General features: G+C 37.4%; 1 protein-coding gene across 1 annotated transcript; it reads right to left on the reverse strand.

Moving 5' to 3' along the window:
* Positions 1–23,495: 23,495 nt before the first annotated feature.
* LOC143552175 (tryptophan aminotransferase-related protein 4-like) lies at positions 23,496–48,318 on the reverse strand. Its single transcript, XM_077042450.1, has 5 exons — positions 48,035–48,318; positions 24,671–24,965; positions 24,287–24,573; positions 23,922–24,202; positions 23,496–23,854 (listed from the first exon to the last, which is right to left on the reverse strand). The coding sequence occupies exons 1-5, from the start codon at positions 48,316–48,318 to the stop codon at positions 23,640–23,642; spliced, it is 1,362 nt and encodes a 453-aa protein (XP_076898565.1). The 3' UTR covers positions 23,496–23,639.
* Between the last annotated feature and the right edge of the window lie 23,771 nt (positions 48,319–72,089).

A 72,089-nucleotide genomic window follows, 5' to 3' on the forward strand; every position in this document is an offset into this window, starting at 1 on the left:
GTTAACAGGTGCCTCTTTCTTGACTGAGATCCCGGCACGCCTAAGCGCATCTCATAAGACATCTCTAACCCATTCGTGACGATACTTTAATCCTGATAATTCCTTACAGTGGAGGTCATGCTCACCAAATCTATCCAAACAGGATTTTTTACAATGGGGCATGATCGTCTAGAGGGAAAAGCGAAATCATAAACCGGTATTTAAGGATGGCTCTGTATTTAACTGTCGACATCTGTTGCCCAAGATCTTCAATGGGCACAACACATGAGCCCCCTTAAGACAAGCAAAACCTATCTTTTGTCTCGGGTTCATATCGAATCGCTCCTGCAAATCATTTACGTGTTTACCATAAAGACCACTCGCCAAGGTTTGTTGAGGTTTCTTGGGGTGGTCTCCTTATCATAAAACCGCCTAAATCAAGGTCCGGGAGAGTTGTTCTAGTATTACAAAGTGCAAGGGAGTAGTCAGTATCTTCACCCATAACACCAGCGCTTCGCAAGATGTGGTCCTGTAATTTTCACGATTAGGCCCTGGAAGCCACAAATACATATGCGGAGACATCCTCCGCCGAGAAAACTCCCAAGCCTCCGCAACGCATAGGGAAGGAAGCCAACCTCCACTGGAGGTCCCCAAAATGCGGTCCTCCACACACAATAATATCTTCAATTTCCCCCCGGCCAGCATCAAAGATGGACACAGCCTCTTTGACATGTTCAGGTTGACAGGTCCAGAGCCCAAACACTAACTTAGCAACCCCATGCACGAGCGCAACAAAAGGAACTCACTTTGGGGTCCCTTAGGTCCGGCAGGTGTTTCATAAGTTCAACCGCCCTCAAAGCACTTTTAGTTGCCAAAGACCGAATAAACCCTGTATCCCGAATAACCGCTCCCCCTAGGCGTTTAACTCCCCTCACAGTCCTGCTAATCTCACTAGGGAATAAACCAGACACTTTCTTCGAACCATTGCATGACGGCCAAAAAATCTCCATTTTCCGAATATTAAGCCTAAGCCCCAGAGAAGCCCCCTCTTAGCGAATAATGCCCAACGCCCTAGCAACCTCCTCAGCCTTACCAATGATAGTGCCATCGTCTAAATACCAAGCATGGAAGGGCAAGGATCAAGTCCTCTGCACAATAAGGATGAGTGGATGGAGGACCAGCGTAAAAAGAAAAGGCCAAGGGGTCCCCTTGCTGGACCAGTAAAAGTCCCAATATGAGTATCCCCACATATAACTTGGCGGGCTAGGCATATAAAAACTGGACCCATGAAAAGATGGATGGGCATCTGCAGAAGTACATGTAAACCATATTTCCAAACACATGTAGTCCATATTTCCAAACACATTGTACACAAATTTGAAAATATTATCAAGCTAGATTACAATTGCTTATTGATTTTAGAATGTATTGATTGTTTGATGAAATATTTTTTTAGATTTTTTGTTTCTTGTTTTTTACTTTTAGCTTTAGGTTATAATTTTAGAGTACTTAATTATCACTTTATCTATGTGTTTTTTTCATATAAAGTTATGCTCTTAATTTGTTTTTATATAACATGAGACGACCAACCCGACCCGACCCAATCGGAACCGAACAAGAAAAGTATAATATTAAGGACAGAAAACGGACTTTTAAAACATTTTCGACTCCTGTAAAAAAAATTCTAATCATTCCCCTTAAATTCCCTCAAGGATTTTATAGTAAACACAATTTATCTTCTTAATCATTCCCCTCAAATACCCATAGGTAGCCTCATGAATATTTTCTCATCCAGATTGCCAAATAGAAAGGTCGTCGTATATATATAGGTGCTTCTACCCCCTTTGAATCATTATTTCAACTTGTAAATCCACTTACAGTCCACAAATTTATGATATGTTGGCCGGTGAACCTAAACCCGTGCCTCATTCTTGTACAAAGGATTTGTCTCCTTTTCCATGGATCCATTTCTCCTTGGCAACTGATGCGTGAAACAGAAAGTATAAAAATAATAAGAAAATAATTCACATGCCGGATTTAAAAAAACGGTAGTCGATCACAATATAACCAAATAAGTACACACAATAGGCAAGTGCACCTATTGAAGTGTAATATAACAACGGTGACGATGGACATGAATACAGTTCCTCATAATTAATTGTTGGTATGCACTCAAGATCAAACACACAAATAATATAAGAACGGATAATAGACTCAAATGGTTGACTGATATTGAATACTGAAAAGAGTGTACATAAAAAGAAAACAAGCATGAACTTAAATACTGAAAAATAACATAACGTAAACCAGAAAACTAGGCTTAAGACTTGGACTTCAACAACTTGGCCCAACAACATTATTGGATTCAAATAACAACCCTTAAAACTCGGAAGACTCAATCAAACCTTCTAATTTGAATTACTCATTAATACCCTCCCTTGATTCAAATTCTCTAACTCCCAGCAGATGCCTGAAATAAATAAATTTTTCTCGTGACAAAGATTTAGTAAGCACATCGACAACTTGTTCTTCAGTTTTGCAAAAATCCAATGAAACTTGTTTTTGTGCAACCATTTCACTTACGAAGTGATGTTTTAGCTCAATATGTCTAAACCTTTCTGAGGACATGGTTGAGGATAGGAATTCATGGAGAAGTTGAATTAAAGTTAAGGATTTTTAGGGAGAAAGGAATTCCTTAGGGCTTCTATTTACCTTGTTTTGGTCAAATATATATTATTAGTATAATAATTATTATTAGTATTATTCTTCCCATATATATAGTATTAGTATTGTTGGTGCATTATACCAGTAGTTCATTTGTCTCGAGTCTATTGTGTCTGTAATCGTTACATTGCTTGTTATGTTTTGATGAACTTGTTAGTTTGGTTACTTAGTTGAAGCGAACTTGTGATATAGCGAAGTTAGGGACAACTTCGCCTAGGATGTTAGGTGAAGTTGTCGTGGCTTATATAAACCTAACTTACGCCATTTTCTGGTAGGTTTTTGGGAGATCCGTTTTGTAAGACGTCGATAGACTTGTTTGGTGTTTTGGCTCTTTACATCGAATAACAAGTAATCCTCTGTCCTTACGTGTTACGTGTTCTTTACGTATCTCTCGTGTAAACACTCGTATCGTACACATTGGAGATTCTGCACCCTCGAGTTACGAGATACTCTTGTGTAGATCCAACTGGGAACCTACAATTGGTATCAGAGCATTTGCTCATGATTGTGTGGTTCGGGATTATCACACGAGTGTTAAATTTTTCCGCTAGACTTTTCGCGGAATTTTTTTACGTAAAACACCATTCGTTCAGTCTATTCCTACACCATATTACCCTCTTCGCACTCCCTACTACCTTTGAACCATCTGAAATCAGAAAAACATTGCTCAAAATCAGATACAATATCCAGCGAAGTTGCCGTCACCTATCATTAGGGTTTTGGCGAAGTTATTAGAGGCGAAGTTGTGAACTGGCGAAGTTATTTGGTGAAGTTAATAGAAAGTGAAGTTAATTTATACTTTCTAACTTCGCCTGAAGAGAAGTTAACACAAGGCGAAGTTATCCTAACTTCGCCATCCACTGTTCACATAATACATTTTGAATTTGTTTCATATCTTGTTTCGGTTAAGTATGACTTCGATAAACATCACTGAACTGGTAAAGATGGAAGTTGAAGCTGGGTTAGCGTCTAAAGCTCCAAAGTTATTTAAAGGCACTGATTTTGTTGCATGGAAAGACAAGTTTGAGCAGTACGTGAAATATCAAGATGCCAAGACGTGGGTATGTATCCAGGATGGATATATCCCTCCAACAACTATGTTAGAAGGTCAGGAGCAACTTAAGAAGTATAATAAGATGGAAGATGATGAGAAGAATATGTATGAGGCAGAAAGTAAAGCATTGGCAGCAATAACCATGGCACTACCTCAAGAGATTCTACACACGTTCAGAAAGTACAAATCTACTAGAGAATTGTGGGAAGCGTTAGAAAACCGCTATGAAGGAAACGTTGGAATTCGAAACTCAAAGTCAAAATTGTTGAAAACTCAAATCTCGGTGTTCAAGTGCTTTAAGAATGAATCACTTGATGACATCATCACAAGATACTATCACTTGATGACAGAAATGAACAACTACTCCATAAAATACACGGAGGTTGAAATTGTAGAAAAACTTCTGGATGCTCTTCCACCAAAATGGGAGATAGACACAGTTTTGATGAGAGAAGATAAAGAGTTTGATACCTTTGATTTGGAGACGGTGGTCAACAAGTTACGTAATTATGAGCTTAATATGATAAGAAAAGAGACTTCTACTAATCAGGTTCAGGATCCGGGATTGTATGGTGCAAGGGGATCTCCAAACTCAAGCTCTAAACCAGAATCGGCTACTTACTACTCAAGTGGTGATTCAAACTCTACTCAAGATGGTTATATGGTGATGAATATAGATGGAGATATATGCTTGGTAGCTGATGGAAGTAGTGTTTCAAAACCTCAATCCTCGGTCGGCAACTCTTCCACTAGTTCTTCAAGCGTAAATTACTCAAAGATGCCCATGAGTGTAAAATATGTTGAACAAAAGTTTGCTCTTTATGCCTCTTTCATTGCTTCTTATGAGAATTACATCAAAGGAAAGATAGTTGACCTTGCAACCTTGGATGAGGACTATGATCAGATAGATGCTGATGACATGGAAGAAATGGATCTGCAGTGGCAAATGGCGATGATAGTAAGAAGGGTAAAACAGTATATGAAGAAGACTGGAAGAAAGTTCATCGGAGAGAGACCGGGATTTGACAAGTCAAAGGTTCATTGCTACAACTGTCAACAACATGGACACTTTGCAAGAGAGTGTACAAATGAAAGAGTTGAACGGAGTCAGAACAGGCCTACTCAACAGAACGGGAATGGAAATGGTACTGAAACAGAAGCCATGGTGTCTCAACAAGATGTTGGGTACAATTGGAACATCAAGGTTGAGGAGGTGATTGAACAAGCGAATCTGGTGAATATTGTAACTGGAAGATGTGAAAAGGAACAAGTGGAGGATCAAGCATACATGGCAGAAGTGAATGATCAGCTCTCAGAGGTATCAACTGAACCTCAGTGTGAACAATGTGAGAAATTGTCTGAACAATTGAACGATTTAACTGATCAGTATGTAAGTTTGGAAAAGGAATTAAAAATGTTAAAAGAGGAACATCACTATTCTAAACAAAAGGAAAATAGTTATTCGGTAAAAATAAAAGCTAGTGAAAAAGACAAAAAGATGCCTTAAGGCCACTCTAGCTGAGAAAATACAAGTCATTGATCTAAGCTATGAATTTGTAGAAGAAAAGACCAAACTTATAGCTGAAAAGGATAAACAGATAGCTGATTGATTACCAAGTAAAAGTGGTGGAATTGGACAGGAAACTTGAAAAATTTAGGAACTCTTCCGTGATGCTTGATCATATCCTAAGTGTTCAACGTTCCCCAATCAACAAAGGGGGAATTGGATACACAAAAGTTCCACCACCTTTCAATAATAACTATACATATAATCCCTGTAATCAGCCATCCATTTGTGTTGAAACTGATGAGACTGTAACGGGTAACATGAAAGTCAACACTGTACCCGTTAAAGTCCAGGCATGCAATACTAACGTTAATATAAACTAATCGGTTCAGACAAATTCTCCTGTCACAAGTCAAGTTTCAAATTATGAAAATTCCGTCGACTCTGTTAAAATGGATGATGAAGTTGTGTTACTCAAACGGGGGGAGAATGATACCTTTGGTGAAAATAAATCTTCCTTAAACCTATTTGTTCCCCCTGTGTGAGACAAACCGTCAGTAACACAACCTCATCTTCTGCAGCAACTCCCGAAACGGATGTTCGGATGGACACTAATAGTTCGAACAAGAGTTGCTTTAGATATAACAAGATAGGACACTTTGTCAATAACTGTCTGCTGAAAAGGAAGAAATCTAAAAATGTGAGGCCAACCAAAACTGAGAATGAAACGAACTTTAAAACTGGTGCTGGTAAGAATTCTAACATATCCAACTTTAATCGTTGGAAAAAGTCAAGATTTCAAAGAAACCAACCTCGTTTTTTCCCAGTTAATCATCAGAACGAGTAACTTCGAATCCATTAATGCTAGAAACTCAAGAATGTTTGGATGGCCTCATAGTCAGTTTTCTAGAAATCTTCCATTCAGATCAAATGGTAACTTCCCTCAAAGGAACTTTAGGCAACCAAGGAGTTGGATGTCGTTTAACAGGTTTAACAAACGTCTTGGGTCTCCTAATTTTAATTCGTCTCTTTAATAGTGCAGGAACAGTTGAATAGGACTGTGAACAACATGTAGGTTGTCGACAGTGGCTGTTACCGGCACATGACAGGTAACAAGAAATTTTTACGTGATTGGAAAGTCGTACAAGGAGGAAGGGTTAGTTTTGCAGGAGAAAGTGGAGGAAAAATTTATGGAATCGGTACTGTTACTAACGGAAGGATCAAGTTGGAGAAGGTTAATTTCGTGGAAGAGTTAAAGCACAATCTTCTGAGTGTCTCTCAGATCTATGGCAAAGAATACACTGTGCACTTTACAAAGGATGAGGCACTCGTGCTTTATCCTGGTTTCAAGATTCCTGAAACCTGGGTTGTGATGAAAGCTCCAAGAGAAAAGAATACATATGTGACGGACATGAGGTCCACCTAGATGGCGACTGAAGAATCATGCCTCTTGTCAAAAGCAACAGAGTCTGATTCGGAATTGTGGCATAGAAGGATGGGTCATATCCATCTACGTAAGATGAACTACATAGTCAAGAATGGGCTGGTACTTGGGGTTCCATTAAAGACAATTTTGAAGATCAATGTTTGTCATGCAAGAAAGGAAAGCAGCACAAGAAACCACATCACTCCAAACTGCTTAACTCAATTGTCACACCTTTGGATTTGCTTCACATAGATCTGTTTGGTCCCAAAAATGTTAAAATCCTGGGTGGAACGTCCTATTTCTTGGTTGTGACTGATGATTACTCACGTTACTCATGGGTTTACTTTCTGAAAGCTAAAGATGAAACAGTGCAGTTGGTAATTAACTTGATTACCAAAGTGGAAAATATTGTTGGGGGAAAGGTCAAGTTCATCAGAAGTGATAACGGCACAGAGTTCAAGAACTATCAAATGGAGATGTTTTGTCCGCAGAAAGGGATTGAGCATCAGTTTAGCGCACCATATACTCCGCAACATAATGGAGTAGCTGAAAGGAAGAATAGAACACTAATCGAGGGCGCCAGGACTATGCTGGCAGATGCTAAACTTCTTGTGGTGTTCTGGGCTGAAGCTGTTGCCACGGCCTGCTATATCCTTAATCGTTCTTTGACTGTTAAAAGATTAAATAAAAGCTGTTATGAATTAATTCATGGTCGAAAGCCAAATCTGAAAGGTCTTGAACCTTTTGGGTCTCCATGTTCAATCTTAAAGACTAATTCAAAATTTGGTGAGAAGGCTTATGAAGGTATTCTTGTTGGCTACGTTGTTGGGTCACCCAACAGAAGAGTCTTTAATCTATTGAACAATAAGGTTGAGGTAGTCTGTAACACTGACATTACAAGTTACAAACCACCAAAGCCTAGCATGGGACCATAAGAGGGTTTTGATTATGAAAAATTGTTTAAGTCTTTTAACTTACCATCTATTGAATCTGCAGATATTGAAGAAAGGATGGCCACACAGATGCTACTTGATGAAGAAGAGGCCATCACGCATCGTCCAAAGTTTAATGATAAAGAACCTATTGTGTCTAGTGCTAATGAAACTCCTTCTGTCTCAAGTGGTGATGAATTTATAAATCCGTTTCACACTCAACACGATTCAGATGATCTCTTTCCCAATCTAGGTGAAGACTTGGAGGTTGATCATGTCCAAACCTCCAGAATCCACAAGAATCATCCTTCAGAAAATGTGATTGGGAATCCTTCTGATGGAGTGCGAACCAGAAGGAGCTTGAAAGAAAACACTTGTGTGTATGCGAGCATTAAGGACACTTGTATTATGAATGAATGCTTCTATGCCTGCTTTATCAATCAAATTGAACCAAAGAACTATTAAATGGCGTTGAAAGATAGCTCGTGGGTCGAAGCCATGCAAGAAGAATTAGCTCAGTTTAACAAAATGGAAGTATGGCAGTTGGTTGAGAAGCCAAAAGATGTGCATGCAATCGGTACTAAGTGGGTATTCAAATGCAAAAAAGATGAGAAAGGGGTAATCATCCGAAAAAAAGCAAGATTGGTAGTAAAAGGATTTAATCAACAAGAGAGGATTGACTACAATGAGGTGTTTGCTCCTGTGGCAAGACTGGAGGCAATTCGAGTTTTCTTGGCCTTTGCTGCACATAACGAAATGAAGATGTTACAGCTAGATGTCAAGAGTGCCTTTCTATATGGCAAGGTCAATGAAGTGGTATATATTGAGCAACCTCCAGCCTTTCCTGTTCCAGACTTTCCAGATCATGTGTACAAGCTCAGTAAAGCATTATATGGCCTACATCAGGCTCCACGAGCTTGGTATGCAACTTTATCTGATTACCTGCTGGAGAATGGATTTGTGAGAGGAAAGATTGATAGTACATTGTGTGTAAAGTGGAACGGGAAGGACTTCCTTCTTGTTCAAGTCTATGTGGACGATATCATCTTCGAGGCCTCAAAGATTTCTATGTGTCAGGAATTTGAAGCGGTCATGAAGAAAAGGTTTGAGATGAGCGTCATGGGTGAACTAACTTTCTTTTTAGTTTTACAGGTAGACCAGAAGAAGGATGGCATGTTTATTCATCAAACTAAATATGTTCACGATGTACACAAATACTTTAAGATGGAAGAAAGCACTTTGTTTGACACTCCAATATGTGTCAACCACAAACTGGGTGCTGACTCCGACAGTGATGAAGACGTAGATCCCACTTAGTACCGGGAAATAATAGGTTCTTTGATGTATTTAACTGCTTTAGACCTGACATTATGTTTGCAGTTTGTCTTTGTGCTCGTTTTCAGGCTAATCCAAAGGAGTCACACATGAAAGGCGTGAAGAGGATCTTGGGTATCTTAAGGGAAAGCCTAAGTTGGGGCTTTGGTATCCAAAAGGAGGAGAACTGAATCTGGTAGCATACACGGACTCTGACTATAGAGGATGCAATCAGAATAGGAAATCGACAACTGGTGTCTGTCAGTTTCTCGAAGGAAGTCTGGTGTCTTGGCAGTGCAAGAAGCAGACCTCTGTGGCCATATCCACCTGTGAGGCTGAGTACATGGCAGCATCAAATTGCTGCTCCTAGGTTTTATGGATACCACAACAAATGCGAGATTATGGTCTGAATTTCACTCAAACTCCTATTTGCATTGATAACACTGCTGCAATCTCAGTAACTAACAATCCCGTTAAACATAGTAAAACAAAACATATTGACATTCGTCATCATTTTATACGGGATTGTGCTGAGAAGTAATTAATCTTACTTGAAAAGGTTGATTCTTTGGAAAGCTTTTTGCCGATCTTTTTACAAAAGCTTTTGACCGGTCTCGTTTTCAAAACCTGATTGAGCTTAATGGGATGATCAATCCCGAGTAACCTTGTTTTTACTGTTTGATATTAAAGTAAAAAAAAATAAAAATAAAAAACTTCACTATCACTAAGAATTATGTTGGTCGCTTAAATTTTAAGGACATGTTCTTGAACATGTTTGGTCCTTGTATCTACTTGTAGATTCAGAGGATAGCCATTAACCTAATAATTGAAAGTATCCGAGGCGGTTGTGATGAGTTTTTATTCCTTCGCTGAAAATTATGTCAGTTATACTCAGTTGGAGGGACACATATTCGTATGTGTTTGGTCCTGCTAATCCACTGGATTTTTGGGATAGCCATTTACTCAAAGGCTTTGAAGTGACCGGGGCGTCTGAATGTAAACTTTTTTTTGGGAAATGATATACTTTTTCAGTCTATAGCTTCTCAAGAAGCTTCGTATTTGGTGTTAAATCGAAAATTGATCCAACCTTTGGAAAACGATAGATAAATTGATTTTTTGCGCCTAACGGGTGAAGTTATTAGGTTTAAAAGACTTTAGAACAGTCATTGTTTGGTACGGTAGCTTTCCATGGTGCGTAAAAGTAGAAGTGATACAAATTAAATCTACTCGATTTACTGTGGAGAGTCATTTTAAATGTGCATGTCTCCATATATATCTCTCCGAATGATAGGCAGAAAAGTGATTACCCAGTCATACACGAGCCCGTTTGTGTCTTGATCCCCGCGTATATTGTGTAATCTTTCTGCAGTGATCCAGATTCGGGACTTGCAGGTGCTTGTTATGGTTCTTAATTTCAAAAAAAATGATGATGAACTGATTGTGCTGTGTTGCCCTTGAAATTCAAAAAGTCTGATAGAGTATGGATGAGGCACCAATTGAGTATTGGACGTGCTTAATGTAAAGATTATAAATTCGACTCACATGAACATTGTTTAATCAGACACTACGGGTCGAAGTCAAATCAGGGTGATCTGGGGAAAGCCAAATACGCCTTGAGAATAGATAGGAGGCATCACAGTTCTTTAAGTGATGTCCATCTAAATTTTGAGCCTAATTGAGCCTAATCCGTATCACATAAGCAAAGAAAATCATGCTAAGTTTCATACCTGCCTGCAACCTGTTTCTATATGTCATAACAACGCTGAACATGAATCCTTGTGACAGCCTCTTAATCAGTATGATTCCATGTTCGGATCTTTTCTTAAGCATGTTGGGTTCTCTGAAAGACTGAAATTTGATCCCGTCTTTATTATTTTACTTTAGTTTATTTCATATTATTTTATATACTTTTCTTAAACATCGTTTATTTCATAAAGTTATTGGGTTGCTCGGTCTTGATTATTTATCAAAATGTTCTAAAAATAACTTCGCTCTGGCGAAGTTGTCAAAACAAGCGAAGTTGATTTAACTTCGCCCCTGGGTTTTTTCAGAAAGTATAAAAGGACCACATAAGTCAAAACTGTCAAATAAACCCTCTCAAACCCTCGGCGAACTTATCAGAGAAATCAATTTTGCTCCATCATCGTTTTTGTCCTCGTAATTGCGTGAAAAAGGTCTATAAACTCATTCTGTTTCATAATTTAATACATTTGCTCGTTATTAACCCTAGCTTTGTCCGATTATGATGTTTTTGGTCTTTATTTGAAAAATGTATTCAATCCTCGTTCTGTGTTACGAGATTGGTAACATTAAGGGTTCCATGGAGTTAATCAGACAGTGCTGTAGCTAGTTTGATCTTCTGATTGTTGTTGTTTGCAATGGAAAGAGCTTTTGAATTCTGCACTGTTCAGGCAGCGAAGTTATCATCCAGGCGAAGTTATATTGACTTCGCTTCCCACCTAACTTCGCTCCTACCATGTTGGGCGATGTTATTCTTAACTTCGCTATCTTACTAACTTCGCGGATACCTTTCTAAGCGAAGATACAAGTGTATGTGTATTATGTCTAACTTAGCTCGTTTACTTTGCAGATATGGCTGCTATAGCAGGTGCGGGTGATACAGGTGGTGATGGAGGAGACGGTGATACAGGTGGCTGCTATAGTATTGAACATGATATTCCTAGTGCTGGTCAGGATCAGCAGGGTCAAGATGATAATGTGTCGGGTGATTCTGAATGGGAGGAACAACCAAGGTGGAAAGAAGAATATGCTAAGTGGTTTATCAAGACAAAGAAGCCAGTAGTACCTAAGATGTTCAAAAGGAGTTATAATATCAAAGGATATGCTGAGTCAAAGAAGGGGATCATTTGTTGACTTTATGATGATCAACTCATGTTGTTTGTGATTAATAGGTATGACGGGATTCAGTATTTTGCTAAGAAGCTGAGATCATTCAACACACTGCCTGAATGTGAAGTGAAGGATTTGGCATGTCTGAGGTTGATTAATAGGAGTGAGGATATGTTTGTTGGATGGGTTGGTAAGATTGTGTGGAAGGAAGTAGTGAAGGAGAAAAAGTTTGAGTTGTTAAAGCCTCAGAAGGGTAAGCTAATAAAGGATACTGAGAGAGATTTGCGAGCAGATGGTAATCCATGGATAATGATGTAGTAGAAACCTATTCGGTGTCTGAAAGAGGTTCCGTTGAAGACAACGCCTCAATATGTGATGAAAGACCTGAAATGGTGGTATGTTGATTGCCAGACTGCTGAAGCTGTGATGGAAGATCAAGATGAACAGGAGATCTTAAGGGTGTATGATCCTATGCACCTGGTTAACTTGTCTCAAGCTCATTTGAAGGTACTCAATGAAAAGAAGATTTTTAATATTCCTTCTTAGAAAGATGAAGCGAAGAAATATCAAAGGGTGGTCTCAGTTTGTGTGAGACAAGGTGTACATGCTTGAAGATGGAAGGTACGGATTTTTGGATTACAGGACAAGGTGAAGGTGTAAAAGAAATGAAGCTACTGCCAAGGGGGAGTCTATTGGTGCATTATGCCAGTAGTGCATTTGTCTCGGGTCTATTGTGTCTGTAATCGTTACATTGCTTGTTATGTTTTGATGAACTTGTTAGTTTGGTTATTTAGTTGAAGCGAACTTGTGATATAGCGAAGTTAGGGACAACTTCGCCTAGGATGTTAGGCGAAGTTTTCGTGGGTTATATAAACCTAACTTACGCCATTTTCTGGTAGGTTTTTGGGAGATCCGTTTTGTAAGACGTCGATAGACTTGTTTGGTGTTTTGGCTCTTTACAACGAATAACAAGTAATCCTCTATCCTTACGTGTTACGTGTTCTTTACGTATCTCTCGTGTAAACACTCGTATCGTACACATAGGGGATTTCGCACCCTCGTGTTACGAGATACTCCTGTGTAGATCCGGCTGGGAACCTACAAGTATATTATTTCCATATATTATTATTATTATTATTATTATTATTATTATTATTATTATTATTATTATTACTGATGAACTTTGATTTCCTTTGTATTGCTTCATACATATGTACTTTAGAGCTGAGGGTCTCTCTGGAAGCCACATCTGTATCCCTTTGGATAGAGGTACGGTGTGCCTACATCCCACCCTCCCCAGACCCTACCTATAGCTTTGCTGTTGGTGGGACTTCACTGGGTATGATTGATTGATTGGTTGGTTGATTGTTTTGAACGACCGTGAAGAACAGGATTTTTCGACAAACAAATGGCCGACCTACTATCACAGTAAATCACTGTAGCTTGATCCTGCACCACACCTAGGTCATCCATCATTCTTTTCAACCATATAGTCTGACATGTTGCACCAATGGCAGCTATGTATTCTGCTTCGGTGCTAGACAATGCAACAGTGTGTTGCTTCTTTGAACACCATGAGATAGCTCCACTTCCTAACATAAAGAAATTTGTTGATACACTCTTCCTATCATCAAGGTTGCCAGCCCAATCACTATCACTGTAGCCCACAAGTTTTACTTCATAGTTCCTTTCATACCACAACCCAAATTTCATTGTTCCAGCCACATTTACTGAGTATTCTTCTTGTTACACCATAGTGAATCTTTGAAGGAGATTGCATGAACCTGGATGTTAATCCCAATGCAAATGAAATGTCTGGCCGTGTATGAGTTAAATACATCAACCCACCAATTAGACTCCTGTAAGCAGCAGCAGCAACTTTATCTGCACCATCTTCTGATTACAACTTTTCATTGGGGTTCATAGGTGTATCTTCAGTGTTGCAGCCCATCATTCCAAACTTATTCAACAACCCAATAGCATACATTTATTGACTAACAAACACACCATAGCTTGTTTGTTCTACTTCTAACCCGAGGAAGAATTTGAGATGCCCCATATCAGTCATCTCAAATTCCATCATCATTCCTTTTATGAATTCATCAATGAGAGCCATGCTTGAGCTAGCACAAATTATATCATCTACATAAAGACACACATAGATAATATGACCTGACCTAACCTTTTTTACATAAAGAGTTGGCTCATTGTTGCTTCTTGTGTTGTCATGTGAAGTAAAATGTTATCAATGTGGGAGTACCATTCATGAGGGTCTTGCTTGAGACCATACAACACCTTTTTAAGAAGGTATACTTTCTCTTTCTTCCCTTCAACTTAAAACCCATGTGGTTGATGCACATAGATCTCTTCCTCTAATTCCCCATTGAAGAAGGAAGACTTCACATCAAGTTGATGCAAGTCCAACCAAATTGAGCAGTTGTGATGAGGACAGTTCTAATAGTCTCAAAGCGAGCTACTGGTGCAAAGGTCTCACTAAAGTCTATTCCCTTTTGTTGGGAATATCCCTTATTTACAAGCCTGGCGTTGTACCTAAGTATCTCACCTTTGGGACCAAGTTTTGTTTTTGTAAAGCCACTTAAGACTAACCACATTCTTGTTCTTTGGAAGAGTGGCCAGTTTCCATGTTTCATTATTCTCTATAGCTTTAAGTTCTTCAATCATGGCTTCTCTCCATTCTTTAAATCTTGCAGCTTCCTCAAAAATGGCTGGATCGGTGACATTTAGAGAAAACTGACACAAAGTATAATCTTCCATAGGGGAACAGTCAGCGTACACATCTTCAAGGCCCTTGAGTTTTCTTGGAGGAGTACTTGAGTCATGCATACCTGAATCATAACTGAGAAGACTGGTATATGATGTACCGATCATTGTGTGTGGTGTTACAGGTTCATTTGGTGTCACTTGCTCATTTTGTTGTATGTTTTGAGATCCAAAAATAGATGCATTTTTAGTATTAACATTATTACTATTGTTAGGTACATGACCTGAATGTGGTAGGACATCATCAAACACACTAATGTCCCATATGTATTCATACTTGCTAGCCACTGCTTTATTCCATTCCCACTTGGCATCTTCATCAAAGTCAACATCTCCTCTGGTAAGGAATTGCTCGGTTATGGGGTTATACATTATTTACCCCTTGGTTTGTTGAGAATAACCAAGAAGGATGCACTTTTCAGACTTGCGTCAAGTTTGGTTCTTCTTTGTGTAGGGGTATGACAAAAAAATACAACCAAAGGTCTTGAAATACTCAACATTAGGCTTCTTACCATACTAAGCTTGATAAAGAGTCTTGTTGCCAAGTGAGTTTGTAGGAGACCGATTAATGTTGTGAACAGCTGTGGCAGCAGCCTCAGCCCCCTTGGCAGCCCTTTTCCATTCAACATGAATTGAAGCATTTCCACTATGGTTCTATTTTTTTCTTTTTGTGACTCCATTTTGCTCAGGAGTATAGGGAGCTGTTAGCTCCCTTTTGATGCCATTCTGCTCACAGAAAACATTAAACTTGTGGAGGTATATTCCCCACCATGATCAGACCTTAACATTTTAATAGGCCAATCAATTTCTTTTTCAACCATTATCTTGAATAATTTAAACTTAGCAAACATTTCAGACTTCTTTGCTATGAAATTGATCCATGTCATTAAGTAAAATCATCAATAAATAGGATAAAGTACCTACTACCACCAAGACTTGATATAGGCATAGGACCACAAACATCATAGTGAACAAGCTCCAAATGTTGAGTGGTTATGCGGCTGCTAGACTGAAATGACAACCTAGTTTGCTTCCCAAGAGCACAACCTTCACATGTTCTCAGTTCTTTCATTTGGCAATCGATGTAGCCCTTGAGTATGCAAATGACCATACCTAAGGTGCCACAGTTTGGTGATTGCGTGAGTGTTGGTTGAGCCTGTCAATAGTTTAATAGCATCTAATGGAAACATGTTATTCTTGGCCATCGCGACCTTCATTAACACAATAACGGAACTGTTGTGTTTGATTGTACACATGTCATCATTAAACAATAATGAATAACCTTTATTCATAATTTGACCCACACTGAAGATTGCATTCAAGTTTAAGGGCATCGTAGACATCTTCTAGCAGCCCGTGAGTCATATCCTTCATGTGAATCTTGACAAATCCCTTTCCTTCAACCTTCAACTGTTTCTTATCACCAAGTTCGACAAGAAGTTTGAAGCTTTCATCCAAACTTGTGAAGCTGTTTGCACTCCAGTTATATGGTTTGAGCAACCGGATTCAACAAACCACATACTGGTATTCATATGATTTGGTAATCTGTACGAGTCATGAATAATATGGGAACTTCTTGATTATTTTCTTCTTCTTCATTTCCATCAATAACCATATTTATATTTACCTGTTGCTCATCATTAAACCAACAGTCTTTTTTTACATGCCCATACTTGTAACAGTGATGGCATTGAGGTCCCCTAGGGCTCGTCCTCTTCCCCTTCCTATGAATATACCACGGCGTCTACCTCTACCATAGGAATTGTTCTCAGGTCTTCTATTATTATGCATCACTTGGACTGCTTGTTCATCTTGACTTTCACTGGTTTTTTCAACACCAGATCTTCCAATGGTACACTCTTCTTGAGATTGTACTGATCCCCATCAACTTAATAGGTGTTAAGGTTGTGAGATCATAAGCAACCTCAACAGATGGCACAACAAAATCGAATTTTGGGGTAACACTCCTAAGAATCTTCTCAGTGACAGTTTGATCTAGCCCTTCTTCACCATAGGCTCTTCTTTGACTAACATTGCCCATCAAACGAGAGAAATAGTCACCAACCAATTCACTTTCTTTCATGATGAGATTTTCAAACTCTCGACGGAGTCCTTGCAATTTCACAGATTGCACTTGTGAATCTCCTTGAAATTTGACACGTAAAGTGTCCCACGTCTCTTGAGTAGTGGCAGTAGATGCTATTATGGAGAATAGCTTATCATGAATACCCTGCTGAATCACAGCCATAGACTTAGCATCTTTCTTCACAACCGTCTTGTAGCTTTCTAGGGTTTTATCATCTTCGGTATTCATGTTCTCACTAAATCCCAAAGATCTCGTGAGCGCAGGATAGTCTTCATTCTAATACTCCAATGCTCATAGCCTTCACCTTTGAACACCGGTATAGGAGAGTGAGAATTAGGGTTTGACAAACTCGCCATGGCTTATTGATAATACTCACACGACTAATCTTGCTCTAATACCAAATGTTGGTATTAGCATGCACATAAGATCAAACAAACAAATAATCTAAGAACTCATAATAGACTCAAAAGGTTGATTGATATTGAATATTGAAAAGAGAGTACATAATAAGAAAACAAGAATGAACTTAGATACTAGAAAATAACAAAATGTAAAGCAAGAAACTAGGCTTAAGACTTGGACTTCAACAACTTGGTCCAACAGCTTTATTGAATTCAAATAACAACCCTTCAAACGCGGAAGACACAATCAACCTTTCTAATTTGAATTACTCATTAATATAAATCAATATCAATATCTAGTTAATCAAAATATAGGGATTTCAAAAAAGAACCAATTTAACTAAAACAACTAGCAAATAAAATAATTAAAATTAAAAGAATCAAAACACAAAAAAAAACAGACTAAAAAGGATTTCGAGCAGAAAAAACAATAATGTTGAAATTTCTCTGAAGTGAATTAAATGGGAAAATCTTTAAAACAACCAATTTGATCAAGCCATAATTTCCAACTTTAGCCATGGTTTTGAAATAATTCCTAAAATAGTCATCACATTTCGTCGAATCAGTCGGAAGCACATCAGCTTCCAACGGAGCAAAACTGTAAGGCTAAATATGTTAAACTTATTTTAGATGCTTTCTTTATGCAATTTGTCGTTTATTTTGTGTTTCGTTTAACTATGTATTTGGCCGTAGGCCATTTGTCATTTAAACAGCCGAATTCGGGGCATCTAGTGAAATACTAGGTGCCATTATAAGGGTCACTATTCACTTTATGCCCTCCTTGGACCTCTTTGCATATTTCTCTAAAAGCTTCATCTTTTATTTTCTTTTTCCTTCGGTTTGCAAGACTCGACCTGAGATCCGCGTGTTGTTCATGACTTTCACTCACCATCAACACGGATTGATCCAAAACAAGTTGTTAGATCTATCCAGAACCTACAATTGATATCAGAACTTTGGCTCAACTTTTTGGGGTTTTTTTGATCATCTTTTCGTGTTTTGATCAAGATATTTGTTGAATTTGAGCTTTGGATTTGTGTTAGTCGTTGGTTTTGGTGTGTTTTAGACTCTAGATCTGTTCAAAATATTAAGATCTGAGTTTGTGTTCTTGACGATTTTTGGGTGAATCTATTTCTGTAAAACTGTAAAACTCAGATCTTGTTCGTTTCCACTACTAGAAAAATGAGTTTTTGCAACGGCATTTTCAGTAGCAAAACGGTAGCAGCTGCTCAGTTGCGACTATTTTGCGACCAAAACTGCAGTAGGAAAAACACACAACGCAAATGCCTTATTGCAACGAACTTGCGCCTGTTTCTAGACATTTGCGACTAGATTTTGATACTATAAAAGAGGTTTTAAATCTACAAACGATAAAAGCGGTCGCAAATCTAGCAACCATAAAGGCGGTCGCAAATAGACTTGAGTTTGTTACATTAAAAGCAGTCGCGGATTTTGCTACTGCTTCAACTTTATGACCAAAATGTCTTTTTTTTTAAATTATACTTTTTTGTTTTAGCAATTTTTATATGTTAAACCTGCCAATTATATTCATATTTTTATAATTGAGCATTTATCCAAGTTTCAAAATTATATAAACATATTCCACTTAAAAATACAAATTAAAATTGTCTATATGCAAGTTATACCTACATATTAAACATCTAATCATTCAAACAACTAAAGTATTTATAGCATATCTCTTCTTTCTTTTTCCTTGATGAGCTCCTTGATAACCATGTTTAACTTTTCAATCTACAAAATAGCCAATAAAGAATCAAGGTTGAGTTAGGCTTTTATTATATTCAAAGTACTCATTCAAATCATTAGGGATGATCAAACGGGTCTTACTCGCTAAAACCAACCCAGACCCAATTAATAAAAAAAATATGAGAAGAATATTAAGCAAAAAGCCCATTACATACTGTAATTAGGCCATAAGAGCTTAAGCTTTGCTAGTTACCTCAGTTTGGGTCATCAGCATATCGTCTTTCTTCCCGGGATGTAGGCTAAAAAGCATAGAAAATTTCTTAGAAAGGTGAACAACAGTGTAGTACTCAAAAGAATATAAAGACTTGCGCTTAGATCAACCTTTTTAGTAAAGATATGAAAGTTTCTCCCAAAACAACTCATAAACCTTATTAATCAAACTGCCATCATTGACTATAGCACTTTCTCATTAAACATATCATAAAGGGATTCTTTTTGTTGAATTAGCCAAATAATCATATTAAAACTAACAAGGGAGGCTTTGAGGATGAGCGATGTGGGCGTCCGGTCGGGGCACTGCTTTTTCTGAGGGCATAAAAATGTTAAAAATTCTTGATATTATATAGAATAACTATTTGATTGTGTACCTTAGAGTTTACAAAAATAGAGTCCAGTTTTAGGTGTTGAGATAGCCATTACTAACCCAAACTAAAAGGCAAACCTTTACCACATCTCTTAAAAGGCAAACCTCAAGACAAACTGTTGATGTTGAGATAGGCATTACTAACCCAGAGGATAATATCCCTCTCACTACATGCAATTTGGATAAGGGATTAGAAGCAACTACTACAGTTATTGAAACAACTGTTTCTCAGCTGGAAAGTAGTTTAGGCATTAAGACTCCTATCCTGGCAACAACTGATGATATCTTCATATCAACTCTAGTTGGAAGTCCCCGGTATAAAGAAAAAGGGGCATCTGAACAATTTCATGATGAAAATCATTATTTTTTTTTTCACATAAAACAGCTGATGTTTGTAAAACTACTGATAGCCAGACATCAAATGAGACTATTAAGTTAGTTGATGCAAAAAAACATTCAAGAATTGATGGATCAAGTCAAAAGTTTGAGCTCTGAGTTCTTGCAGCTAAAGAAGCTCATCACCAATATGACTCATACTCAAGTCCAATAACCCGAAGATCATTCCCAATTGTTGACCTCCATCCGGAGTGAATTTCAAAATTGTGTCCACCAATTAGTCACAACAAAGCCACCAGTCACTCAAAGCTTCAGCATAGTACAGGGTATAACCACCTCTACACCAGAGTATGTTGAGCTCAAATATTTAATCACCACCCAATTCCAAATTCTCCGAACCAAGGTCAACACAGACACTACCATGCTCAGAATTCCTTATATACTCTTGCAAATGAGTTAATAAAGCATATGGTTGACAAGATAAATCAACTAGCAGAACTCTCAAGGATTTCTCCTCTTGCTTCATGGTTTCCAAAGCAAGTTTATGTTGCTGTTGATGCCCAAAAGGGGGAGAGCATTCTTGATGCTTCAAGGAGAGCACCTGAAAAGAAGCCAGATAATTCAGCCAACAAAACTGCTAAAGAGGTTGCTAGGTTAAAATAAATGCTAAGAAAGGAAAGAAAGGCTAAGGAGAAAGCCTTAGTCAAAGAACTTAGGGAAAAACCTGATGATACAGGCTCATCAATGTCTCAAGGAGGAAGAAAGAGTATAAAGACATAACAAATACCTGAAGAAATAATAGTAGTTCGGTGAACTATTGATGATCAAATAGTTGTTACACCAAAAACTGATTCAAGAACAACGCTTTCACTAACTGCAAATGTTGCTGCTGTACAACAAACTAGTGCTCCATATGAACCCACAATAGTTTCAGATACTATTGATGCACCCAAGGTAACACAAGAACCAAACCATTCCAAAGGTAACTGAAACCTTAAAGTCAAACACGGTCAACAAAATGCTTCTAATAGTAGTTTCAAGAAAAGAAAGTTGATCTTACCAAAAGGGGATGATTCACAGCCATCTCCTCCTGCCAAAAAGTTCAATCCATTGAATGTTGAAGACCTAATTACTCATCAAGAGCAAGAGGCAGCAAGAGCTTTTGGCCGAAGCAGCAATAATTATGTCTAATGAAGAAGCAGCAAGATTGTATCAACAAAAGCTTTTGAATACAAGAGACCTTGAACAACAAGCTTATGAAAGAAGCTTGATTGTATCAGAAATACCAATAGCTGATAAGCAGCTATTGACGGAAGTTAAGAATGTTGTTCTTTTATGGCTTAAAGAGCACGCAAAGTATAAGTATATCTCCACAAGTTCAGAGGTTGGGCCTATGAAGAATTACAAGCAGAATGTGGAAGAGTAGAGAAACTCATATAACAAGACTGAACCTGATTGGGATATAGTGAAAGCAAGGACTTCTAAAGAAAAAGAAAGAGAAATCCTAAAACTAAAAATGGAATTAGCTTAAACTAATTTTCATTCAAGAAGGGAAATTGCCAGACGGGGGATTGATAAGCTAAGGGTTTGCTTATAGGGATCTTGTACAAGAAAGAAAGAAGAACCCAAGAAAATTCCCTTAACCAAAAGCTTTATTAAGATCACACTCCCCAAAAGATACAGAAAAGTGCAAACTACTGCTCAAATCCCTGTTTCTGCATAATAAACATGCCATTTATGCCAGAAGAAGAAGAAGAAGAAGAAGAACTACAAGCCATGAAGGATCTTCACAGAGATGCCAAGATGGGCTTTGAGTTTGATCTACAACAGAGGCCTTCTTTATCTACCTTATCAACATTGGTTGGGCTCCAACTGAAAGCCATTCACATTTTAGAGTCAATAAATGGAGTAAAGTTAAAAAAGTTCCTATGCGACTTTGGAATTTGATTATGGTATTACTAAAAGGGTATATCTTCAGGATGTGCCTATGCTGGATGAAAGCATGTTAAGCAGTTTGATAGACCATCCATTACAAATGGAAGAGGGTGATAGTCTAGGAGCTGAGTTTGTAAAATTCATCAAAGACTTAGCCAAGAGAAGACTATCTAGATAATAAAATAAAATAAAAAGAATAAATGGTTTTGACATCATCAATTTAGTAGGGGGGGGGAGATTGTTAAACCTTGCAAAGAACTGATGGTCAAAGACCAAAAAAACTGATGATTCAAACATTAGTTGTTCTTTATTATGATTTTGACAAGCTACTGCTCCAAACTTACATTACAAAACTGCTTATATGAAAGAACTAAGACTCAACAGCTGTCCAACAAACTATAATCCAAGCAACTAAAGTCTTACAACTGATGTGACAAACATCAGTTGTTTCAGCAAAGATCAGTAATTAGCGTAGGATTCTTTTATAGACAGTTATTTACATTTTATTCATCAATAGTTTGTAATCGTTTTGTTAGATATCGTTTTCACCTTTAGCTCATCAGTTATTTCACACATGTATATTGAAGAAGCGAGTCTTTTCTTCATTAACAATTTCACACATCACAGCATTCACCTAATAAGTGTACTCTGTACCAGAAAATCAGTGAATGAATGATGAACTAAGGTTGATAGGGAGCAATAGATTGTAATCTTTCGATTATGATTAATACAAAGTTATTCTTCCATATGAAACATCTTATTTAGCTTTATGATTCCCGCTGCTTAATTTACTTTGTCAAAATACTAATTGAATTATAGTTCAAATATGATTTCAATTAAAGTGATACTAATATAAACAAAGAAAAGAATTAGATCAGTTTTATACTATTTCATTAGTTTTGATTGTGTTCATTAGCTTAGATTAAGATCTATAATCAATGATACACAAAGTTTAAATATAAGTATTGTTACATTTAAATACGTGTCATTCAATTAAGAGGTTGTTCAACCATATAAAAGAGAAGCATGTATAAATAGTTTCTATGGTTTGACCATATTGCATGCTTGGTCTTTAACTTTATAATTTACAAACTTAGTACAAACATTTGTGAAATGGTTGCACATTTAGTCTCGTGGTGTTAACCCCTGCAAGTTTTTAATGAAAAAGTGATGTTATGTGTCATTCATATGAGTATAATCGTGTCTTTTAAAATTTAAAACCCTATTAGAATACTCTTTCAAACTCCATAACTCCTAATCTGTCAACTTCATCACATTCAATCAGATCAAATATCAAAAAGATTCAGTGCATATATAATAGAAGTTGATGAAGTCGAGTTTAGAAGTTATGTTCTGAAAGAGTATTTACTAGGATTTCAAATTTAAAAGGATACAATTATCCAGTCACATGGTATCACTTTTTTAACTTACTAGGTTAATAGTAAAGACTAAAGTGCAACCATAAATGTTTAGACTAAGTTTACAGATTTAGAATCTAGAGACCAAACTTGCAATATGGTCAAACTACATGAGCCGTTTACTAGGATTTAGCAATTTAAATGAATTTTTTTCTCCTACTATAACAGTTGTGAGTTGTCTTCTTTCTATAGCATTCTAATACGTACGCGGATACATACATACATACTCCTTGTTGTATAAGTATAAATGTCAAACTTTGCATTCTTTGTTGTATAATACATAAATGTATATATACACGCTTACATGTGTCCTTTACTTGGTTCAATTACATTTTATAGGCAACGAGATTAATATTGCCTGAAACAAAAACACCCAAGAAGTTTATATAATACAATTGTCCTTTACTTGGTTCAATTACATTTTATAGGCAACGAGATTAATATTGCCTGAAACAAAAACACCCAAGAAGTTTATATAATACAATTGGTTAATCGACATAACCCCTTTTATATTTGTTTATATAAAGAATAGTTCATTTTATATTCTCACAATGTCTCTGTGTGGCCATTTTCAAGAGACACTAGCTCAGTGAGTCTTTGCATAAGCAACTCAAAATCATATTGACTCTTGATGAGACTAAGTCGTGTATAACGATCACTGGTACTAAATTTGCTTCCAGCACGACCTACAATTTTTCCTGCCTGTAGTACCGCACCACAATCGTCTTCTTCTTCTCGCTCACACTTAACCCATGCATAAGCTGTTGACATTTTGGATTCGTGACATAGCTTTAAACATAAAAATCAAAATGAAGTGAACCTACGTACCTGGAGATGGTAGCCTAGTTTCGTTGAAGAAATTGCAATGCAAAGGACGTCTTTTCTGGATTGAAAATCTTCTAGACTTTGAGAAGACATTAGTCAACCTATCCCAACGATTCCTCAATTTATTATATGAAAAATCAAACAACGGTTTCCCATCGTCTTCAACGGCTACGTTTAAAAGCTTCAGAACTCTTAATTGAGTGTCTCTTGAAATCCCCAAATCAGCCATCGAGATATACTCTAAAACCTTCTCGTACACTTGTTTATCTTTAATAATCGCCCACCTATAAGCAAGACGGACAACCTATATCGATCATTTTTCATATCAAATGCCAAAAATATGATGTAAAGAATTAAAACAGGCATACCCAAAACGAGCACCAGCATGACCAGTGAGCTTAGATAGAGTAAAGATCATGAGATCATGATCTGCGGGGGCTGGGATGGGTGTAAAATGTGGCCAAAAATAGGCATGATCGTATATAGTTTTCCCTCCGAGAACTGACTGCTTCAACTCCCCGTCTGGATTGTTTGGTGAGGTTACAAATTCAACCACATCCATGTTATTTGTCCAGTTATTAGATAGCCATGAGTTTGTGTCCCCTTCAAACTGAAAATCCTCTGACTTAAAGAACATTGTTTGCTCCTTGTACATCTATAGAATCGAAAACACAATAAATTTAGTTATTAAATAATCCACCAAAAAATGGGAATAATTAGTACATATTGTTTTAGTGATAAAAATTTGTTACCGGATAGAACGGGATTGAAGCGAGCACGTTGGAAGGTGAGGACGCATTTTCAGAGGAAAGGGCATACACTGCTGCGTTAAGGAGTTGAGTTGACCCGATACGGAAGACCAAGTATCGCCCTTTGGTAACTGCATTCCCGACCAGTGAATGCACTTTACAGATGTATTTTTCGAGCTCTTTAGACATTGCAGTGCCATCAGCGTAGTGGTAACTCATACGATGCCACCCTGATATGACGACTGCACTATCAGTTGCATGTTGCATCCAGAATGGCTCCAAAAACACAGGATCCCCGCTGCATCATAAATATAACACTGCAATCAGTTTAAGCAGTGATCATATGACAAATCAAAACTAGATATTACATAATTTCGATCTCTCATTTTGTTTTTGTTTTCCATGGGAACCACCTTTTGGGTTTATGTTTCTCTACTAACGGATCATGTTAATTATATATATATGTCACATCCGCACACTAGGGTTATTTCTATTTCTAGGAGTTAAAATATTTGAAAAGGTAATAATCATGTAGATTAGAAGCTGAATGATACATAAATTCATAATATTAATAGCGGGTGCGTAGCAAACACACAGACACAATGCAACCACAATGTATCATATGAAATTGATCAACATTCTAGATGCAAAAAACAACGTATGCGTGTTGTACTGGGGAAAGACTGAATTTGATGTTGGGAAAGCAGATAATTTTTGTAGCACAAAGTGAGTGCAACGGGTGGTGCAATTCAAAGCTCATGCACTCAAGGCCGGCTTTGAGAAAGAAAAAAGGATTTTGGGCCGAAGGTGAAATTTTGTTTTGGCCTTAAGTTAGAAGTATTTTGTTGTGTTTAAACAATTTAATTTCTTTATGGGTTTACTTGGTTATAATTTAGGTTGTATAAAAAACTTTTGTATAAAAATAGAATTAAACATGTCTCAAATGAGACTAGAACCCATAACATTTGGGTTGGAAGTAATAACCCTTTGTCACTAGACCAAGTTAATGGTTATGTAATTGAGTTTAAACATTAAAAATACATATTGTATTTAATTAAAATACATATAATTTTTAAAAAAACAAAATCGGGTCTAGCGGGGTGTCGGACACATAGTCGTCGACTACCCTACCACCCCCATGGGCCGGCCTGCATGCAGTGTAGAACCTACCAAACTAATCTCTGAGCGTGAGAGAAAAAGCCTAATGCTCTGCTAGTTCCAGTTGTAGGCCACAACTCCTGTAATTCCAAGCCCACTGTCGGTATACACATATTTTATATATATATATTAATTGTGAAGTTCACCTTCACTCACAAACGGATACTGTTCTACCGCTAGCATCATTCAGGAAGCGGTTAAAAGTTTCCACCTGTTATGACACGTGCCCTACTTAAATGTTAGTTGCAGACCCACTAACTTTTTTTTCCCTTACCTGTCCTCTCTTTCTCTGACTTTTCTTTCTCATCTCCAAGATCACTCTATCAAAGTCTTCTCTTTCTAAACATAGAGACAAAACAAAATTACTTGGACGGTGATTGTAGAGAGAAAAATGAATAGTTGGACGGTGGCATGCCATTTCCGGCAGCTTCGGCCGTCTATGCAGGCGACGGAATTACATTGTGTGGCGCCCTCTGATGTGTTGTTATCTGATTGTCGCCTTAAAGCTTTTGCTTTGGTTCGATGATGGTGAGAATGTGTTTGTGATGATGATAAGTTTTGTATACGAACCTAGGCAATGATGCTACTCTTGGACATATTTGAACCTCCTTAGGCACGATACCTCAAACCTAGGGTCATATGAGAGATCGTCACATGTATACCTTAAACAACAATGCATTTTAGTTTTCATTGTTTTGATTTGTTTCTTTGGTTTTTTCCTCAAGAATTATATGCTATTTTGTTCTAAAGTTTTGCCACTGATTTTGTAATATATTTTTGCTATTCTTTTGTTGATATGTAGTTTTAATTAGCTGCACTGTATTATTCTTTTGTGTTGGGTTTTTTTACTTGTTGCATCTTGTCTTTTTTCATATGTACTGAAGATTTCACACAATTGTTCTTTTTCATACTTAGTGAAGATTTGATATATAGCTTTACATGAATTTGTCACAAGTTGATTTTTATTTTAATGACACATTTGTTGTTTGCTACTTATGTCAACAGCAGAACAACAAGCTTGCTAATGCTAATGCTAATGCTAATAGCATTCTCAATTGGTTCTTCATACATATCTCCATTTCCAAAATTTAGAAAAGTCATCTAAATAACCACTTTAACTTATTCTCTATTTCCAAACACTATTTCTAAATTTTAGTGAAGTTTTAAAGGGTTACTACAACACTCCATTTCCAACTACCATTATATAAAATTATATTAGAAATAAAATTATATTGAAAATGATAATAAGACAAAATAGTTAGAAGTTAAGATTATGAATAAAAGATAGAGAAAAAATAATAATAAAAGAATATAGAGATGAGAATTGAGAATGGGTTGGAGAAAGTTTTTAAAAAATAATTTATAAATTAAAGAAATTGTGATTTTATAGTTAAATTTTAAAGATAAAGATAGAAAACTCATTGGGATTGCTCTAAGGTACATGATTTTTATTATCCTGTACAGACAAGGAAATTAAGTCGTTACTTTGTAACACATGAAACCTTTAGATGTTTTAGGAGATATGAGGCGTCATTTTTATCAAAAACATTTCTAGCGCAACATATACTAAGCTTGAGCGGTACAGATAGACATAAAAGGGAAACAATTCAAGTATTACCAATTGTACCTCGTTATAATTTGTCCAGTTTTAACTTTAACATTGCAAATGGCAAAATGATTACGCAAAATAACCAGGTGGCAAACTTTAATTAATGGTAACTAATTAACCTACAATTACCAATTTCACGACCCCATCATGAAGCGCGGATAGATAGACTAGTTTGGACCAAAAATCACCTTGGGTCAACATACTCATATAGTGTGTGCCATGCGGATCAGGGATCCAAATCGTGAAGCTAAATGTGGACCATATATGCCAATTACCTTAGAGCCGACAAATAATATAAAAAGTCAAGCGGAAACCGTGCGAAACCATATAATAAATTAAAATATGATAAATAACATATACAGTATATCATTATGGGTTGGTTCGAATATAAGATGTTTGATTTTTCTAGGTAGTATGGTATGTTGGTCTAATAATTTAATTTAAAAATTCACTTACTTTAATCTTAAAAACCCGACTTACGTCTTCACATATCTCCTAAGACTACCACCACTCCACCGCCACCGTCACCACCTCGCGCAGAAAAGTCATCGGAAAATAGCCGTCGTGAAATCCGTTGGAAAGTTTGTCGAAAAAGTCACCAGAAAATCCGGGGGAGTGAGGGATTTGACAGAATACAATCACCAGAAAAGTTCGCCTAATACGGTTGCCGAAAAAAAACACAATGAAAAATACTATGAAAAAACAAAATGGAAAAAAACACTATAAAAAAACACATTGCAAAAACACAATGAAAAACACAATTTGATAAAACACAATTTTGTAAAACACAATTTTTGTAAAACACAATTTGTAAAAAAACCCACTAATTTTTTTTTTAATTTTTATTTAACAATATGGTACCCATATTAAATATAAAAATCGCGGGTTATTTTGGTTATTTTTTCAATAAAAAATATCGTATAAAAAAGTTATGGAAATTTTAAAGTGATATGAGAATTGACATGTGTCATGCATGTGGAGAGATAAAGTCAACGAACGTGCTATACATTTTATATTATTCGCCTCATTTCACACTTAATTTCCTCCTTAATCTAATCTCATTCATTCATGTTTAAAATCAATATACTAGATTACTTCTTATCCATTCTAGAAAAATCATACTTTCTATTATAATTGCACCAATATTAATATTATTGTCATAAAATTTGTATGTATTCTGGTAGATGAAAACAAAACATAATTGTGTACTCGTAACATACAAATACAAAAAATATCATTAAAAGACATCACAAAAAAAAAGTTCATTCTCTATATAATCAAGCTACTCGAATGAAGGATTATGAGAACGTTTTTGAGAAAGAAGTATAAAGTAAAAAAAAATTGCATTATGATTTGGGTATATGGTTTTGATAAACGGGTCTACGATTTTGGGTAATCGAATCACATAACACCTAATCCCACGCTCGTCCGGTTAATATGTGTCATAAATGTTGAGGGGCTTTTTGTGTAACTTCTCTATAGTTACAAGGGTTTGTGAAAAATCTGTTAAGTGAGAGAGACTTTAGGGACTAATTTGGTTAATATGGTGATTAAGTTGTTAGAGCCTTTAGAAGTAGATAAAAGGGGGATAATCACATAATCTAGGGTTTACTTTCATTTTTCTCATTTCTTTATGTAATTCATTGAATAATCTGCAACCATCAATTTGTGTTAATAATAATTGATTTTGTTTGTTCTTGATCTTGATTCTTGATCCAATTTCGCAACAATTGGTAGCAGCACCACGTTGGCTCAAATTAAAAGAAATTGGTTGATCTTTTTAATCAATCAAGATGGTGCCAACGAAGTTCGAATTGGAGAAATTTGAGGGGTAATAATGATTTCTTACTCTGGAGGGTGAAGATGAGAGCTCTATTGGTTCATCAAGGCATCTCTAATGCCTTGTTGGGAGAGCCAAATCTGCCAAAGGGGTATACATATAAGTTGAAGAAAGATATCCTCGAGAAGGCACATTCAGCAATCATTTTAAGCATCGGTGATCGTGTTCTTCGTGAAGTCAGAGTTTGGGCAAAACTTGAAACCTGTACATGACCAAATCGTTGGCCAATCGACTATACATGAAGAAAATACTATACTTTTCGAATGACCCCTGTAAAATCTTTAGAAAGTCATACTGATGAATTTAACAACATAATTCTTGATTTAGAGAAAATTGAAGTTGAATTAGAGGATTAAGATCAGGAAATAATTTTTCTCTCGTCATTACCTTCATCCTATGAACATTTTGTGGATACTCTCAGGTACGGAAGAGATACATTATCCATGGAAGATGTTCTTGCTTCCCTAAATTCAAAAGAACTTAATAAAATGGTAGATAATCAAGAGGAGTTGGGTGATGGTCTATTTGTGAGAGGGAGGTCAGATTAGAAGGGTCAAAGATCAATAGGGTTAGGAAGATCTAAGTCTAAATCTAAGAGAATTATGAGATGTTATATCTGCAACTCAAACAAACACTTGAAAAAGGATTATCCTGAGAGGATGAAGAAGAAAAAGTTAGAAAGTTCTTCTAAATTTCAAGGTAATAATTCTGTAGATGACCCTTTAGATGGATATGATAATGCATATGTATGTGTAGTGTCAAAGGATAGTTCTATAGGTAGTTGGATAATGTATTCAGGTTGTTCATACCACATGACTCCTAATAAGGAATATTTTAAAGAATTAAAATTAGAGTATCTTGGTGTAGTAAAGCTAGGTGATGACAGGCCATGCACCATTAAGGTACATGGCACAATAGCTTTAAGTTTGGATAATGGGACATGGGTTGAATTAACCAGTGTTAGGTTTATTCCATCCCTAACCAAGAATCTTATTTCTTTGGGAACATTTGAAAGAAAAGGATATGTTGTTAGTTTGAATAATGGTAAGGCCAGGGTTATTAAGGGATCCACGGGGGCGATGTTAGGGTCAAGGGGTGAGAATAATATCTATGTATTAGATGGAAATGCAATAGTAGGATCTGTTTTTTCTGTGGCAAAGGGTAAAACAGTCAATACTGCAAAGTTCTGGCATAATAGGCTTGGTCACATGAGCGAGATAGGTTTAATGGAACTAAAGAAGCATGAGGTTATTAAAGATCTTGTAAGTTTTAAAAAGGGAATACATAAGTCTAAAGGAATTCTAGATTATGTACATGTTGATTGTTGGGGACCTACAAAACACAAGTATTTAGGTGGAGCTTCGTACTTCTTGTCAATTATAGATTATTATTTTAGGAGAGTGTGGGTATACATTCTAAAGAATAAGGCTGATGCATTTGGTATGTTTCAAAGATTGGGCAGTTTTAGTTGAAACTCAAACTGAGAAGAGAGTTAAGAAGCTAAGAACTGAAAATGGGCTAGAGTTTTGCAGTGGGGAGTTTAATGGTTACTGCAGGAATAAAGGAATAGCTAGGCATTTAACCAAAACTGGAACACCTCAACAGTATGTTGATATCTGCAGGGATGCCCAAGGGATTTTAGGAAGAGGCGGTGAAAACTGCAGCATATCTGGTTAATAGGTCACCATCCAATGCAATTGATATGATGGTTCCTATGGAGAAATGGTCAGGTGTTAAGACTGACTATAGCAACTTGAAAACTTTTGCTTGTTTGGCTCATTCCCATATTAGCCAAGAAAAACTAGAATCAATAGCTATCAAATGTGTGATGATTGGCTATCCTGATGGGGTTAAAGGGTATAAACTATGGAGGCTTGATGATGGAAGTTCGAGAGTTATAGTAAGTAGAAGTGTGGTGTTTCAAGAAGATGTTATGTATAAAGATGTACTTAAAGGGCCAACTAGTGAAAAAGAAGTTGATCATGGGGTTCAAATTGAGGTGGAGCCTATACAAAGTGTCAATGAACATGGAAGCACAAGTGGTTGTACTAAAAGTGAAGACAGGGGCAATTCTGGAAATAATGAACATGAAGGTTATAGTCTAGCCAAGAATAGACAAAGAAGGAATGTTGGTCCTCCTTTGAGATATAGGGATGTTGATGATATATCAACATTTGTTCTGAGTGTTACAGAAGAAGAAAGTTCTTCTGAACCATTGTCTTACTCTGAGGCAATTAATTCAAAAGATAAAGACAAATGGTTGCAGGCAATTAATGAAGAAATGGATTCTTTACATAAGAATGATGCATGGAAGCTCGTTGATAAGCCTGAAAAGCAAAAATTAGTTGCCTGCAAGTGGATTTATAAAATCAAAGAAGGAATGCCAGGAGAAAAACCTAGGTATAAGGCTAGGTTGGTGTTTAAAGGGTTCACAAAGAAGGCTGGTATAGATTATAATGAAATTTGTTCTCATGTAGTGACACATGCCTATATTAGAATAATTTTGGCATTAACAGCACAAGAAGACTATGAGCTAGAACAACTTGATGTAAAGACAACTTTCCTTCATGAGAATTTGGAAGAACATATTTATATGCAACAACCACAAGGTTATGAGGTTGAAGGGAAACATAGGAAGGTTTGTCTTATGTTAAGATCTTTGTATGGATTAAAGCAGTCACCTAGACAATGGTATTTGAGGTTTGATCAATACGTAGTGTCTAGTGGTTTTAATAGAAGTAAGTTTGATAGTTGTGTTTACTTCAAAGAATATGAAGAAGGACAATATGTTTATCTACTACTTTGACATGTTGTGGCTTGTAAGAACAAGCAGATAATACCAGGTACTAAGGATTTATTGATGAAGGAATTAGATATGAAGGAACTTAGTGAGGCAAAAGAGTATCTTAGCTATGGAGATTATCAGAGATAGAGATCAAGGTTTGTTATGCTTGGCTCAGACTAGTTATACTAAGAAGATATTATCAAATTATGCTATGGAGAATTGTAAGGCAATGACTACTGCATTATCTATTCAATTCAAACTTTCTGATAAGGATTGTCGTGTATAAGAATAAGAAGTATCTTATATGAATAATGTTCCTTGTGCTAATGTGGTGGGTAGCCTAATGTATCTAATGGTATGTACTAGACCTGACTTGGGGTATGCAGTTAGTCTAGTTAGTAGAAACATTGCTAAACCAGGTAAGAATCATTGGGAGGCTGTAAAATGGATATTGAGGTATTTGCAGGGTTCCAAAGGTGTTGATTTAATCTTTGGAAAAGGTTCTATTGATAAAGGGATTATTGGTTATGTTAACTCAGATTTTGCAAAAGACTTGACAATGGTAAGTCAATGATTGGGTATGCATTTAAAGTTTGGGGATCTTTAGTTAGTTGGAAAGCATCCTTACATCATATTGTGACTCTATCTACAACAGAAGCAGAATATGTGGCTCTTACAGAAGCTGTTAAAGAGGCATTATGGCTTAAAGGTTTTATTTCTGAAATCAGGGGTAATTTGGTCCAACGTGTTATTTTTTATGATAATCAGGGTGCGGTGCAGTTAACTAAGAATGCAGTTTATCATGAAAGAACCAAACATAAAAATGTTAAATTTCATTTAATAAGGAATGTTGTTAAAGCAAAAGAAGTTATTGTTGAATCAGTGGATACAATGGAAAATGGTGCTGGCATGTTTACAAAGGTGTTGCTAGGTTCCAAGATTCATTTATGTTTAGATCTTCTAAACGTATGGGGACATTGATGACAAGGTGGAGATTGTTAATATGTGTCATAAATGTTGAGGGGCTGTTTGTGTAACTTTTATATAGTTACAAGGGTTTTTGGTAAATCAATTAAGTGAGAGAGACTTCAGGGACGATGTGGTTAATATGTTGATTTAAGTTGTTAAGAGCCGTTAGAGTAGATAAAAAGGGGATAATCACATAATCTAGAAGTAGATAAAAAGGGGATAAAACGCATTGTATCCTGATTAATGGTGAAAACATGCATAAAAATGATCTTTAAAAGATAATGGACTTTAGTAGAATGTTGTTACGTAGTGCTTGGTAGCTCAAAAACAAAAAGAAAACAAGAAAAAAAAACTTGGTTAATAAAGTTTAGTAGCTACTGATGGTCGGTAACAATTAAATTTGTGGTGTGGTAGAAACTTAGTTCAACAATAGAAATTGAATTCTATCACAATTAAGATGCAATAGCATCTCGTAATCTGATAGGATTTTAGAGTTTCGGTAGTACTTAGTTTGCTACCATATGGAGTTTCTTGGTGTAATTTCCTACTATTGTAACTGTAACGGTTACATCTTAACTACCAAAGCAAAATATGCAAAACGATCGATGCATGATCATGTGATATTCGATATGCAGCTCTTGAAGAGGTAGGTTTCATGTATAACTTAAATAGCTTTATAAAACATGTATTCACTTTCGGATTAACGTATTCTTATATAATAAAATAAAGGGATATTAGATTTTAATGATCACAATTAATTGTGATTGGCCGAAAATAATCTCAACTGAGTTTATTACCACTAGTGGTCCCAAAATTAAAAAATCTTACCCTCAGTGGTCCCCCGTTAAAAAAAACTTAACGAAGTTATATTTTTATTTTTCGAATTTCAACTAATGTTCTAAAGTTTTAATCGAAGGAAGATACGATTCGGTTGATGTAAAAATTTACTCGAAACGGTGATCCAAACGACTTATGTTTTGTTAATTGGAAGTTCAAACACCCGAATTGAAATATTGTTTCGTCGTTTTGGAGCACTGTTACGAACTAAGTTTTACATCAATCGACTCGTATCCTCCTTCCGATCAAAAGCCCTAAAACGTTAGTTTGAAATCCGAAAAAAGATTTCGTTAAGCCCTTTTTAACGGGAGACCACTGAGGGCAAGCTTTTTTAAATTTGAGACCACCGGTGACAATAAACTCAGTTATCGGCCAATTACATTTTGTTGAGATTTTTAAAATCCAATATCCCTAAAATAAATAATCAGATAAAACATAAAATGTAGTCTCTAACAAAAAGAGTTTTCACTTAAGAAAGTTGAATGAAAACCATTGATAACTTTGAATCCCTTCAAGTACGAATTGAACCATTACAATTGTTCGGTTAAACTACATATATTTTTATTAACCTTATTATCATCCTTGTAATGTGATAAACAAATAACTGAATAAGTATACCGTAAAATATTGAACTATTTATTTTTATTTCTCTCTTGACAATGTGAATTTGTATACACTTAATGCGATGCTATTGGAGAACTACGGTGAGTTCATTACCTTTTTTTCTTATAGAGTGTAAAATATAGCCAAAAGCTGTGATGCCCAAAAACCGTAAAATTTAACAGTTTAGTTTGGTTTGGTAAAATTTCAAAGGTTTGATTTTGGTGTACAAAATAAAAGCAATTGGTAACATTTTAACTAATAGTTGATCTAAAACCGTACAAACGGGACTTTGAACATCTCTAGTTTGATGGACATGAAACTAGTTATTTATGATATAAATTTCGGTGGATATCAAAACTCAATCACCAGTTATACATCATCAATTACTCCAATTATTTCCTTCCTTTTTATAGCCTCAATTCTAGCCTTGATTAATTATTTAGTATTCTATTTAAAAATGCTTGTAATGGTTGAATGTAAGATGACATAGTTGAATTGTTAGGGTTAAAAAGAAGAATGCTAAGAGGAACAAGAAAACCGAGTTCCTGGAATGAATCCCAGAAGAGGTCGGCTAGGTTAATATATCATAATCACCAAAATAACCAAAGTATACAAGACACCCTCACACAATAATAAAAGACCATAATGGTCCTTGACTCATGCAGTACGAGAATATAAAATAAAAGACACTAAATATTGAAATAAGTCTTCTGGTTCCTCTGATTCATATCAATACGCCCCCCCCCCCCCCCTAACCTACTTCTTGACCACAAGAAGTGAGCTCGGAGAAATCCGGGAAGCTTAGCTTCAGCTCGTCTAAGAATTCCCAAGTGGCATCTTGTGTTTTATGTCCTTCCCAATGTACCAATACCTTCATGCCTGCCCAGTTCCTCCTTTTAACTAGCTTCCGATCCAGGATTGCACTCGGCTGAAGAGAGAATCGAGCTTCATCCGGAATGGGAACGATCGTTGATGGTGGGCCCCTGCCTCTTTTAGTAAAGACACGTGAAAGACCAGGTGAATCTGAGCATCATCTGGTAGGTCCAATCTATACGCAACATTTCCTACCTTTTCCACGATTAGAAATGGGCATAAGTACTTAGGAGTGACCTTCGAATGTTTATGGACCCGTAACGAATTCTGCATGTATGGTTGAAGTTTGAGGTATACCCAAGAGTCGGGTTCAAAAGCTCTCTCGGTGCGGTGTTTATCGGCTTGTTGCTTTATACGGTTTTGGGCCTTGATTAATTACTATTTCATAACCTTAATAGCTGCCTCCCGATCCCGCATCATTTCATCCACATCCTGATCTGTCACATCCCTAGGAATACACAGAACATGCAAAGGGGGGGGGGGGGGGGGGGGGATACCCATACAAAGCCTCGAAAGGGGTTTGGCCTAAAGATGAATAAAACGGGGTATTGTACCACCAGTCTGCTAGAGATATCCACTTGATCCAAGTATACGGTCTCTCCATTACCATGCATCGTAAATAACCCTCTAAACACCTATTAACAACCTATGTTTGTCATAGGCAATTAAACACCTATGCGGATGGTAGGCCATAGGCAATTTGGCTGACACCCCTTGAAGTTTTAAAAACCCCATCCAAAACGAGCTCAAGAATATCGGATCTCGATCGGAAATAATAGAATTAGGACATCCATGAAGCTTGTAGATGTTGTCGAGGAACACTTGGGCTACATCCTTAGCCAAGAACGGATTACCCAAAACCATAAATTGTGCATACTTCGTGAGACGGTCGACTACCACAAAAATCATATCTTTACCCTTAACCTTTGGTAATCCTCCAATAAAATCCATAGAAATGTCAGTAAAAATAGTATCAGGTATCGGTAATGGTTGTAATAACCCGGGTGATGGTACATTCTCGTGTTTAGCCTGCTTTCATACGTCACAACCTCTTATTACCCGCCTTACCACCTTTGAAATTCCCTTCCAAAAGAACAACCCTTTTACCCGTTGAACCGTGGCGTTTACCCCCGAGTGGCCCCCCATGGCATAACTTGAACGTAACTCGGCATTTCCCCCAACCACCATATGGTTTTCCTTAGCTAACCCCACCTACAATTCCATTTAAATCTGGGCAAGACATCCCCCTCTTTCAGCTTCTGTATCGCATGTTGCACCTCCGCATCATTGTTTTGACTTTCCAAACTTCTATTAATAAGTAAGGGTTCTATTTGGGAAATATCAGTGGTTAATAATGTTATCCCTTGAACCCGTGACAAAGCATCGGCGGCAACATTCTCTCATCCATTTTTATACTCGATCACATAATCATAACCCATAAGCTTCGCCAACCATTTATGTTGCAATGGAGTCATTACCTTTTGAGTTAAAAGATGTTTGAGACTTGTTGATCCGTGCGTATAACAAACGAACTCGTAATAAGATAATAGTGCCATTGCTTCACAAGCATCATAATTGTAAGCAATTCCTTTTCATATACTGACAACGCACTTTGCCTTGGTGATATAGCTCTACCAGAAAATGATACTGGGTGGCGCTCCTGCATTAAGATTGCGCCCAACCCACCTGCCGAAGCATCCGTTTCAAGAACAAATTGTTTAGTAGGGTCCGGTAAGGCCAAAATAGGGTTGACGAGAGGGCCACCTTGAGCCTATCAAACCATTTGAGACTTCTCGTCCACTGGAAAGCATCCTTTTTTAACAGACCTGTAAGCGGCTTGGCGATCATTCCATAGAACCTTATAAACTTCCGGTAATTTCCGGCAAACCCCAAGAACCCTCTAAGTTGTTTAATGGTTTTCGGAACCGGCCATTGTTGCACTGCTTCTATTTTTTTCGGGCCCGTTTTCACCCCTTCCTTCGATATAATGTGGCCTAAATATTCCACCATTCGCCCCCGAAAACGCATTTAGATTCTTTGGCAAATAACTTCTTTTCTTTCATTATGGAGAGGACCCGTTTCAAGTGTTGAATATGATCATCTTCACTTCGACTGTAGACAAGTATGTCAACAAAAAATACCAACACCCCTTTCTGTAACATGTCCCGAAACACGTGGTTCATAAGGGCTTGAAATGTGGCCGGTGCATTCGTAAGACTGGACGGCATGATGAGGAATTCATAATGACCCCGTGAGTTCGGAATTCCGTTTTATAGACATCTGCGGGTGCCATACGGACCTGATAAAAGCCCAAACGTAAATCCAATTAGAGAAAAACGAAGATCCACCTAACTCATCTAGCAATTCTTCAATTAAAGGAATCGGAAACTTATCTTCCATGGTGGCCTCGTTCAGCCGACAATAATCCATGCACATTCGCCATTGTCCATCTTTTTTCTTAACCAACACAACTGGAGCTGCAAATGAGCTCTGACAGTTCCGAATGACCCCCCCCCCCCCCCCCCGACTCTAACAATTCCCATGTGGTCTTCTCTATCACATCTTTTTGAACCGGCGGGTACCTATAAAGGCGCTGACTGATGTGTATCGTTCGTTCTTTGAGGATAATTCGATAGTCGAAAGGTCGCGTCAGAGGCAGCCCTTTTTGGCGTCTGGAACACCTCTGGGAAGGCCCGCGTTAACTCGTCCGATGGAAGGCCTTCTTGTGATTGGTCCGGACAATGAACCACTGTTGGTTGGTAATTTTTGTTCGTATCTCCACTAGCCAATTGTATGCTAAATAGTTGTAAATGTCCTCCTCTTGAATGCTTACCCAACAACTCTCCCACTTTCTCTGCTGAACAAACTGATACATTATTATTTTGCAACCCCTTTAACTCATAATGTTTACCATCCACCTCAAACTTCATGGTCATCCTTTGGAAATTCCAAAGTATATCATTTAGAGGAAGTAACCACTACACTCCAAGGATCATGTCATAACTTTCCAATTCTAATAAAAGGACTTTTGTTATGAACCAGTGGCCTTGCATGGACCATTGGAAATTTTGACACCTTTGGATACAACTAAGTTTCCTGAACCTCACATTTATAGGTGTGATATCCTGAACCTCACATTGCAATTGTTTTGCCAACCGACAATCCAAGAAATTGTGGGTCAAACCCGATTCGATGAGTATATGATGCAGCCTTGTACCCGCATGGTCGAATAAGATGGGAGACCCGTCAATGCATGGATTGAAATATGATGTTCCTTCAATTCATCCTCGGTTTCTGTTTCTTCCACACTTGGGTTATCTTCGTCATCCATTTCAATGAGGTAAACTTGATTCCGGTTCCGTGTGCAATTATGTCTTGGAACGAATGTTTTCGTTCACCAAAAACACTATCCCTTCGCGCGTTTGTCTTTCAATTACTTAGGCTTGAGATGACAAGGACCTCTAGTTGGTTTAGTAAAAATTGTGTTTGTTTGGTTGAGTGTAGGTAAGAATAGTAATTTGGTAGCATTAACGGGCGTTGTAATCTTGGAGTTGTTGTAGCTCTTTGTGTTTCCTCCATTCCATTTACCCCTGCTAAAATTTTCCTCCAAATTTTCTTTATTCAAAGCTTGAGTCTTAGCCAACCCATATGCTTTGTGCAAGGTGTGCGGTTTAAACATCTTAACCGGCCCTCGAATATCCGGTCTAAGGGCCTTGAGACAAAGACTAATAGCTTGAGATTCAGTGAGGTATACCTTGTTCAACAAATAATCGAATGCGGGTTTTAAGCTCATGAAGGGTACCGGTTTGGTTGAGGGAAGCCAACTCTTCCAAGGGATCTTCAAACATAGTATTAGAGAAATGGGTCGAAATATATCTCACATATTCTTCCCATGGAATTTCAGAAACAATAGCATTACGTGTGCCCAAGTAAGACATGTGCCATTGGAGCGTGTCCCCTTCCAAGTGAACAACAACGCACCTAAGTTTCATCTCATCCGGAGTCCCGTCCATGGCAGAAAAAGTGTTCGCAACGGTAGATCCACCCCTCCACGCCGTCACCTGAAAACTTGGGAAAGTCAACCTACTCAATCCTCAGGAGCCGGTTACCCCTCGAGTCTGCATCGTCGGGAGAAAACAATGAACCCGAGCTAAACCCGCCTCTGCTATTGTAACCCAATTTATCGGTAACCGCCTTTAATATCTCTTCTTGTTGTTTCACTAGTGCCGATAGCGTTGCCTGGATCTATGCGATTTCCTTGTCATGATTCTTGAGGGTGTTGTCAACCTGTTGGTTGCGTGTGTTCGTCATGCTGATAAGATTTTCCCGACCGGAGATCGGAAGGCTCTGATACCCTTGTTAGGGTTAGAAAGAAGAATGATAAGAGGGATAAGAAAATCAATTTTTTGGAATGAATCCCAAAAGAGGTCGGCTAGGTTAATATATCATGATAACCAAAGTACACAAGACACCCTCAGACAATAATAAAAGGCCATAATGGTCCTTGACTCATGCAGTACGAGAACATAAAATAAAAGACACCAAATATTGAAATAATCTTCTGGTTCCTCTGATTCATATCATGAATGGATAAAAAAGGGAAAACCTCAAATTTTATATGGTATCACAGCAGGCATCTATACTACACAACAAACCCTAAAAATTTCCTACCAGCCGCCAACCATGACTAGCACAACTACTGCCTTTCAAGTCAACATCGCGGCAAAACGAGACGGCTCTTCCCCATCTTTAAAAAGCAAACACAACCACAAATTTTTTTAATCTGAATCAAGTGCAAGTCCCATTCCAGGTTTGAATATGGAACATTACCATGCACTTATGAATCATCTTGCAGGAAAGGAAGATATGCCCAACAACAAACTGCAACCGACAGCCAACATGGCCGGTAAGGTAGACCAAGATAATGAAAGGGTTATTGATTCGGGTTGTACCAAACACATAACATATCAAGCCGAATGGCTAGAAGGTAAAGTGGTCTATAAACATGAATATCCAGTCATGATACCAAATAGCGACGAAATACCCGTAGAGGGTAGAGGGACTTGTCAACTGCCAAATGGAACCACTATAAAAGAGGTGTTATACGTTCCAAGATTTAAACACAATCTCTTGCCCGTTAGCCGTTTTATCAAGAGACCTTCAAAGTTCAATAACCTTTTATCTAGAATTTTATTTTATGCAGGACTTGAGAACGAGGGATTTGATTACAGTGAATAAATGCAAGAAATGGCTACATCGGATCAAGATGGTGAAGAATAAAAGAAAGGCTATGATGTCAACGGTGGAGGTATGGCATAAAAGATTAGGTCATACTTCTAGTGAGAAGCTTTCTCATTTTAATTTTGCTAAGAATGCTTCCTTTAAAACGGCTGATTTTGACTCGTGTGCAAAGGCTAAGCACACGCACCTACCTTTTCATATTAGTTCCATAAAAACCAAAGAATGTTTTGAATTGTTACACTATGACATATGGGGAAGGCATAGAACACCTTCACTATCAAGTGCAAGTTATTTTTTAACTATCGTGGACGATTATAGTCGTGCCGTGTGGGTTTTTCTTCTAAAACATAAGTTTGAAGCTTCGGACAATTTAATTTATTTTTTTAAAATGGTAAGGACACAATTTGGAAAATTGATTAAAAGAATTCGATGTGACAATGACGGGGAATTTGTCTTTAATCGAATGTAAGACTTTTATAATGAACAAGGCAATCTTCTTGAAACCACTTGCCCACACAAACCCCAACAAAATGGTGTTGTTGAACGCAAGCATAGGTACCTTCTCGAAACTACACGGGCCATTAGATTTGAGGAAAATTTGCTAAAAAGATTTTCGGGCGAGTGTGTCATGACATACGCCTACATATCAATCATCTTCCCTCAAAGGCCATTGACAATAAAACACCGTTTGAAATTGTTTTTGAGCAAACACATGAATATGAGCACATGAAAGTTTTTGGGTGTTTAGCCTATTATAGAAACACAAATATAAAGGGAGATAAGTTTGATTTGAGGGGGATACCCGATGTATTTTTAGGTTTCCCACTGGAAACAAAGGGTTACAAATTATATGACACCGAGCGCAACAAAGTTGTGTTGTCAAGTGATGTCAAATTCGTTGAAAACATTTTTTCGTATGGAAACGACAAACCTATTAATAAGCAAGAGAATGAAAATCTTTTTAGTTTTCCTCCGTGATATTACCAAAAGATTGATAGTGCTACAGAAATTGGAAATCAATCAGTTGGTAAAAATAATGTTGTTGAAACATTTGACACTGACCCCACAGTTGATGTTGAGCCTACCACACATGTTGCCCAGCCAAACCTCCATCACGAAGTTCATAATGATCAGCATTATGATGTTGGCCCCACTACCAGTAGCAACGCAACACCTAATTGCACAACCCACGTACATTTTGTTAATGAGAATGACAATCATAACTGTGGGCCAACTAATGAAACAAAAGCCCATTTGTCTCAAAATGATCAAACAAATGTTGAGACCATAATAGAAAATGTTGAGCTGATCAGACACCAAAGAAATAGAATTCGACCAAAGCGACTTGAAGACTTCATTGTTGACCTTCCACCATCTGTCGATCAAAACTTACCCCACGTCTGATCAAGCTCCCTCGTCAAGTACGGTACACCCCATAGCACACTATATTTCTAACAAAAATTTTACTAAGACCCATAAAGCCTTTTTGTCAGCCATTGGTTCGAAAGATGAGCCGAAACTTTTTAAACAAGCCGTGCAGGACAAAAATTGGAGGAAAGTTATGGAAAAAAAATACGAGCTTTGGAGGCAAATGGCACATGGACTCTTGAAGAGATACCAAAAGGCAAGCGTGCCATAGATTTGAAGTGGGTCTATAAAATAAAATATAAGCCCAGCGGAGAGATTGAACGATACAAGGAAAGGCTCGTTGCAAAGGGATTTACGCAATTAGAAGGAATCGATTTCCATTTCACGTTTGCCCCGGTCGCTAAACTCGTAACGGTTCGATCCTTGCTCGTCGTTGCCATAAAGAACAGGGGCGGATTTTGGTACCGAGTACGGGTTCACGGGAACCCACTGAGTTTCGGATTTTATATAGAATACCTAGATAAAATATGAAAGTGAACCCACATATAAATTGTGAGTGAACCAATATACAAATTGGAACTATGGTCTGGTGGTAAACACCAAATCTTTCTATTGTGGAGACCATGGTTCGTTTCTCTCTCTAAGCAGGTTTTTCATTTTAATTTTTTTAACTGGTTACTTAGTTAGGCTTGTGATGCACCACATAATATCCTCAATTAATTTCTAGGCAACAGATTTTTTTCATTTTTCATTTTAATTAGGTTTCTTTATGTTTGTATGCTTATAGGCCATTTTTGATATAATAAAAGCAATGAAAATTATGAAGAAAATTGTTCCAACCCCTGGTCTTCACAATTAATTTCTAGAAGATAAATTTGGTCTAATCACACAATCACAAATGATGTTAGTGTATAAATGGTCAAATATTGTAAAATTCTCATATAATTCATAATTGTCTTTCTTGAGTTGATGCAGTCACGCTACTACCATCAAGCATGTAACTAATATATCTATATTTGATCATGGCTTTTTAGAACGGCATTTAACACCTCTTTATGCACACCACTTAGTTACACACATGGTTATAACTTATAAGTTTCTAATCCATCTATTCTAGGTTTTGTAGCCTTAGTTTTAAAATATTCATTGTTAGACTGACATATAGGAATTTTATTGATTAACTAATGAAAAAACTTAAATATGTAGTCCATAGAATGAGCGGCCGCCGGTCAAGGCCGTGGAGGCGTTTGCGCAAGCCGAACCGATTTAAGTAGAAGTCCATTATCATACTTCATAAATTGACATCTTTAACTGTTTTTATCACATTTGTTAATATCCAATCAGTTTGTAAAATTATTTGGGTTAACGTGTTTGTTAAGTTTGACTAGTGTTAATTTCGAAAACCCGACTGGGACGATAATAAAACTAGTTTCTAATGACGATGCTAGTTTATAGTTATTGTACCGTATATTTATTATGTGAACCGGCCCGAACCGTCGACCCGAATCATCAAACCGACTTGAACCTTCGAGCCAGACCGAACAGTGAACCCACTAGAAAAAATTCCTAGATCCGCCACTGATAAAGAAGGATTGACTCGTCGATCAATTAGACATAAACAACGCTTTTTTGCATGGAGACCTTCACGAAGAAGTCTACATGAAAATTCCATAAGGGTTTGATAAAGACGTGACAACAAGGTTTGCCGGTTAAGAAAGTCGTTATACGGTTTAAAACAGGCCTCTCAAATTTGGTACCAAAAGTTCACTTCATCACCCTTGGCACTTAATTTCAAACAATCAAAAGCAGATCATTCACTTTTCATATGCAAGGATAATAATACTTTTGTCGTTGCCTTAATATATGTTGACGATGTGATAATCGTTGGCGACAACCCATCCAAAATCCATGCAACAAAGAGTTATCTCAATGGAAGTTTAGCATTAAAGACTTGGGGAACCTAAAATATTTCTTGGGAATCGTGGTAGCCCGAACAAAAGAATTTGTAGTTCTTAGTCAACGGAAGTACACACTTGACATTCTAAAGGATAGTGGTCTACTAGGATCTCGACCTAGCACCTTTCCTATGGAACAACACTTGAAAATGGGAAAGGATGATAAATGGTTGAGAGTGGACGCTAGTCAATACAGATGCCTTATTGGAAGGTTACTTTATTTACAAGATGCACGACCGGGCATAGTTTACTCCGCGAATGTTTTAAGTCAGTTTGTCTCTGATCCTCGCCAATGTCACATGGAAGCAGCTACAAGAGTTTTAAGATATCTAAAAACAACCCCGGGACAAGGTATCTTATTACCAAAACAAGGTGGAACCTCCCTTACTATGTATAGTGACTCTGATTGGCTCGGATGTTCCTACTCAAGGAAATCAAGAACCAGTTACTTGCTTCTCTTAGGAGGAGCACCCAACTCGTGGAAGTCTAAAAAGCAATCTGGAGTGTCCCGCTCTTTGGCTGAGGCAAAATATCGAGCTATGGCAATTACCGTAAGTGAAATATTTTGGTTAAGATGGCTCTTGAAAGAACCCGGTTTACCACAAGACAATCTGACCCCTCTCTTTTGTGACAATCAAGTCGCGAGACACATTGCCAACAATCCCTTCTATCATGAACGCACCAAACATGTTGAGATGGATTGTTATTTCGTTCGTGAACGGGTGAAATCAAAGGACATTCAACCAAAGGCCATTGACACAAAAAATCCAATAGCCGATTTATTCACCAAGGCTTTAGTTTCTCAACACCTACAATATCTTCTTGGCAAGTTAGATGTTCGTGACTTACATGCTTCAACTTAAGAGGGAGTATAAATTTCGGTGGATATCAAGACTCAATCATCAGTTATACATCATTAATTACTCCAATTATTTCCTTCTTTTTTATGGCCACAATTCTAGCCTTGATTATTGTATTTAGTTTTTATTTAAAATGCTTGTAATGGTTGAATGTAAGATGACATAGTTGAATGAATAAAAAAAGGAAAACCCCCCAACTGAAAGTGGTTGTCTTTGGACAGTGTTGGTTACAGCGTTGTGGGGTTGGGTGGGGTTGGATCAATCATGATATGCACACAAGCAATAGTTGATGGTATTAACACTCGTATAGCTTATTATAAAATCACATATTTAAAATGACATCTAGTTGGTTGATTTAACATGTGTGGTGACTTGAATTTGATCGGTATTGGGTTATGGCACCGAAACAAAAACCCAAAAAACTGATTTCTTTAATGACCTAATACAAAAAAAAATAACTTGCTTAAAAATATAAAAAAATATGCATCGTGTTGGTGAACCAACACGAATTTTCTCGGTATCGGCTTATGACACGAAAATAAACAAAAAAGAGAGATAGAGAGCTACGGTTTTCGTCTTTGTGGTTTGACAAAATCTGCAATTTTAGTCCTATAGTTACAAATTTGCGGTTTTCGTCCAATAGTTTTGTTTTCACTTTCAATTAAACCCGACACCACTAACCCTGTTAACTATGGTCGTTAAACTCATCAGCATGGCCCTCACGTGAGGGGCAATTTTGTCCATTTTTTGTCCTTTTTCTCCCACGACGAAGATGAAAATAGTATTTGTGAATTAGGGTTGGGTTTATTTGGGGAGAAAAAAGACAAAATTGCCCCTCACATGAGGGTCACACTGATAAGTTTAACGATCACAATTAACGGGGTTAGTAGGGCCAGGTTAATTGTAAGTGAAAACAAAACTATTGGGTGAAACCACAAATTTGAGACTATTTGACTAAAATCGAATATTTGGTCTAACCACAAGGACGACAACTGTAATTGTCTTCCAAAAAAAAAATTATTCGGGACTCAAATAAAACAAATTAATATATTTATACAACGAAACCAAACATACGGAGAAAAAAATTGTACATCGTGCTGACAAACCAACAAGAATGTTGCCGGAATCAACTGTGTATGTTTTGAGTTTTAAATTAAAAAAAAACAAATAATAAATAATATTTTAAAATAAAAGTCAACTATGTGCCGTCAGGTATACCAAATAGTCTGGCACCAAACTTAAAAGAAATAATAATAATAATAATAATAATCCGATCACGAAAGCTGTTAGGCTGAGGGGTGTGGAGCGCTAGGAAGGGTGCAAGAGGCCGGACGCTCGCGCCCCGGGGCGCGAGCACCACACCACCGAGGCGCGATAGGGGCGCGAGAGCGGAAAACGAGGCAGGCGCCAGGGTGCTAGCGGCTGAGAATGGCGCAAGAGTTTTCTTGGAAAGCGTGAATAGCCGTTGGGGGGTGTTTTATTTAAAAAAAAAAACGTTTTTTTTTCCTATATATAATAACAAACCCATATCAAACCCATTTCAACACCCATATCAAACCTATTTCCAACTCGATTTTGTTTCTTTGTATTAAACATATATCAAACCCAAACCAATATCACATACCACACCCAAAACCCGAAATCACCCCATCTTCCAAACCTTTTTTTAAAAACATGGCTGGAAATTGGTACCCAAACCTAGAATCAGATTACAGTTACGACGATTTATGGTCGGCACCGGACCAACCGATGTTTTATTCGGGGTCGCAACAACCATCCGGCTTTCAACCATCCAACATACAACCGTCTCCTAACTTTGTAGTTCCGGAGACACAAGAACCAGAACCAGAAGGTGAAGCTGCGGGACAAAGAAGACGCGTCCACTGGAAAAAACAAGTTGCAACGGACGGGTCGGGTTCGGCTTCGACCGGAAGGGCGAAACGGAAAATCACTCCGTGGTCATCGGATGAGAAGGAAGCCCTGTGTCGGGCTTGGATAGTCACTTCTGAGGATCGGCGTTGCGGTAATTGTTTTAACGTTTTTAAAAATGATTTTTAATAAAAAAGTTAAATAAAAAAGTTAAATGACTTACAAATTTATTTATGCATTTTGCAGCGGACTACCAAAAGAGCAAGGTCTTTTGGACAAAGGTTAGGGAGACGTTCTATTCGCTCGTTGGGAGTACAGAGCGGACCGCCGATATGATTTCGGGTCGGTGGACCGAAATCAGAAAATTTGTCGGCTTGTTTACTAATCTGTTCAACAGGAACGCCGGTCGTATGAGACCAAGTGGCAGTGACGATTTGGCGGTTTATAATTTCACTGTCGAAGAGTGGAGGCAGGAGTGCCTGCGGAGGTATGGGACGGTGAAGACGTGGGACGATGTAAAGGTGTGGGAGAGGTTGAGAAGGTGTTCTAAGTGGGTTGAGCTGGTGGCGCCGGACGTTGATGCGGAAGTAGGGCCGAAACGGACTAAAACTAGTTCGTCTGGAGCGTACAACACTTCCGCCGGGTCGGATTGCCGGGTTGGATTCGACCTAAACGTTGCGGGGGAGGAAACGTCTTCACCGCCGAGGAGGCGGCCATTGGGAAGGGACGCCAGGGGCAAAAAACCGGCTGAGGGGGAAGCCGTAAACATCAACGATCTTGTTGAATCCCTCAATAAATTCAACAAAACCATGGAGGTGGTCTCTAATGACAAAAAGGAAAAAAAAAAGAATGAGAGATTTGGACTTCCTTGCAAGAGACTTCAGCCACCTAAATCCGGTCGACCAAATGCTGATGGAAAAACAAAAGGAACGTATCCGGAAGAGGTTGATCGAAGAAGACCAAGCCGAAGAATAAGAATAATGTTTTTTTTAGTACTTTAATTTTTTTTTTAGATATTAATGTGTTTTTTTAATTAATGTGTGTTTTTTTAAATAATTTATGAGTTTTTTTAATAATACGTTTTTTTAATACATTTATAAAAAAATAAAAAAATAAACCGCTCGCGCCCCCTCTCGCGCCCCTCCACACCATGGCCCGGGGCGCTATCACCACTACCAACACCCATCTTATCAAGTTTCTCTCTCTGCCACACGTCACAATATTATTGGCTGGCGCCCCCACTCACGCCCCCTCTCGCGCCCCCCACACCCCTCAGCCTTAGTAAAAAAGTTATAAAGTCAAACATGAAGTTGATCAGCTCGATCTTAAGAGATTCACCAGCTATATTACTCAAAGATTCCTTAGTTAACAAGAACAGAAAAAACGAAAAAGTAAATCACCTATTAGCATCTGCAGCACATTCAGAAGATAATACAGAACAATCAGTTCCACCATAGCACTGAAAGCACTCACAAACAGGTTGACCTTCAAATATCAAACCATCCACATAAGATCTGCCATGGCCCGAGCATGAGATTGCCGCAACCTCCTCCGCCTCTGCCGCGGCTTTCTCGCTCCAACTCAGCCCTCCGCCTGCATAAATATTTATGCTGAATAGTATGTTCACAGCTACAGAAATAAGTAAACAAAGTCCATAACAATAATATTTCTTTGTTGTCACCATATTTTTGATACAGAATGAAATGGACACGTTGTACGTTATTCTTATATACTGCTTTTCTTGACCATAAAAGTTGAAACTAGATTTTTTGTGTTCCTTGATCAAGATATATATTTATTTATGTCTGATGTGGATTCGGATATTTCGGATTAATTGATTAAAACCAATGAACCCATATACCATACATATATTTTTTTTAGACAGAACTATAATTTTTGTCCATTAAATTTAGACGGATTATAGACTGGGTCATTTAAACAAGTTCACTTACACTGGTCATCCTTTTATACGTATAATGCTATTCGTTTTCAGAATTTTACAATTTTTTATTTTCACGAGTTCCGCTCAATTTTGTTTTTTTCAGTTTTTATCATTTGGTCTTCAAAACTTTAAAAGAAAAAAAATGGCTCGAAATAATAAATTTGGGTTAAAAGTTTGAGCATAAATTTTTTTTGTTAATTCATATATAATTGATTATTACAATTTGGATCTAAATGTTATGGATTACACTATTTATTAATTATTTAAAACTGGTTTATAGTGTTAGTAATTTCAGTTCGGTTATGTTTGTTATTTCAGACTTCTAGTTACGATTCAGTTATTCTGATTTCTTGGACACCCTACCATTGCAACTAAGGCCTCCTGCTTCTCCCCGTGTTTCCGACCCTCCTAAAATTTAAAACACCGTCTCCTCTCATCCCCTCGCAACCACCAGCATGATTTTTGTAACTTATGTTAAAGACCGTTTTATTGTCCATGGATCAAATCCATAACAGTATGTCAATGCACTCGTGGTATATATAGGAGTAATGATGTCTGTAAACAAATTCTAGTCCTAGACGGCAAGACATACTACAACTTCACAATAACTAATTATAGTGTTATAAATATTTTTCCATACTTCCTATCTCTCCTTTTCAATATGGGTTAGGCTTTCTTATTTGTCATACCTTCTGCTCGTCATACCCTCTACTATCTAATCCTATAATTTTATATAAGATATTACTCTCATCTAGCACTCCTTCTACGTTAAAATATTAAATAACACATAACACATAACATTAGATAGTCTATTTACAATTCATAAAACTTGTGTAGTTTATTACAAAAATATACTAATATAAAATATGTATTAAAAAAAGACAAACTATCTCTAAAAATACTCTTTAAAAATGAAACAATGATAGAAAAAAAGTTATTTTTAAATAATAAAAAACGTTTGTTTTAAATAAAGAAAAAATATATTTTTTGTTTTTACAAAAAATTAATTTTAAAAAATATAAAAAAAATAAGCTAAAAAAATCTAAATAAAAAAAATGTGTTTTAAATATACGATAATAGAAGATATCAAATTGACAAAAAAAAACAATGTTTCATTATGTTTGACGGGTAAAGTTAAAATATAAGGGGAGACAAAAATAAGAAGTGTGAGTAAGATTTTTTACCACACAAAAAACCCCTTAAAAATAAATTAAAAAAAATCATAACTCAAAATATAAATAAAAATGAAAAAATAAAAAAAAAAATATTTCCGCCATCATTCCTGTTCAAAAAAAATAATAAAAAAATTGACGAAAAGACACAATGATGTGATCAAAGACATAATTATAACTAAAAAAAGATACAATAGATCACAAAACATAACACAATGTTGAGTAATATAACACAATATTAAAAAAAGACACAATGTCAATGAAAAAATACACAATCACTAACAAAAATAAACAAAAAACACAATGATAAAGAAAAAGACATGACGAGTGTTTTCACTTACCATTGCGTTTTTTTTTTCTTTTTTTTATGAGAACGAGAAAGACGGTGAAAATTATTTTGTGTTTTTACATTTTTCGTTTTTTTATTAAATTTTGAGTTATGATTTTTTATTTATTTATTTTCTAAGTTTTGTTGAGGAGTTTTTTCGTGTGGCTACAAATCATTCTCATCCTTCTCATTTTTGTTCCCCTTTATAAAGTAACTTGACAATATGTTTGACACCTATTAATGTAAAACTAGGTTAGATCTCGTGTTATACACAAACATAATATATATGTGTGTGTGTGTTATATACATTTAATGAATTGTAAACGTTAGATAAACTAGCATAATTATTATTACTCCCCCCCCTTCCGTCCCATTAAAAGTGTCATGATTTTGAAAACATAAAGTTCAAGATAGATTAAATGATTACCTTTTTGCTTACCAAATAACAATAATGCTCTTATAAATTTGGTCCAGAAATATTGTTTATTAATATTAGTTGTGTGTTTAAGGGTAAACTTGAAAATTGGCTAATAAATTTTAAAAATGGACATGTGTAATGGGAAAAACAAAAATAAAAAAAAATATATAGACACTTTTAATGGGATGGAAAGATTTATTATTATTGTTATTATTATTATTATTATTATTATTATAAGGTATCACATTGTTGTTTAAATTAAAAGAATACAACTTACAAAGACAATAGAGAAAAATACAATTTAAAACATAATTCTAAGTTATGTCATATATTTCTAACTTATATCATGAAACAAAAAAGACATATTAATTAAAACTTTATCATCTACTGAAGTCATATGTTGTAAACTATGAAGCATAGAAATGTAAATGTTGTAACATACATTGTGTTTTATAAAAACTATTTTTATGAAATTATAAAACATTTAAGTGCATAACATAAAGAATGCTAAAAATATTAATATAACAATAAGATATAATTGTAATTTTTTATTAAACCGCATGTTTAATAAAGCAACAATATATTCCAAACCTCGTAATTTAAACCACCATTTCAATTCAAACATCCATACATCCAGTCCAAACGTTCATATATAATTTCCCAAAATTCAAAAAATAAAATAACAAAGTCTCAAAATTTAAAAAATAACAATGAAAACAGTTAAGGATTATTGGATTAAAATAATCACACCTTTAATGTGTCGGCCAATAATAATCTCACATGAATTATTTCCCTCTGGCAGTCCCACATTTTCTATGTTTTTTGTTTATGATCCCCCGTTAAAAATAATTAACGGGGTTAACTTTTTGCTGATGTGGCTAATGACTTGGCATTTTAAATATCATACATGGCTTTTGCTTTTTTTTTCTCTTTCTTTGATTAATTACGTGGAATCCTCACCCATTTAACCCCTAAAACTATCTATTAAACCTTAATTCCACATCCACGACAAACTCAGACCAAAATTATCGATTGAAACCCTAAGATTGGATCCCAAATGAGTTCGTCCTCTTATCGCGCACAAAACCCTAAGATTTTTAGACTTGACACCAACGGAAAGGTTTATTGTAACCAAGAGCTGCTTGCGATACAAAGAGTAGCCGGAAAAAGAAGTTTTGAGGCCATTCAAGAATTTTATGGATGCTCGTTATGGCCTATAAGTTTGTTACTTTCAAATTATGTTTTGTTAGATGTATGTTTATTGTAACCAGTCGGTGTTTATTGTTAGAGATCCAATTGCAATTTATATATTTGGAAACAAGATGTTGATGTTATTAAAACAAATGGGTGCAACTGCAGCATGCTTGAGTTGAATATTGAAAGGCTAGAGTTAGAGAAGAAGTTGCTAGAAGAGGAGAACAAGAGTTTGAAAAAACCAGCTAGTGGAATGCCAAAGATAGCGTATGTTGGTGCATTTGTTTGTGTCTTATTTGCAATAACACATAACAAGTACATAGATCACAAGTTTGAAACATAACACAGCTGAAAACTTTCATTTTGGTCCATCTTTAGTCTTGGCAACCTTTTTTGGTCTTCCTCTCTTAGCTTGCCCTTGAGAAGATTGTTGTGTAGCCTGAGAAGCTTGAGATTGTGTTGCTTCTGATTTTATTGCCTTCCCCTTTGACCTTTTAGATGGCTGAGATTGTTGAGTGGCCTGAGAAGCTTGTTGAGTGGCTCTAGAAGCTTGTGGATTACCTTATGTTGCTGTGTAACATTCCCAAAATTTCGATTCAAATTTGACAAGTTAGGAAAGTTGAGGGATCAAAAATATTATCAAGACAAGTAATGAAAAAATTTTAAATAAGGAAAATAAAAAGAAATAAAGGAAATAAAATGTTCCATATATAAGTTCATCCCATATTAAGAAAATGGGAAAGAAAACTCCATCCCACATGGAAGGATGTAAGAAAGTGGAAGCACTTTACTTGGGTATAAATAAGAAATATAAATCTCATCCCACATGGGAAGTGGTAAAGAAATGGAAGCTCTTTATAAGGGAGAGATTTTCCATAGTAATGTTCTTTTATGAATATCATGCACCAAGTAGTCCTAGCGGAGGGTGCGTAGCACCCGACGCGCACGCGTACGCGCTTGGGCGAGGACGAGGACGAGGACGAGGACGATGGCGATGGCGAAGGAGAAGGCGACGGCGTTTGGCGCAATGTGGCGCTTTGATGGCGCACTTTGCACTTCGCAATAAGTCCACGGAGACGGCCATCGCGTAGCGCGATGGGCCGTGATGACGCATCACACACGTGTCACACTCTGGTTACACGTGGCAGCAGGGCAAGACACGTGGCAGACGTGTCAGACCATGTGACGACACGCGGCAGAAGTGTCAGGCCACGTGGCAACACGTGGCGGGATCTCAGAAGAGTGGGCGTCGTGATACCCGACGAGGTTAAAAGAGGAGCACGCGATGGGACTCAAAATCAGCTATAAATATGAGGGGCCACGACTCATTTCACACACATACAACCACTCTCTCTCTCTCTCTCAAACAACTTTCTCTCTCTACCTCGTTTTGCGTGCCACCGACCCGACAATCATTATCTCGTAATCCGTGCCAAATACTCGGTGTTTCCTCGAAGTGCGTGCCAACCAAAAGTAGTCGACATTCCATCTCGAAGTACGTGCATGACCCAGCGACACGTGAACATCGCCTCGATTTGCGTGCCAAAGAAGGTTGATCAAGAACGCCTCGATAAACGTGCATATAGAGTAGAGGTGCTGCCCGTATAAACTTAGGAATATTTAACTCCGAATACCCGTGCGAGGTAAGGGGTTCTGCCTAAGTTATTATTTTATTATTATAAATGGCTTAGACTATAGTCGAGGGTATAGCCCGAACCTTGATTACGATTAAGAATAATATAACTTTTCTTAAAGAAAAGATTATAGTTAAAATAGTATTTCTTTTGATTAAGAAATATAATAATTATACAAGAGATTAATGCTAAGAAATTAATGTTTCTTCTTGAAGAAGAAACTCAGTATAGACGTTTCTTCCTGAAGAAGAAACGTAGCATATAATTGATAAAATAAAGAAGAGGACTAAAGGTCCAAATGTTTTATATAAACAAATGATTTTATCAAGGTTGAAGTTATACCAAAATAGACTAAAGGTCTAAAGCTAGATCGATGATCTAGTTATTTATACAAATGTTATTCTCGTACTATAGGTCCGAGGTAACAAAACAAGAAGAAGAGAACAGATAACAGGAATCAGTATCAGAAACTGATTATAAACAGAAAAGGTGAATACGACCCAAACCTTTTATATTGAGTCAGAATGTTTGCATGGGATTTACGAATCCTTAAAACTTTGTGTACGATAATAAGAAACGGACACTCTGATTAAGAGTATACATGTGTCTGGATCCAAACATACATGGTGACTCGGCATTTCCTCGAGGCCATGCATATCATCAACATGCCTCTGAAGGTCTACGGGACTGTTCAGAGAAATGATATTGTGTATATAATTAATTGTACATGGTACTTAGGGTAATTTGATCCCAATTTAGTTGGGTACCTAATGAGTAGTCACAAAGATATTATTGTTGGTTTCACAAAGGTATTGAAAAGATATTTTTAGAGTCAACGTTATTCACCAGCTTTGTGCTGACGTATTTTCCCACCCATGTTACAGGGAAACAAGAAAGGTTAGAACAGACAAGCAAGAAGGAATAGAAGATTGGAGTTATATTCATTAGATGCTATCTGGTGGCTCATATATTTTATTTGAAAATATTATATAAGAGTTATGTTTTATAAAGAAATGTATTTAAAATATCAAGCGGGTATTTAAACTCGAGATTTTAATAAATTTTCAATATAAATATTTTAAAGACTTCCGCTATAAACCGCAACTCTGATTTATTTACAAAACAGGTACCAACTATTTGTCACACGCCAAGGCCCTAAGATCGGGGCGTGACATGTTGCCACTGACATTTTTGGCCTACCCCTCTTTCTTGAAACTTGAGAACTTTCAGGTGCAAGTTTAGAACAAGATGACTTGTTATGGCCCTTTTCATGACAGTTCTTGCAAGTTATTAACATCCCAGGCCTACTTAGCATCCCAAGTTTCTTGGTCTCATGTGGATCTTTCTTTCTGTTCTTTTTAGGTCTGCCAGGACCAATTTTGATAGGTGGAGGGTCTAAAGGTAATTCAACTGTTGGCCAATATTTTTCTGAAGGCAGTGGTGGAATAGTGTATTCATATGACTTGAGATACATCTCTTTTATGTAACTACTGTGAACAAAATCCTTAGCATTCCTTTTCATAAATCCTACAACTGCACATACATGATAACATGGGAAACCAGTTAAGTCCCATTTTCTGCATGTACATGTTCTATTCTTGATGTCTACAGATACATCATCAAAGGACTTAACTTGAAACACTATGTTGCCTGATAGGTACACAGTACACATATAAGCCTTGTCATTTTCTCTATCCAGTTTTCTTTATTGAACTCTAGGGCATACAACTACTTTTTTACCATCCTCAGATCCGTATGCATGTCCTTCAGATCCAGAACCTTCATTGTCAACTTGTATCTCACTTTGGAAGTCTTGATTGGAAATTGGTTTGGGAAGGGTACAATTAGTCAACTGTAACATCGAGAAAATTTCGAGTTCAAATTGTAAACTTTCCAAAGTTAAGGGAACCAATATGCCAAATTCCAAACCTTAGGGTTTAAAGTGAAAATTCTGTTTTCTTGTCCTATCGCGATACGCGACGGGACAAAGGACAAGCCCATCGCGTATCGCGATGGGGATTGGTCAAACCTTCTGGAAGGGTCAACAGCGATACGCGATCGCTTGTTGAACCTACGTCATCGCGATACGACAGGTTGTGACACGTGTGCTACGTGGCACACGGTGGCACCGTCTGCCGCCACATGTCACCACGTGGCAACACGTCCGCCACGTGTCGCCACGCGGCACAACGCCTGCCACGTGTCGCCACGTGGCAGGTCTACATGGTGACTGGCTGAGCCTACATCGCGATACGCGATGGGCTTAGCCAGGAGGTTATCGCGTATCGCGATAGGTTCCAAAATTTGCCTATAAATAGATGGCCACGGGTTCAGCTGATCTCACACCAAAACACACATACAAATCATCTCTCTAGCCTCTCTCTAGAATATATAAACCATATCTTCGATCCGTCTCAAAAAACGTACCATAATACCTCGATTTCCGTGGCCCGATTCCTTGATTTCCGTGTCGACGTTCCTCGAAGTGCGTTCCACCCTCCTCCCACATACGACCAAGAAAGGTGTTGTTCTCGAAAGGCGTGTCGACAATTCTCAAAGATTGGTGTTGTCTTTGGCGTGTCCAAATTGACCGAGAAAGAGAAGCGGCGTTGGAGTGCTACTCGAGTTCCTAGGGTTACTAAACGCCAACAAGGTTAGGCGTAATGACAAATGAATATAATATAATATTATATTGAAGAATTAAGCCTTAAGTCGAGGTTATACTCGATACCTCGATACAAGAAATATAAACATAACAAAGAAAAGAATAAAAGAATATGAATTGACAAATATATATGTATGTAAGTATATATGATTATATTCTTTGTTATGAAATTATTATTTAAGTAATAAAGAGTATTCATAAATAATAAAAAGAAAAGATTACGTTTCTTAGAGAAGAAGAAACGTCGGGTTTCCATATAAACTAAAGGTTTATAATTTACTTTTAAACTAAAGGTTTTCAAGTAAAAGAAATATATGAACTAAAGGTTCATCGAGGTAGAGATATAAAATAAGGCTAAAGGTTTTAAGCCGGATTGTATATTCGACTAACAAATGTTTATACTCGTACTATAGGTGCGAGATAAAAAGGGAAAGACTCTCGGACGGTGAGTGAAGCCGATCCCAAAGAGAAAAGGTGAATACGCCCCAAACTTTTAAACTTGTTTTCAAAATGAGTCAAACATGTTATATGAAATTGTTTACAAGGAACTACGTGTTCCTAAAACTGTTATAAATAAGAGTATAAGCCTAGCCCTCAGGCTATGGTATACGTGTGTCTGGATCCTTACATAGATGGTACTACGCGGTGGGCACGCCGCACCACCCTTGGTCGTAGGACGCTCTCCTGCAGGGAGTACGACCGTTGTGTATATTTATGGGTACTTAACTAAGTCGAACGCTGCAGTGTTTGCTGAGGTGACCTAGTGTAGGGGCTCGAATTTATGAATGTGTTATTTAACTTTGTTATTCCTAAGCCACGGTCGGGCCGAGGCAGGCGTAGTCTGGAGGGGTAATAAAGTAAAATAAAATATTTTGCGTCAGCGTGTTCACCAGCATTCGTTACTGACGTATTTTATTTACATTTTGCAGGTGAACAAGATTAGCACTTGGAGTGTCGACGTGCTGTTTATATATCCGATGGCTCGGATTTTCTTTGTAATAAACTTGAATATATATAAATGATGGTTTTGTAAACTATAAAACAAGTAATCCTTTGAAATTAGATCGGGAAATGTTTTAAATCCCGACTTTTGTTTATGTAAATATTTACAACTTTAATCCTTATATTTTATAAGACTTCCGCTAATCAAACGAAAACTCTGATTTATACAAATATGGTACCAACTAATGGGTCACACGCCTAGGCCTTGAGTGAGGGTGTGACAGGTTGGTATCAGAGCTATCGATCTTAGCGAATTGGGTATCATAAAACAATACCCAAGCTTCGATCCATGTATAGGAAATAATTGATTACTTGTTTTAGGGATAAGATAGGTTGGTAACCTTTTCTTTCCCTCTACATTCTAAACCACCTATAAATGTTTGATGTTGTTCAAAAGTTGGATGGAAAAATATGTGCGAGAAGCAAAAGAGGCTGGGATAGCTGAACCTTTTCCCGAAGACAACATGAGTGATGGATACTACGAAGCATACTTTGACCAAGATGTGGAAAACGATTTGACCAAACCTGTGTACTACCCCGGATGCCGACACTACCCAATAGACGTTCCCGATAGTCCACCAGGACAAAGAAACGAACCACCAAGACACTCAAGCTATCATCCACCAACCATACCTATGTATCAACCCACTGAAGTACCAACATACCATCCCTCGGAAATTCCCACCTACCAACCACCACAAGTGCCGCAGTACTACCCAACCGGATACCTACCAAATCCACATCCGTCCTATGCCTTCCTCTCAAACCGACCAATAAAGGAAGAACAAAGATCCCCATCCTCTGACTGGATGCAATGCCACTTTGACCCACGAAGGTGGCTTACTGGAAGCTCCACCATGAACGAAGTCAACTCGCAACCTAACAATGGCGAAGGGCCATCCTGCATGCCCAATATGAGGGTAATGATGCCCTACGAAAGTTTCAAAATGCCCTCAATGGTGAATGAAACTACACAACCCATGGAAGAAGATGAACCGGAAGAAGAAGAAGAACCCAAAGAAGAGGAGGATCCCGAAGAAGAAGAGGACTCCGAAAAAGAGGAGGATCCTGAGGAAGAGAACGAGGAAGAACCGGAAGAAGAGCATCCCGATAATCCCAATGAGACATCAATGGATGGATCACTCACTTCCCAAAACCCAAGCTACGGTTTCGTCGATCCGTATGTTCAATATCTGAAGCAAATCAGGAACCAAGCTTCGTCAACCTTCCCACCATTCCAAGGAGAAATTCCCTCGATCCAAGAGCAGGCTGATGAGATCCGAGAACAAAACATGGCTGCCAAGACTTTCTTCTACCTTGCATCTGACATGACTGAGGTCCCGTATCCTGAACCGAGGAATCACTACGAGATGGTGACATTGGGTTACCGCGACCCACCTCCACAATATGAATACCCCGACAATGTCCCGCAATCGTATGAAGAACATTTGGATCGCGTTTTGCACGAAACCGACGATTGGAGGAAGAAGGTAACCGAGGAAGGAAAGAAGAAGAAAAAGATGGGAGAGAAGCTTCTTCATAAATGTAACAAGCTGACAAGAGTGGTGAAGAAGTTCTTAAAATATTGAAGATGGCAAGAGAGTGATGTGTGTTAATGTAATCCTATCTGTGTTGTGTAAATATTATGTGTAATAAGGAACGTGGAGACGTTCTTAATAAAGATAGGATGACCTATATATATATCGTTGGAACGATATATATATATATATATATATATATTTGTATTGTGAAATAAATATATATATATATCCTATGATATATATATATATATGTGTGTGTGTATGTGTAATAAAATATGTGTTTAATAAAATAAACGTTGTTAAAAATTTCAGATTTAATTGAAAAGAAAAAGAAAAATGTCTGAACAAAGCAATAACAACGAGAATGCAAGAAAAGAAAAAGAGATAAAAGAAAAGGGGAAAGACCCCATGGGAAATCAAGATGATGATATTCCCGAAAAATATATGAATAAAATTCAAAAGATGATTAAGGATGCGGTGAGAGAAGAGTCTATGGCTAGGTCTCAATCTAGATAAACAAAACATTCTCATTCCGTTAATCCTTCCCGAAAGTCCGCTAAATCCCGTCCGAATCCATCTCGAGTCGAGGAGAGTGTTCATGAGTCTAACGCCGACGTGGGAGTTAGGAAAAAGTTTAAGAAAATGAAGATTAGTGGGTGTTCATTCAAAGATTTTAAATACTATGGACCGAAAGAGTTCCATGGTGACAAAGGAGCCATCACGACTGTGAGGTGGCTTGAGGAGATGGAAACAATTGTGATAACGAGCAAGTGTTCCGAGGAGGAAAAGATCTTATATTCTGCCCTCATGTTCAAGGGTGAAGCACTTAAGTGGTGGAATGCTCTGTTGATGAGCAAAGGGAGAGAAGTGATGTATAATTTGAGTTGGGGTGAATATAAAGTGTTGATGATTGATGTATATAAAAATATACATCTTTTTAGCATCAAATAATCTCTAAAAACTGCAACTTCTATCGTATAATATAGTTAAAATAACTACTTATCATGTTAAAATGTATTTTCAGGTCAATCCAAGCCTCAAACGAAGAAACGAATGAAAAGCCAAAGAAAAAGCAAAGAAAACAGCAAAACATGGGGCTGTGCTTCAGGAAACATGGGGCTGTGCTTTCAGGAAACATGGGGCTGTGCTTTTAGAAACACGGGGCTGTGCTTTTGGAAGCACGGGGCCGTGCTTCTGGTCACTTTTCAGAAAAGACAAAAAATCTACAACAAAAGACAAAATAGTGAACAGCTGGACACGGGGCCGTGCTTTTGGAAGCACGGGGCCGTGCTTACCTTTCAGAAACAACAAAAAGAATTAGCACATATCATTAAAAAGCACGGGGGCGTGCCTCAGGAAGCACGTGGCCGTGCTTACCTTTCAGAAACGACAAAAAAGAATTAGCACATGTCACTAAAAAGCACGGGGGCGTGCCTCATGAAGCACGGGGCCGTGCTTACCTTCCAGAAATGACAAAAAGAATTAGCACATGTCACTAACAAGAACGGGGGCGTGCCTACGTAAGCACGGGGCCGTGCTTCTCACTCTGGATTGCCTATAAATAGTGGCTCATGTTGAACTCATTTGGTGTGCCTTGAAAATAGTTCTATCAGGTTTTCTCTTATAAAAACACACACTAACACTCACATAGAAGATTTAGTGAAGAGTTTGAAGGCTTGGAGGTCATCACCATCAACCATAATCATCAACCATCATTACCATCATTAAGAAGGAAGATTCATCTACATTTGGTTAGATTGTTCTAGTTTAATCATGTATTTGTTATCATCATTCATCTTAATTTTATCATCATGCTCATTATGAGCTAAACTCCTTTTACCATCTAAATTCTATGAAGAAGCTTTGTTTTACTTGATGATTATATAAAACATGTGGGTTAGTCTAGTAAAGTACATAGTTATATTACAATTATCTTTTGATGAGAAATGTTTCACCATTGATTGTCAATCCCATTAGCAATCGTTCATGATCGATTCATGTTCTTGAAAAATAGAAATACTTTGATACATTATCGAAACATGGATCCTTATATTGTACTTAGAAATGATGAGATATAAGTTATGATGTATTTCTCTAAACCTTGGTAATCCAAAAATGGCTTTGCTTAGGATATCAAATTAGTTAAAGAAGTCATATGTTAATGGAATGTGTAATTATAATCTACATAAATCAACCAAGGGGAGGTTGTGTGAGTTAACTACAACCACCCAAAGTTGTTAGAATTGGTATTTGAGAAATCGAAGTCAATCCTAATCTTTCTACTTTACGAAACTACTTGCTAACTTAAATTGACATTATTGAGGTGGCATGACATTAAGAAATGATGGACTTTAAAATGCGCATGCTACCTCCTTCGTGCCAAAGATGCTCACTTAAGGCTTAAGGAGCTATCTATCATATATTATTAAGGCAAGTCTACCACATGTTTATATATCAATTATCAATGCTAAAATGGAGTGGATTCTTGATCTTAGATGGTAACCTTCACGTAATTGAACTACTCGTTTAGAATCTCTTGTCTTGGTCACCTATATATTATATATTAGTATTTACATTTTATAAAAAGTTCAAAAATTAACCCTATAAATGATTAAAACCTCCGATTAAAGTAAAACAACGATTTATCATTAGAAACATTTTTGTCCACAGATCGATACTTGGTTCTTACCAATACTATTCTACATATACGATAGGTACACTTGCTTATTTTGTGTGTGTTTAGTCTTTGTAGAAATCACTTTTATAAATTTAAAACACGATCTTGTGCAAAAGCAAATCACTCCATCCTTCTATAATTTATACCACACGCACGCAGCAACATCAAGTTTTTGGCGCCGTTGCCGGGGACACGGTACGTTTCTAAGGACGATCCAAGTTTTAATTTAATCATTGTCTATAATTGTACAAATTTTTCTTAACTTTTATTTTATTTCATTTATTTTTTTTACTAACTATTAAACTGTATAATTTTACGGCTTGCCTACTTTTTACCTTTATTTACCTTACTTTACTTTAGCTTAATTAATTTAGACCTTAGTTTAGTTTAAAATAGCTTAGCCTAACTTGTAGTTTAACTTAGACTAACTTTAACTAACTTTTACTTTAGTGTTTAATTTTGATTTAGTCCCATGTATGTCCTCTACTTTTGAGCCTGAGCGTGTTTCTCCAATTTCTGAACCAGAATGACTCTTTCGTAGACGAGCACGTAAACGGACTGCAGAAACCGCCGAAGCAATCAAAGACGAATCAGTAGACGCCACCACATCAGGAGAAAATCAAACCGAAGAAATGATGGCGGCCTAGAACAATGAGCCGAACATGAGCCAGTATGCCTAGCCAACTCTCGAAGGCTACGGCAATGGAGTGGCTCCACCCGAAATCACCGAAAATTCGGAAATCAAATCAAGCACCATTCATATGGTGGAAAATTCAGTTCAATTTCATGGTCTCCTCGACAAAGACCCTCTTTCTCACATATCTCGATTCCTTCGAATCTGCGGAACCTTTAAAATTCAAAACTGTTCGGACGATCAAATCAAACTCAAACTCTTTCCTTTCTCTCTAAGTGGCCAAGCCCTAGAATGGATAGAATCTATTTCCTCTGGTTCCATCACCACTTGGGACCAGATGGTTGAACAGTTTCTCCTCAAATATTTTCCGCCCGATAAAACTGCCAAATACCGAGCCAACATTACCGGATTCCGGACCGATGATGATGAGTCGTTACACGCAGCATGGGAAAGATACAAAAGTCTTCTAATAAGATGCCCACATCATGGACTGAGCATATGGTTACAAGTTCAAACTTTCTTTGACGCATAATCTAGTCCAAACAAACAGGCCATCGACCAAATCGCTGGTGGAGACCTGGGATCCAAATCACCTAACGAAGCTTTTGAAGTCCTGGAGAAGGCCGCAAAGAAGAGTTTCGCTTACAACCCACCAAGATCTACACCTACCCATAAAGGAATACACCACGTCGATTCCAATACTCTTGTCACAGCACAGCTTGAAGCCCTCTCTAAACAATTCGAACAACTTCAAGCTGAGCTATCAAAAACCTGACTCACCTGTGACACTTGTGGAGGGAGTCATAAGACAAGTGACTGTAAACAAGTAATTATGGCCATGGAAGAAGTCGATTTCATCGCTCGACAGAACAACGCTTTCAGCAACAACTACAATCCAGGGTGGAGAAATCACCCGAATTTCAGCTGGAAAGAGGAGGTAACACTCAACCTTTACCCGGATTCGAAAAGAGACCGATGAATCAACCCTTCCAGCCTAAACCTCAATTTCAAGATCAGAGTTCCAGTAGCCATCAAAACCCGAGCTACTCAAAGACCGAAGAGATGTTAATCCAACTCATAACCAAAACAAATGAAGCAGAGAAGAAGGCCGATTCAAGAGTTGTTGGTATCAGCGGAGTATTGTTAAAACATGAATCCAACCTCAAAAGTCAATAAGCATCATTGCGGTATCTAGAAACTCAGACCGGACAAATTGCCCGACAATTGTCAGAAAGACCACCCGACGCTCTTCCAGGCAACACCATAACAAACCCAATTGCAGCAGCCAACGTTGTTACATTAAGAAGTGGCACAACCACTGTTGCCTCAACAACTTCTGAACCAGTTATGGAAAAGGAATCCCCTGATAAAACGCAGGAAAGACTGATCCCAACGGGCACCGTACAACCGAAGGAGTCAGTCCGAATTTATATTCCACCTATTCCATACCCTGGACGGCTGAAGCAGGAACGATTGGAAGCTCAGTACGGGAAGTTTTTAGAACTCTTCAAACAACTCCACATCAACTGTAACGATTCCGACGAAACCCGGTATACCCTAACCGGTAGACAATAGTTACGTCATATTTAATGTCGGATACATGAGTTACCATAGTAATTATACGAGAATACATGGTTCACTGTATTGATTGTACGTGAATATATAATTCATCGTATTGAATATGCGATTAATCGATCGATAGTTATTGAAACCCGAACGAATCGAGGGTTCAATTATAGACGAGATATATGATATTTAGTGATGTTTACGAAGTATTAAAGCTTCGGGATAAGTGAATTAAAGCACAGAAAAAGAATTTCGATTTAATGGTACGTCGGTACATTAAACGAAACCTATAATACCAAACCAAGCAAGAGATGATCGATCAAGCCGAAAAAGATGCGCGATAATTAATGATATGATGTTTTAAGTTAATAAATGACATGGTTTAAGTTTTTAAAGTTTTTAAATCGGTTTAATATAAATTTCATTTTTAAGCCGAAAAAAGACCGTTTTAGCCTCGTTTTAAGCCGAATTAAACATTTAACCGAAAAACGAACTGAACCAGATTATCCAAAACATTATCCGGATTACGGGAATCCAAATATGTGGCTAAGAATGGAGAGGTGGGCCCCACCCCACCCCCCACTTGAACCGATCAGACTCCACCATGTCCCCCTAGGCTTCATTTCTTTTTTTTACACATCAATTCAACAAGTTCTTCAATCCTCTCAACTCCATGGACCAAAACCGAGAATTTTTAGCAAGAAAACAATGTAAAGAAAAAAGTTAATCACGTTTCCATCTTCGTTTCTTGAGTTTAATTGCAAGAAAATGAGGTTTCAAAGATGAAAACCGATTCTTGCATGATCAAGTGATGTATACGGGTTATACAAGGGATCTTGGTCCAAGAAAGGGGTTAAACGAACCAAGAACGAATTTTTACGGTTTAAATCTTTGTTTTTGAATCATAACCGAAACTATAGTGTAAGTGGCTTGATCGTGAGTGTAACTTGCTTGGTATTGTGTTATGTTGGTTTTAGGTTCTGTGTTTAGTGGTAGATAAGGCGGAAAGACGAGTTTGTAGCTTGTAGTGGCGGAAAACGAAAGGTATATTCGGTTATGTTCGGTTTTGGAAAATTTGGACAGATTGTTGATGCTTTAAATTTAGGTCATGAAATTTTACAGGGATGTTCTACACATGAAAATAAGAGTTTTGTGAATTTTTGGTAATATTTGGACAAAGGATGAATATTTGGTGAATTTAATGCTCGGTTTTGGCCAAAAATGGTGAAAAATAGTTAAATATCATGAAAAATTCTGGAAATTTTCAGATAAGCTTTTTATATCAAGTATAAGTCACACACAAAATTTGAGGTCCGTTGGAGAAGTCTAAGTATACTTTCGGTTAAACGAGTTCTAGGGTTTTCTAGCTCGGTTTTAGTGAAAATGGCATGTAGAGGAAGATTTTGGTTCTGAAAACATTACAGGGGACTATGTGGATGGCAGGGGACATCCAGGAGAAATTTAGGATTTTTCTAAGGTCGTTTGGTATTTACGACATATTTAGTGTTTAAATGGTGTTTAAAAATAGATAAATAAATTTTAAATATAAAATTTAATTCTGGAAATATTTTTATAAAATTCCCCACTGTCAAAAAGTCTTTTGTGCAAAATTTCAAGATCCGAGATTAAACGGATAATTATTTGTGCAAAAACAAACTTTTAAAGCTTAAAACGAGTGAACCGGTAAAGTTCGCTTAAGCGAGCTGACTGATGTATAAAAACCCTAAAAATGGACTATTTTCATATAAATGAGTTAAACAAGTAAAAATGAATCATCCGAAAATAATTCGGATGATTTGAGTAATTTTAACCTATTTAAACAGTTTCCGGTACGCCAAAAAAGGAAACGGGTCCCGCGGCCAATCGGGACGTCTAAACCGAGCTATAATTTCACATCTTTAATTAAATTATCAGTCAACCACTATTTTCGGGTCGTGTGTGACCAAACTCAGTTTTGAAACATAAAAACGGATAACCGTGCTAGGCACGCAAAACGAGAAAAACGACTAATAGTAGTTGTGACCATGGAACTCTAAACGACATCACAATCTGAGTCCGGAGAAGTGTTTCTGGGCAACCAGAACGGGTACAGTGCTGGGTTAACAGTGCCCCCAGATGTACCGGTTAACTTGGTTAAAGTTATATTAATAATGAGTGTATAGTAACGATCGTAGGGATCATATTACATATTGGACGTGTTAACTGATAATGATTGTTGTTACCTGCTTGCATGTGCTAAGGTGAGTTTCACGAGCCCCTTTTTCTGAATTGTTTTCAATTATTTTCCCGGGGCGGAAAGCATGTTGTTATCAAAATGTTTAAGTACATACTGAACGCATGGATTTGCGTGGATTTATAAATATTTGATTGTACGGGAATAGTATGGAATGGGTACAGTACTGGGTTAACAGTGGCCCCAGATGTCCCTAGCAGTGTTTCTGGGTTAACTTTGCCCCCGGAATGAGTAAAGTACTGGGTTAACCGTGTCCCCAGACAGAGGTTTCGCTTGTGGGCTCAACATAATTACATAGTGTTTCTGGGTTAACTTTGCCCCGGAATGAGTACAGTACTGGGTTAACCGTGTCCCCAGATGTCCCTAGAAGTGTTTCTGGGTTAACGTTGCCCCCGGAATGGATACAGTACTGGGTTAACAGTGTCCCAGATAATATTATATTATGATATTGATTTTATCAAGGTTTACTCAAATTGTGAAACTCACCAACTATTCGTAGTTGACCCGTTTTCTCACATGCTTTTCAGGTACAATTAAGATGAAGTGATTGCTTACGTGCTAAGTGCTTGATGTGTGTAAGATTTGCGTGCAGGGTGTTAGGAAACATTATAACAAATAGAATTGTGTATCGTATTGTATGATGTGTGTATCACCTAGACGGTAATGAAATACAAGATAATGTAATTTGAAGTATATTAATGTATTCAGTTTTCTTTATAAACAATGTGGTTGATATCAGAGGTGTCTGTTGCATCCCGTTTACGTTTCCGCTGCGGTTGCGGGGTGTTACAGAACTTGGTATCAGAGCCATTGGTTATAAAAGAATTAGGATGTCTTTAAAAGATACCTAAAATATAACCAGTAGCTCAAGTATTATCGGATCTGAATATCAACTAATAATTTATAGTGACGAGGTCTGGATGAACTTGGATGGACAAGTGAGTTGTTATGGTCTGGAACATAATAACAGACTTGTCCGCACGAGGGAATTCAGGGGAAGTCACGGGGTACATTAATAGGTAAAAATGGCAACATATGTGTAAAGTATATAATATTATTTATGTGTGCTAATGTGTATATATATATATACGTGCATATCTTGTGGGTACATGTATTGAGAAATGGGACCCGGATAAGGAACCGGGGGATGAAATAATAAAAGTACCGAGGATGCTGAAATTTCTAGAGCATCGGTTGATAATGAGTCTGACTTATCGGGCCATAGTTATGATAGTACCAAGTTAGATCTCCCATTTGACATTAACCAGAAATATCTAGTAACCGTCACTCCCAACCAAAATTGATAAATCCCTTACCCTACCAACACCGGTACCGTATATCTTAATAACCCCCTATGTTCACCCGAACCGTCGACCCTCACGTACGGACGGACCTGTACCTGAACCCATTCTTGTTCCATTAAAATAAAAATAAAATAATAATAATAAAATGGATAATAAATGAGCAGATAAAAATAATATATAGAAATATATATATATGTATTGCTCACTCTCCAACATATGAGACATACCACCTCCAGATCGAGAATTACTGATTTTAGCAAACCTAGAACGCCTGAGGACATTGGCTGAGCAAGTGATAGAGTTTCCCATAATAGTAATTAATAATATTTGAAGGCAACCCATGTAGCGCGATTACCTTGAACCTTGCAACTCCCTATGTTAACCTTACATCCGTTAGATGCCTATACCCATGTATACTCGAATAGAATGATTACCCATACACAAAGAGGTGTTGGAATCATTATAGCATAGTTGGGTATTCGTTCGTAGGTGGTATACTGTGTATGCCGGATATACGAATAAACACGGATATTATAACACCGTGGTACGTAATCGTTTGATGCTCACAGTGAGCATGTATCGGTTATGCTGACATGCAGAAGGATATTGAAATCAAGTATATTAAACATTAATCTTTGTTGAGAAAGATCTATATGTCAGTTGGTGACAAGGGTTATGAAATATATTTAAACGTTAACCGACGTCAGGTTAAATCCATATGTTATTATATTTGTGGGACATATATACTAGATACTGGTATGTGTAATATATATGATAATATTTGATGTGTATGTGTACCTGCTGTTATGATTGAGCTGGTAACGAGTTATACCGTGAGATTAGTATTGATTACTACGTACGGGATGAGTACGGCAGAATGACATAAAAAGAATAACTCCAATGATGGAGATTGATATGAGTCAGTTGATTGCTCAAAGATAGCAGATGATGATACCGAATGTCGTATCACAGATCACTGTTAGTGTTGATGCAAATGTGATCGCAGAATTATAGATCGAGCGATCACATGAATATGAATATTTCAATTCTTAGTGGTATTACTAAGAGTGATATTGTTCCACCGAATACTATTATGACTACAAGTATTAGTTATAAACTAAACATGAATAGTAGTCGTAATGAATTAGATCCGGTATGAAGGATATGTTTGTTGTTTGTGTTAAGGAAATTATTAATAGTTTACTGATGGTAAAGGGAGGAATAGATTAGCGAGTGGATAGAAAAGATCGAAATGGTTAAGGATATTGGTAAGAGTCTAGAACATGGTGTAGTGAAATATGCTACAGATATGTTGGTAGATTATGTTGTATCGTGGTGGAACACGATGGTACAAAATTATAATTAGAAAATTATTACTCAGATGATATGGTCAGAATTTAAAATTCTTGTGCTAGAGCACTTTTATTCGAGCAATTAAGTTCAGAGATTGGAAACTGAGCTATTGAAGATAGAAATGTTGTATGCTGATCACTTAGAAAACGCTAATCGTTTGAAGGAATTCTCATGTCTAGTAACATGGCTAAATACTCCTGAAACTAAGCGAAGTGAGCGCAATTTTGGGGACTAACTCCATCGATAAGGAGTATAGTCAATCCTGTACAATATACAACCTTTGGAAGGGTTGTGTCACAAGCCAGCATTGATATATTTGACTCTATGGGAAGCGGACTGGAAGGACGTTAGGTGAGACGTCGAGTATTAGAGAAGAGAAATGATAAAGGTATAGTGCAAGATAGACTTTTGAATAAGTAGGTATGTCCTACAACCCCGAATTATACTAAGACTAGTTCTGGTGTGAAAACATGAACCGCATGAAGGGTCCTTCCCTAAATGTGGAAAATATGGTTATCGGCAGGAAGAAGAATGTCGAGTGATAGTAGGCCACAGGTGTGGTAGAGATGGACGTAATGCCCCAACTGTAGAACCAATTGAATCCATGTGAACCGGCAACCCCAACCCATTCGTGTACAACCACTCCGAACCCAACGACTCCAATAACAATTTATCCAAAGAAATCAAATTACGCCAAACAGTTGTACTTGCTATGAATGTGGCAATACAGAACGTTTCGAGAGAAATTGCCCAAAGTTGAACCAAGGTGTCGTTAGAAGGCGAACCTCATGACAAGCATCAACCTCTGATCAAGCAAGGAGCCGTGCTTTTGTGAGTAATTCGAATAAAGCCCGTCATGATCCAAAGGTGGTATTAAGTACGTTGTAGTTTTAAATCAATATACTTCAGTGATATTTTTACGGTCGTCGATAGAAGTTAGTTCCTGCTAACCTCCTATCATTTGGAAAGATACCGATTAGTGAAACTATAGAACCCCATACGGTAGAATCGCTAACGGTAAATCCCTAATGGTTAACTAAATTGTTCGGAATTGTCCTATTACTCCGAACGATTAATCCTTTCCTTATTGACCTACGACCAGTAAAGTTAAGAAGTTTTGACGTAATAGTTAACATGGATTGGCTAACTCAACATGAAGCTGAAATCAAATATGAAAAGAAGATGATTAGAAGCTCTCCTTCGGACGATGAAGCGATTAGATACAGAGAAAAGTGTACGGTATTATGTTACCACTCTAATCTCATCTTGAGATGTTATAATATTTACGACAAGAAGACGTGGTGTATTTAACAAACGCGATTGCCAAAGTATTTAAAAGAAAACATATAGAAGATATCCCGATGGTACGCGAATTTCCACAAGTTTTCCCAGAAGAACTTCCTGGAATACCGCCAACCCGACAGGTCGAATTCAGAATCGATTTAATACCTCAAGCTGGCCCTGTTGCTAAAGCATCTTACCGACTTGCGCCAACTGAAATGCAAGAATTATTGGATAAAGGTTTTATACGACCTAGTTAGTCACCATGGGGTGCACCAGTGCTATTTGGGAAATGAAGGACGGAAGTGTTAGGATATGTATTGATTAGGGAGAATTGAATAAAGTGACGATCAAGAATAGGTATTCACTTCTTCGAAGTAAATGATCTGTTTAACCAACTGCAAAGGGCGATTTATATTTAGAAAATTGGTCTTAGAAATAGTTATCACCAAATGAAAAATCCAAGAGGAGGACGTTGCAACAACAGCGTTTCGGACTCGTTACGGCCATTATGAATTCTTAGTTATGCCTTTCGGGCTAACAAATGCGCCGGCAGTATTCATGAACCTCATGAACCGAGTCTGTAAACTTTGTTTTGACAAACGTGTCATGGCATTCATTGATGATATTTTGATATATTCGCAACGTAAAGAAGAACACGAACGACGGTTAAGGAAAATTGTGGAAGTGTTAAAGCAAGAGGAGTTGTACGTGAAGTTTTAGAAATGTGATTTTGAATAAAGAAGGCATAATCCCTTGGTTATGTTGTAAAGCAACAAGGATTTCACATAGATCCAAATAAGATAGAAACCATTAAAATTGTGCCAAGCGCCGATTTTAAGTCTCCCCGATGGAGACGATGGTTTTGTCGCGTATTGTGACGCATCGCGTAGAGGGTTAGGATGCGTGTTGATGCAGAATAATAAGGTTATAGCCTATGCTCCCCGACAGTTAAAAGTACACGAGAAAAATTACGCTACTCACGACTTAGAACTGGGAGCGGTTATTTTCGCACTTAAAACCTGGAGACATTATCTCTACGGTACGAAGTACACCATTTCACCGATCATAAAAGTTTGCAGCACATATTCAATCAGAAAGAACTGAATATGAGGCAACGAAGATGGGTCGAGTTGTTAAACGATTATGACTGTGACATCCGTTATCACCCCGGCAAGGCTAACGTCGTAGCCGATGCCTTGAGTAGGAAAGATCGGGCTAAGCCATTGCGAGTGCGAGCACTGGGGATGATAGTCCAGTCGAACCTTTCGGACCTGATTCGAGTAGCTCAACGTGAGGCGTTGAAAGAGAAATAATTGGAAAAGGAGGGACTTTACGGCAATGAGAAGAATTTTGAACAGCGCGTGGACGAAATTCTCTACTTCAAATATCGGGTTTGGATCCCGACCCTCCATGACCTTCGTGAATTAATCATGGACAAAGCACATAGATCGAAATATTCCATACATCCGGGATCGGAATAGACTATTGATGATACGAATATCTGAAAGGATTGTATTAATGGCCGAGTTTGGAGAAAGATATGGTTACGTATGTTGGTGAATATTTAAGTTATGCAAGAGATAAGGCTGCACGCCGAAAACCCTAGGGAACGCTACAACGACAGAAAAATTCGCCAATGATAGTGGGAATAAATTACAAAGGATTTCGGGACGCAAATTCCCAAGATATATCAAAGGCATGAGGTAAATTGGGTAATCGCGGATCGATTAACCAATCCTCGCATTTCATCCCAATCCATGACGATTACCACAATGAATTCTCGCCCAAATTCATGATGGTGAAATGGTATCTCGTCGTAGAGTACCATTTTCAATTATTTCAGATCGAAATAGTCATCCTACTTCCATTATTGGAAGGCGGGGAAGGAAGCATCGAGAGCTTGAAGCTTTCTATGGGTGAAGTAATTATCACCAATTTGTTAAATTGAAAATGGGCGTCAATCAAGCCATAAGATTTGAGTTGATTCGAGATACAACCAATCGGATTTATAATATTTAAGATAAGTTGAAAGCAGCGCGAGATTGGCAAAGGATTTATGCCAACATTCAAAGGAAACCATTGTCACTGGAAAGAGGTGACTAGGCATTTTTAAGGCATCACCTTAGAGAGGTGATATGAGGTTTGGCAAAACCGAAAATAGCTCCTTAATATATTGGACCTCATGAGACTATCTCCATGATTGGTCATTTAGTTTATCGATTAAAGTACTCCAGGTGCTAAGTACTATACATGATGTTTTGCCATGTATACGGATTGAAAAGTACCTAAGCGATGAGGCAACGAAAGTACTAGTAATGGAGGTACTCATAGAAGACATGCTTGTTATCATAAATAATTCCGTAGAGATGGTAGACGGGAAAGCTAAACAGTTTGGACATACCAAGCTTTATTGATTAAGATTAAGTGGAATTCACAGCGAGGACCAGATTATACCTGGTAACGCGAGGGTGAATTCTGAAGGAAAACCGCCACCTTTCTCTCGGAAAG

Source organism: Bidens hawaiensis, unplaced genomic scaffold (genome assembly GCF_021521415.1).
Source record: "Bidens hawaiensis isolate Kalapana, Puna unplaced genomic scaffold, B.hawaiensis_p1.1 tig00016786_1, whole genome shotgun sequence".
Classification (NCBI taxonomy): domain Eukaryota; kingdom Viridiplantae; phylum Streptophyta; class Magnoliopsida; order Asterales; family Asteraceae; genus Bidens; species Bidens hawaiensis.

Bases quoted from the DNA above. Each gene is read 5' to 3' on its own strand.
- LOC143552175 (XM_077042450.1), bottom strand. From the start codon at position 48,318: ATGGTGACAACAAAGAAATATTATTGTTATGGACTTTGTTTACTTATT. The intron at 24,966-48,034 runs GTGATTTACTTT...TTTATGATGCAG, and splicing joins TGTGCTGCAGATGCTAATAG to CGGGGATCCTGTGTTTTTGG. The intron at 24,574-24,670 runs GTAACAAATTTT...TCGATTCTATAG, and splicing joins CTTCAATCCCGTTCTATCCG to ATGTACAAGGAGCAAACAAT.